At 48.6% G+C, this 72,089-nt stretch overlaps 1 pseudogene; it reads right to left on the bottom strand.

Moving 5' to 3' along the window:
* Positions 1–66,354: 66,354 nt before the first annotated feature.
* LOC143975963 (lysophospholipase D GDPD3 pseudogene) lies at positions 66,355–67,225 on the bottom strand (annotated as a pseudogene).
* Positions 67,226–72,089: the final 4,864 nt, after the last annotated feature.

Genomic DNA, 72,089 nt, shown 5'->3' with positions numbered 1-72,089 from the left:
AGGATGATGGAAGAGATATCACAGAGCTGTACTGGGGGATAATAGAAGAGAGATCACAGAGCTGTACTGGAGGATGATGGAAGAGAGATCACAGAGCTGTACTGGAGGATGATGGAAGAGAGATCACAGAGCTGTACTGGAGGATGATAGAAGAGAGATCACAGAGCTGTACTGGAGGGTGATAGAAGAGAGATCACAGAGCTGCTCTGGAGGATGATGGAAGAGAGATCACAGAGTTGTAATGGAGGTTGATGGAAGAGAGATCACAGAGCTGTACTGGAGGATGATAGAAGAGAGATCACAGAGCTTTACTGGAGGGTGATGGAAGAGAGATCACAGAGCTGTACTGGAGGATGATGGAGAAGAGATAACAGAGCTGTACTGGAGGATGATAGAAGAGAGATCACAGAGCTGTACTGGAAGATGATAGAAGAGAGATCACAGAGCTGTACTGAAGGATGATTGAAGAGAGATCCTGGAGCTGTACTGGAGAATGATGGAGAAGAGATCATAGAGCTATACTGGAGGGTGATGGAGGAGAGATCACAGAGCTGCACTGGAGGATGATGGAAGAGAGATCACAGAGCTGTACTGGAGGATGATGGAAGAGATCACAGAGCTGTACTGGAGGATGATAGAAGAGATATCACAGAGCTGTACTGGAGGATGATGGAAGAGAGATCACAGAGCTGTACTGGAGGATGATGGAAGAGATCACAGAGCTGTACTGGAGGATGATGGAAGAGAGATCACAGAACTGTACTGGAGGGTGATAGAAGAGAGATCACAGAGCTGTACTGGAGGATGATGGAAGAGATATCACAGAGCTGTACTGGAGGATGATAGAAGAGATCACAGAGCTGTACTGGAGGATGATAGAAGAGAGATCACAGAGCTACTCTGGAGGATGATGGAAGAGAGATCACAGAGCTGTACTGGAGGATGATAGAAGAGAGATCACAGAGCTGTACTGGAGGATGATAGAAGAGAGATCACAGAGCTGTACTGGAGGATGATGGAAGAGAGATCACAGAGCTGTACTGGAGGATGATGGAAGAGAGATCACAGAGCTGTACTGGAGGATGATGGAAGAGATCACAGAGCTGTACTGGAGGATGATGGAAGAGAGATCACAGAGCTGCTCTGGAGGATGATGGAAGAGAGATCACAGAGCTGTACTGGAGGATGATAGAAGAGACATCACAGAGTTGTAATGGAGGTTGATGGAAGAGAGATCACAGAGCTGTACTGGAGGATGATAGAAGAGAGATCACAGAGCTTTACTGGAGGGTGATGGAAGAGAGATCACAGAGCTGTACTGGAGGATGATAGAAGAGACATCACAGAGTTGTAATGGAGGTTGATAGAAGAGAGATCACAGAGCTGTACTGGAGGATGATGGAAGAGATCACAGAGCTGTACTGGAGGATGATGGAAGAGAGATCACAGAGCTGCTCTGGAGGATGATGGAAGAGAGATCACAGAGCTGTACTGGAGGATGATAGAAGAGACATCACAGAGTTGTAATGGAGGATGATGGAAGAGAGATCACAGAACTGTACTGGAGGGTGATAGAAGAGAGATCACAGAGCTGTACTGGAGGATGATGGAAGAGAGATCACAGAGCTGTACTGGAGGATGATAGAAGAGAGATCACAGAGCTGTACTGGAGGGTGATAGAAGAGAGATCACAGAGCTGCTCTGGAGGATGATGGAAGAGAGATCACAGAGTTGTAATGGAGGTTGATGGAAGAGAGATCACAGAGCTGTACTGGAGGATGATAGAAGAGAGATCACAGAGCTTTACTGGAGGGTGATGGAAGAGAGATCACAGAGCTGTACTGGAGGATGATGGAGAAGAGATAACAGAGCTGTACTGGAGGATGATAGAAGAGAGATCACAGAGCTGTACTGGAAGATGATAGAAGAGAGATCACAGAGCTGTACTGAAGGATGATTGAAGAGAGATCCTGGAGCTGTACTGGAGAATGATGGAGAAGAGATCATAGAGCTATACTGGAGGGTGATGGAGGAGAGATCACAGAGCTGCACTGGAGGATGATGGAAGAGAGATCACAGAGCTGTACTGGAGGATGATGGAAGAGATCACAGAGCTGTACTGGAGGATGATAGAAGAGATATCACAGAGCTGTACTGGAGGATGATGGAAGAGAGATCACAGAGCTGTACTGGAGGATGATGGAAGAGATCACAGAGCTGTACTGGAGGATGATGGAAGAGAGATCACAGAACTGTACTGGAGGGTGATAGAAGAGAGATCACAGAGCTGTACTGGAGGATGATGGAAGAGATATCACAGAGCTGTACTGGAGGATGATAGAAGAGATCACAGAGCTGTACTGGAGGATGATAGAAGAGAGATCACAGAGCTGCTCTGGAGGATGATGGAAGAGAGATCACAGAGCTGTACTGGAGGATGATAGAAGAGAGATCACAGAGCTGTACTGGAGGATGATAGAAGAGAGATCACAGAGCTGTACTGGAGGATGATGGAAGAGAGATCACAGAGCTGTACTGGAGGATGATGGAAGAGAGATCACAGAGCTGTACTGGAGGATGATGGAAGAGATCACAGAGCTGTACTGGAGGATGATGGAAGAGAGATCACAGAACTGTACTGGAGGGTGATAGAAGAGAGATCACAGAGCTGTACTGGAGGATGATGGAAGAGATATCACAGAGCTGTACTGGAGGATGATAGAAGAGATCACAGAGCTGTACTGGAGGATGATAGAAGAGAGATCACAGAGCTGTACTGGAGGATGATGGAAGAGAGATCACAGAGCTGTACTGGAGGATGATGGAAGAGATATCACAGAGCTGTACTGGGGGATAATAGAAGAGAGATCACAGAGCTGTACTGGAGGATGATGGAAGAGAGATCACAGAGCTGTACTGGAGGATGATGGAAGAGAGATCACAGAGCTGTACTGGAGGATGATAGAAGAGAGATCACAGAGCTGTACTGGAGGGTGATAGAAGAGAGATCACAGAGCTGCTCTGGAGGATGATGGAAGAGAGATCACAGAGTTGTAATGGAGGTTGATGGAAGAGAGATCACAGAGCTGTACTGGAGGATGATAGAAGAGAGATCACAGAGCTTTACTGGAGGGTGATGGAAGAGAGATCACAGAGCTGTACTGGAGGATGATGGAGAAGAGATAACAGAGCTGTACTGGAGGATGATAGAAGAGAGATCACAGAGCTGTACTGGAAGATGATAGAAGAGAGATCACAGAGCTGTACTGAAGGATGATTGAAGAGAGATCCTGGAGCTGTACTGGAGAATGATGGAGAAGAGATCATAGAGCTATACTGGAGGGTGATGGAGGAGAGATCACAGAGCTGCACTGGAGGATGATGGAAGAGAGATCACAGAGCTGTACTGGAGGATGATGGAAGAGATCACAGAGCTGTACTGGAGGATGATAGAAGAGATATCACAGAGCTGTACTGGAGGATGATGGAAGAGAGATCACAGAGCTGTACTGGAGGATGATGGAAGAGATCACAGAGCTGTACTGGAGGATGATGGAAGAGAGATCACAGAACTGTACTGGAGGGTGATAGAAGAGAGATCACAGAGCTGTACTGGAGGATGATGGAAGAGATATCACAGAGCTGTACTGGAGGATGATAGAAGAGATCACAGAGCTGTACTGGAGGATGATAGAAGAGAGATCACAGAGCTGCTCTGGAGGATGATGGAAGAGAGATCACAGAGCTGTACTGGAGGATGATAGAAGAGAGATCACAGAGCTGTACTGGAGGATGATAGAAGAGAGATCACAGAGCTGTACTGGAGGATGATGGAAGAGAGATCACAGAGCTGTACTGGAGGATGATGGAAGAGAGATCACAGAGCTGTACTGGAGGATGATGGAAGAGATCACAGAGCTGTACTGGAGGATGATGGAAGAGAGATCACAGAACTGTACTGGAGGGTGATAGAAGAGAGATCACAGAGCTGTACTGGAGGATGATGGAAGAGATATCACAGAGCTGTACTGGAGGATGATAGAAGAGATCACAGAGCTGTACTGGAGGATGATAGAAGAGAGATCACAGAGCTGCTCTGGAGGATGATGGAAGAGAGATCACAGAGCTGTACTGGAGGATGATAGAAGAGACATCACAGAGTTGTAATGGAGGTTGATGGAAGAGAGATCACAGAGCTGTACTGGAGGATGATAGAAGAGAGATCACAGAGCTTTACTGGAGGGTGATGGAAGAGAGATCACAGAGCTGTACTGGAGGATGATGGAAGAGAGATCACAGAGCTGTACTGGAGGATGATGGAAGAGAGATCACAGAGCTGTTCTGGAGGATGAAGGAAGAGAGATCACAGAGCTTTACTGGAGAATGATAGAAGAGAGATCACAGAGCTGTAGTGAAGGATGATGGAGAAGAGATAACAGAGCTGTACTGGAGGATGATAGAAGAGAGATCACAGAGCTGTACTGGAAGATGATAGAAGAGAGATCACAGAGCTGTACTGAAGGATGATTGAAGAGAGATCCTGGAGCTGTACTGGAGGATGATGGAGAAGAGATCACAGATCTGTACTGGAGGATGATTGAAGAGAGATCACAGAGCTGTACTGGAGAATGATGGAGAAGAGATCATAGAGCTATACTGGAGGGTGATGGAGGAGAGATCACAGAGCTGCACTGGAGGATGATGGAAGAGAGATCACAGAGCTGTACTGGAGGATGATAGAAGAGATCACAGAGCTGTACTGGGGGATGATGGAAGAGAGATCACAGAGCTGTACTGGAGGACGATGGAAGAGATCACAGAGTTGTACTGGAGGTTGATGGAAGAAAGATCACAGAGCTGTATAGGAAGTTGATGGGAGAGAGATCACAGAGCTGTACTGGAGGATGATGGAAGAGATCACAGAGCTGTACTGGAGGATGATGGAAGAGAGATCACAGAGCTGTACTGGAGGGTGATAGAAGAGAGATCACAGAGCTGTACCGGAGGATGATGGGAGAGAGATCACAGAGCTGTACTGGAGGGTGATAGAAGAGAGATCACAGAGCTGTACCGGAGGATGATGGGAGAGAGATCACAGAGCTGTACTGGAGGGTGATAGAAGAGAGATCACAGAGCTGTACTGGGGGATAATGGAAGAGAGATCACAGAGCTGTACTGGAGGATGATGGAAGAGATATCACAGAGCTGTACTGGGGGATAATAGAAGAGAGATCACAGAGCTGTACTGGAGGATGATGGAAGAGAGATCACAGAGCTGTACTGGAGGATGATGGAAGAGATATCACAGAGCTGTACTGGGGGATAATAGAAGAGAGATCACAGAGCTGTACTGGAGGATGATGGAAGAGAGATCACAGAGCTGTACTGGAGGATGATGGAGAGAGATCACAGTGCTGTACTGGAGGATGATGGAAGAGAGATCACAGAGTTGTACTGGAGGGTGAAGGAAGAGATCACAGAGCTGTACTGGAGGATGATGGAAGAGAGATCACAGAGCTGTACTGGAGGATGATGGAGAAGAGAGATCACAGAGCTGTACTGGAGGATGATGGAGGAGAGATCACAGAGTTGTACTGGAGGGTGAAGGAAGAGATCAAAGAGCTGTACTGGAGGATGATGGAAGAGATCACGGAGCTGTACTGGAGGATGATGGAGAAGAGATCACGGAGCTGTACTGGAGGATGATGGAGAAGAGATCACAGAGCTGTGTTGTGTATCAGGTGAGGGGCATGCACTTCTCTTCTATCTCTGTCATGGCTGCCCCTCTACACAATGTTTATACCAACTCTTATTAAACTATATGTTCACTTTGTAAAAACAAAATAAAAAATGTTTTTCACTAGGAGCCTCGGAGAACACAGACACTTACCTTTCCCCACTCCTTCCAATAAACAAGAAAGCCTTGGCTGGAGTTATACTCTAAGTTACAATTTTGGTGACAGAATGATGGAAACATAAAAAGACATTCAATACTGAAGCTCCTTACCTGGGGGGGGCATGGTCACTGAAAATAAGAGAAGAGAAGACACAGAGTTAGATTTGATCTTCCATTGATTTAAAAGTTACTTTATACAGAGTAATGAGGATGTACCATGTGACCTGAGCACCAGCAACCAATCAGATCCCAGGTCACTATGATCACATGATAGAAGATATGATTTTTGTAGATGGGCCCTTTTGATGTTCATACCTCTGATTTGTTTGTAGCACCCTGATGTTTAGGCAGGGTTGCTATCAATTTTATTTGCCAGGCGATAGTTGCCCTGGCCAATTGTTAGGAGATCAATTGATTTCCCCTGATTCTGGAATTGCTGCGCTTTTCTCTTCTGTCACTGGGTGGCGTTGCAGCTGGTGGCATTAAATAAGAAACGGGCATAGCGAGGACAGATTAGGAATAGATGGGGTGTCTCAGCCAATGGGCAGGGATTTTCTTGGGTCCCTTGGCCTGCTGGGAGAACCTACATTTGGGTGGAGTCAGGTGATCGGGGCTCTGTGCCACCTGTACGGCTGTCTGGGTGGACGTGTGTTGTATTGCCCCGGGCTGCTAGGCCAGAAACCAAAGGTCTATCCCAGGGACATGTGGCTGCTAGGCCTATCCAGAAGCAGGAAAAGCAGCATTGGGTTGGGACTGTTGGCTTATAGACCAACCAGAAGTAAGGGTTCTGCCGGCTGGGTAACCAGTTGTGGTTGGAGGTAGAGGGGAAACTGTCTCCACGAAGGGACCATCCACCTTTCTACCAGAGACCACTGTGAGTAAGCTGAGGCCAGTGCCAGAGCAGACTTCTCACCAGCTGGGGGCAGTGAAGAAATGGAAAAACTTCAGCAAGTGCCAAGTCAGGGACCCAGCAGAGGTGGTACTTGTGGAACATCAGTGAGTGTGAAGCCAGAAACCTAATGTGTCAGCAGGGATGAAGCTTGAGGAGTATTTGTGAGTGACAAGCCAGGGACCCAGCAGGGAAGCGGGGGTGATGTTTGAGGAAAGTACTGATTGCTAACAGTGAAAGAGCTCAGGGGATCCAGTGGCCAGTGCATCTGAAGTCTAGTGAGAAAGACTGGGAGCTCGTTGAGTGAAGACCCACAGTGAGTGAGTGCGGGGTAAAGAGAACTCTTGGGTTGCAAATAGTTGAACACAATTGTCGTTAGTAACAGCTACAAGATTGTTGCCATAGAAGACAGCGGTGTCAGGGCCCTTCCTTCTCTGAGCTGGCCGCTCAGCTGTCGGCTAATTGCCAGCTCCTATCTCTCTCCACAGTTACTCAGCTGTTGATGATATCCTGCTCATCAGTCCTGCCTACTTAAGCCGTCCAGTCCAGAGGAGCTCTGCCTTCTCCTTGTTCAACGTCACATAAACTAACTCCTGTGATCCTGTTCAAAGACTTGCTTTGCTGACATCCCTTCTGGCTCCAGATCCTGCTTGCTGTTCAGCTACATTGATCCCAGACTTCTGGCTTGGCTGACTATCTTCCCACCTACATGGGAGGAACGGCGTGCTGACGTCACCGCGTTCTACGCCAGTCCCGGAGCTACGGGCGGTAGTCGAGAGCCGGCTAGCTCGTACATTTTTATGCGTTGTTTGCAGTTGGAATATGTGAGTTCATATATATTATTTTTTATGGAATAAATTTAAGGGTTTTTTTTACGCTATGTGAGTATCTCTTTGTCTTTTATTCGGATTGATCCATTGCGGCTTAATTTCCTACACTATTTGGAGAGAGAGGTTTCCTGCCTAAAGGGTTCATCCCGACATTATATCCATGCGTTTTCTAGTCCCATTGAACAGGGACCATATGTTCTGGTAAGCGGCCATTGGTGGTGGCAATTGCTTGGTCTTCATAGCACTTTTTTCCCCATTGGTGTTCATTTCTGCTCTGCACCGGATTTCTTATTAATTTTCTCACATTTGGAATTCGTTGGGACTTTTTTTTATGGACTTATATCTATAATTATTCCGTATTATTAATTATTATTGATTATTGTATTTTCTGCACTAATTAATTAATTTATTCATTAGATATTTATTCGCTTGATTTTTTCATTAATTTTAATCATTGGTAATCATATTTATCACGTTTAATGAATTCATTTTCTATTTATTTTTTATTTTTATTTTTGGTGTAGTGCACTAGTATATTTGTATTTATTTACATTTTATTTTCATTTTTATTAATGAAGTATCTTTTCACGTTTTTTTTTAGCGCAGCTCCTTGTGGTATAGAGTTGGCTGACTATCCGTTTCGGTTACTCAACTTTGGCTTTGTATTGCCTATGTTTGTTCTTTTTATTTTTACTATTAAACAACCATGATTTCATGGTTTCTGACAAGCGATCCTGCCTGTACAGAAGTGGTATCCGGCTGGAGGCCTTCACCTGTATAGCTGTCTACCTATAGAAGTCTGCTAATTATCTTTGCATCTACCTTAGGCCGCGTACACACGCGGGGACTGTTCGCTCAACTTTGTCCGTCAAACAGTTTCAGCGGACAGTCCGCTCAAAATTAGCATGGACGGACATGGCCACACACGACGAACGAACAGTTTGCTGAAACCGTGCGCGATGACGTGAACGGCACGTACGACGGGACTAGAAAACGACGTCCTATACACTGCAATGCAACCTTCGGCGTATAAATTCTTTCTGAGCATGCGCGGAACTTTGTTTGACGAACAAGCCTACACACGAGGGGACTGTTCGCTGAAACAAGGTTTCAGCGGACAGTTTTTCGGAAATTCCGAAAAACCTTGTTCAGCAGACTGTTCGCTGAAACTGTCCGCTGAAAGCCCACACACGAGCGGACTGTCCGCTGAAACACTGTTCAGCGGACAAAGTTGAGCGAACAGTCCCCGCGTGTGTACGCGGCCTAAGGGTGTCCTGGCCATAACCCTCTCTCCCGCAGTTTTGTTTAAGAGACAGTAAATCTCTTTACATTCAAAAAGTGTCTGGCGCCCACCTTTTCATCATGCATTACACCCACCTTGCCTTGTAACCCACTCTACACTGAAGGATGTCGGCTCTCCCTAGCTCTGAAGGTCGCCATTAGGCCTCAAGAGGCCCTTTGCTACATGTTGTGTAATCTGAGTTTTAATGACTTGTCTGTTTAACGACTGCTCTGACTTTCGACCAGCTCTCCCGACCCGCGACCCGTGCACAGGACGTCATGTCATCACTTTGCATCAGCCTCATTCTCACTCCCGGCCTGCTGTTTTACATGTATGTACTGTACTCTGTTCTCCTAAATGCCCCTTCCAGCGTTCTGTATACTGTATTGTTTTATGTCTATATGTAATGTAATGTGTACAGGTATCGCCCACACCATGTCAGCAAAAAGAAAAAGCGTGCTTGCACCTACAGAAAGTGCTCAGAAAAAAATAAAATCTATTGATCTTGATATGAAATATAAGATCATTAAGGACTGTGAGGCCGACGAGATAGTGAAAGAAATAGCAAGTGAATTGGAACTCGCACATTCTACCATTTCAACAATCCTAAAGGATAAGGATGGAATGAAAGAGGCAGTAAAGGCATTGACAACATATAAAGCCATAATAACTAGGCAGCGGAAAGGCCTCATTCATGAAATGGAGAAATTGCTGGCGGTATGGATTGACCACCAAATAGAAAAAAAGAATGCCAATTAGTCTTTTATTGGTTCAAACCAAAGAATTGACTGAAACATGTACAGCCAGCCATGGATGGTTTCAAAGGTTTCGTGGGAGATTCAACCTCCATGAACGGAGTATCAGTGGGCAGGCTGCAAGTGCAGATGTGAAAGCAGCTGAAAAATGTGTGGTTGATTGTGATAAAATCATTGAAAAAGGTGGCTACTGTCCAGAGCAGATATTTAACGTGGATGAAACTGGACTTTTTGGGCCATTTCCCAACAATTCTGGTAGCCTAGTCTACATGCTGATGTAACCGCCCTCGTAGCTGCCTGTCCCGTGTGTGCTCAGAGTAAGACTCCACGACACCTTCCAGTGGGCCTCCTACAACCCATACCCAATGGAGAGAGGCCCTGTCTATGGATTTCATTGTGGAGTTATCCAACTCCCAGGGCAACACAGTTATCCTTATGGTGGTTGACCGTTTCTCGAACATGTCCCATTGTATTTTACTTAAGTTGTTGTCCACTTCTAAGGAACTGGCTTCCATTTTTGCTCAGGAAATCTTTCGCTTACTTGGGCTACCCAAGGTGATTGTCTCAGACAGAGGTAGTCAGTTTGTGTCCCGGTTCTGGTGAGCCTTTTGTGCACAGTTGGGAATTCAGCTTGCTTTCTCCTCTGCATATCAGCCGCAGTCTAATGGGGCCGCAGAACAAGCCAATCAGTCCTTGGAGTAAATCCAAGTTGCTATATTTCTGACCATCAAAACAACTGGTCAGACCTCTTACTGTGGGCAGAGTTTGCTCACAATAGTGCCTTGAATTCTGCTTCCCGATTGTTCCCGTTTATGGCGAACTATGGTTTCCAGCTTTCCATGTTGCCTGACTCATTTGTTCCGCAGAGTATTCCTACATTAGAGGAGCATCTCCGTGGTCTTCGTTCTACTCGGGCACAAGTTCAGGAGGCTCTTCAACATGCCAATGATAAGTACAGACTCCATGCTGACCGTAGACACCTGCCTGCGCCTTCCTACCAGGTTGGGGAAGGGGCCTAGCTGTCATCTTGCAACCTTCACCTTCATGTTCTATGAAGTTCACACCTCGGTTTATTGGGCCTTTCCGTATTCTTTGCAGGATTAACCCAGTGGCTTACAGATTAGACCTTCCTTCTAATATGCGTATCTCTAATGTATTTCATGTCTCCTTATTAAAACCTTTGGCCTGCAACCGCTTTACCACCTCTTTGTCTCATCCTCACCCTGTACAGGTTGAGAACCATGAGGAGTATGAAGTACAGTCCATTGTTGACTCCCGTATGTTCCGGGGGTGCATACAGTAACTGGTGCCTTAGAAAGGGTACAGTCCGGAGGAACACTCTTGGGTCTCATACTCAGATGTACATGCCCCTGTCCTCCTCCGCGATTTCCAAAGACGTTTTCCCCTCAAGCCTGGTGGTCCTCTGAGAAGGAGAGGTCGTTGAGGAGGGGGTACTGTCAGTGCTGGGCTCAGTTCTTCCTTCTCAAAGCTGGCCGCTCAGCTGTCCGCTAATTGTTAGCTCCTATCTCTCCACACTGTCTCACCTGTGGATGATATCCTGCTCGTCAGTCTTGCCTACTTAAGCCTTCCAGGTCAGATGATCTCTGCCTTTGCCTTGGTCACATCTCTAGAGACGCTCTCCTGTGTTCCTGTTAAAGACTTGCTTGGCTGACATTCCTTCTGGCTCCAGATCCTGCTTGCTGTTCTACTACACTCCTCTCTGGCTCCCTGACGTTTTGGCTTGTCTGACTATCTGTTCCAGTTCCTGAACTCTGGCTATGTCTTGACTACGTTTACTCTGTTTACCTTTTTTATTATTATTAAAAAAAAGTGTGATTTAACTGTACTTCGGTCTCAGTTTGATTCTTGGTTTCTCACAGTTTTTTTTTTTAAGTTTTCATTTTAACAAGTTATTTCTCACACACAGCATATGCATACTTCTAATTACACCCCAAAAAATATTCTGCTACTCCTCCTGAGTATGGCAATACCACATGTGTGAGACTTTTTCACAGCCTGGCCACATAGAGAGGCCCAACATGCAGGGAGCACCTTCAGGCATTCTAGGAGCATAAATTAGACAACTAATTTCCTGACCATCTCTTACAACTTTGAAGGCCCTGGAGCACCAGGACAATGGAGACCCCCACAAAATGACCCCATTTTAGAAAGAAAACACTCCAATGTATATTCTATGAGGCATAATGAGTTTTTTGAACATGTAATTTTATTTCCCCACAAGTTTTTGGAAAATGTGGAAAGAATATTGTGACAGACCTAACCGGGACATAGGCTTTTGGAAAGGATTGAATGCTGGCCTCTTGCGGACCGATTATGGGCCCTGGATTTTAAGGGAACAACACTCTTTGCAAGGTGAATGAAAAATCCAGTCTGATCTGTACTAATTGGACTCAATCTTGTATATATGTATATATTGTCTCATGCTGTTGTGTATTATTTGCTCTGATCGTTTGTGGTGGGGCTCTATTCCAATGTTCTATTGTGTCTGTCCTGGATATTACGGGATGTTTATCTCTATGGAGGGAGGGGGGGGGGGATTCCTCCAGCAGCCCCCCTGCTAAGACTGTTTACTGATAAGAAGTTAAACACACCTGACCTGTGTCCATTGTCATTGGACAGTTTAACCCGCCCTGTTTTCCAAGGGTGGGGGGAGTGTTTTGAAGTGGGATCTGTATAACATGTGCTTAAATAAAGATTCATTCCTGCTTGATCCTCAATACAGAGCCTCGTCTCATACTTGGGGGAGAATTATTCGTATGGGTTTCTTGTTTGACTGATTGGAGTGTTTGGTAGCTGCCTTGGTGTTCGGGAAGGGAATGTCCTAAACGGCTTTAACCCCTTTCATACTCGGTATGAAAAGGAAAATTGTCAATTTATAAGATATTTCTAATTTATACAGTACATGCCAAAAATTACACCCCAAAATACATTCTACTACTCCTCTTGAGTATGGCGATACCACATGTTACATGTTACATGATACATGTGTGAGACTTTTACACAGCCTGGCCACATACAGAGGCCCAACATTCAAGGAGCACCATCAGGCTTTCTAGGGGTCTAAATTACCCATCTAATTTCCTGACTAGGGACGAGCCCGATGTACGAACTGAACATAAGTTGGACTCAAACATCGGGTGTTCGCCGAACAGCAAACGTGCAGCGTTTGTGGCAAATTTGAAAGCCGCAGAACGCTGTTAAAGTCTATGGGAAACTAAAATGAAAAACCAAAAGTGTTCATTTTAACGGCATATATGCAAATTATTGTCATAAAAAGTGTTTGGGGACCTGGGTCAATGCAAAAAAAAGTTTTAAAAACGTTAATTTTTTCGGGAACAGTGATTTTAATAATGCTTAAAGTGAAACATAAAAATAAAATATTCCTTTAAATATTGCGCCTGGGCGTCCGGCCACTGGTTTTCCTACTTTCTTCTCTCTGCAGCAAGCAACTAAGTCTCAGAATCAGCAGGCAGCTGCCACTCCGTTTCCACATCGTGTCAGAGGCACAGCAGTGGTGGAGGACTGTGTCTGTGCCCTGACTCCCGCAGCAAGTAAACATTCATTGATGGGCACTGGCAGGCTGCATTAAAGGGTGCTGATAGCCTGCATTTGATGGGTGCTAGTGAGGCTGCATTTGATGGACGCTGGTGAGGCTGCATTTGATGGACGCTGGTGAGGCTGCATTTGATGGGTGCTTTATTTAAAAGGTGGGATTTATATAGGCAGGGAAAAGGGGGCGGAGTCAGCCAAGGAGGGGGCTGCAAAATTAGGTTTTGCCTAGGGTGTCAAAAATCCTAGCACCAGCCCTGCTATAGTATGCCTGTAAAGGGGCACAGTTTCCCTGTGTTTAGAACAATACCACAGCAAAATGACCTTTCTAAAGGGAAAATTGTCATTTAAAACTGATCGCGGTTATAATGAATTGTCGGGTTCCGGCAATATAGATAAAAATCAATGAAAAAAATGGCATGGGTTTCCCCCCCAAAATCCATACCAGGCCCTTCAGGTCTGGTATGAATATTAAGGGGAACCCTGTGACAAAATTGAAAAAAATGGCATGGGGTCCCCCAAAAATTCATACCAGACTTGAAGGGCCTGGTATGAATTTTAAGGGGAACCCAATGCTAAAATAAGCAAAAAATGGTGTGGGAGTCCCCCAAAATCCTTACCAAACCCTTATCCGAAGAACGTAACCTGGCAAAAAAAAATTCATTTAGGTGCGGGGTTCCCCTTAATATTCATACCAGACCCAAAGGGCCTGGTACTGGACTGGGGAAGAACCCATGCCTTTTTTTCAAAGATTTTTATCTATATTGCTGGGATCTGACAATTTATTACAGCTATGAGCAGTTTTAAATGAAATTTTTTCCTTTAGAAATGTCATTTTGCTGCGGTACTGTTCTAAACACGGGGAAGATCCGCTACTTTACAGGCATACAAAGCGGACCCCCCCAGGCATAATATTTAAAGGAATATTTCGTTTTTATTGTTTCACTTTAAGCATTTTGAAAAAGTCAATCAATCATGCTCCCGAAAAATTGCCAGTTTTTAAAACTTTTTTTGTATTGATACATGTACCGTGGGGCAGGACCCGGGTCCCCAAACAATTTTTATGGCAATAACGTGCATATAAGCCTTTACAATGAGCACTTTTGATCTTGATCCAATAGACTTTAACGGTGTTTGCACAGGTTTTTGCCTGTTCACATGTTCGCGTGTTCGGCCCATCCCTATTCCTGACTACCTATCACATTTGTGGAGGCCCTGGCGCACCAGGACAGTGGAAACACCCACAAAACACCCCAATATATCTTTTAAAGAGGTATGGTGAGTCTTTTGAAGACTTCATAAAAAAGTGTTACTGACCTTTGGCTTGTTCCTCATTTCTGCTTAATCTCAACCTGCAATGGTTTATTACCGACCTTTGGCTTGTTTACAGGCTACGCTTCTGCTTGATCCCTACATGCTATACCCGTTATTGGACCCTGTGTTTCTCACTTCCTGGTGGGGCAATCCTGAGGACTGCGACCTGGCACTAGAATGCAGTGAAATTAATCTCCACCATCAGAAGCTCTGGTAAAGTTAATGCTTAGACCCCGCCCGTCGGGTGAGCCCGCATCTCTCGTCCGAGAGAACCAGCTTGTGTGTTTATTCTGCATGTTTCTCTGTGCGCCTTTCCACTGCTATAACTACTGGCCTCTGAGCCTGATTCCTGACTGTGACATCTATTTAGATCTTTGAGGTGGTGTTCTTCTTTGGGTTCTGACAGCGCCACCTCTTGCTGATTGCATATGGATTAAACAGGACATTTGTACTTTAGTTGGTATTTTTGTAGATATTATTGGTAATAATTACTAATAGATCATTTTATATACTTTAGATTGTTTACCCACCATTAATGGCCAAAGAAGTTGGAAATCAACAAAATGCGTAGAGTTGATTGCTCATCATTTTGAGTTAATGTTGTGATTTTGCTATAAATGGACCTTTAGAAGATAGTCTTCTCATTATGTACAACAACAGGCAGGCACCATGAAGAACGAGAGCATGGTGGTGTGGTATTTTACTATGTGTGATTCTAGGAATGCCCGTAGTAAGAAGCAGGATAGGCGCAGGGCTATCATGACTGGGGCAGCAGGGAAAACCAGCAGTGAAAGGGGGTTAACAATGAGGGAGAGTGATGGCCATGGTAGGGGGTGGTACTAGGAGTTCTTTCCTGGGGGTAAGAGGAGCCAAGGTCCAGGGGTTCAGCCTCTGATCACTGGATGAAGAAGCAGCTGCACGTTCCTGTTCTCTCATCTCCCTCTACCTCCACGCTTTATGGCAGGTATGTAAGCTTTCTTAGAGCAGCTGAGGGAGGCTGCAGTGTCCCAGGGCTCACAATGGCTCCAGTGGCAGATCGCTGCTATAGAGGAGGAGGAAGCAGCAGGCACATCAAGGGGCCAGCGTGCTCGGAGGTCTCGGCCTCCGGAGCGCTATTCACCCCCTCATCTCCCCAAGCTCAGCACCACCAAGGGAGTCCCTCTTTGAGGAGCCCTCCAGGCACACAGGCTCCGCCGACCACACAGTCGACCGGTGCTTGCTCTGGGAGGAACATGGGGGGTCATTGTCCCCAACAACTTTGCCAAGTCGCATTGTAGTCGTTGTGGGTTTGATCAGGAAATCCATAAGCAAGGGTACTTGGTCAGCATATGCGAAGGTTTGGCAGGAGTGGTGTGACTTGCTGGGGTGGGTGATGGCAGAAGGGGTTGTCACAGTCTTGTTATACTTTATTGGTTTAAATTATGAACACGGGACATCAGTATCATTAATTGACCGGAAGATGGCGGAGTTGGCTTTTTGGTTCAAGTTGACAGGGAGTAGCAATGTTACAAAATAATTAATGGACAGGCAGGCCCTGAAGGGTTACAGGAGCGGTAATAAGACAGCAGGCGCCCAGTCACTTTTGCAATGTTGCGACAGTTGATGTTACAGGTGAGTACGATGTGTACTTCCAGTTATAAGGCCAGTTTATTGGCGTTTTATGGGGCCTTCAGGTTGGGGGAACTGGTCAGTCCATCTAGGGACGCTACGGGGGTATCCAGATGTCTGATGTGCATTGCAGCAGTTCTTCGGTGGCCATATTCCTCTGCCGGTCAAAAACTGACCAGTGGGGAAAAGGTAAGTACGTACATGTGTACGGAATCCCGAGGGAGGTGGTTTGTCCAGTGGCAGCTGTTTAGGACTTCTTGGTTGTCCATCCAGTAAATGGGTGTTCATTTTTGGTTCATCAGGATGTGATGTCATTGTCAGTATTTCAATTTCGTTCTGTTTTTCATAAGTGTTTCGTATCGGCGGGCTACGATCCCTCTGGTTACTCGTCTCATTCCTTCCGCACTGAGGCAGCCAAATGGGGATTGGACACATCGGTAATCAAATGCATAGGGTGGTGACAATCGGACAGGTTTAGGCACTACGTTCGCCCCCATTTGGTGTAGAAAATAAGTGTAATGTGTTGTGCCTTTCTGTTGGTTTATTGTTGTTATTAGTGCTATGTGCTGCATTTTTTCTTTCAGAAAATGTGGCTGGTCTTGTGTGGATCATGGGACACTCTTTTGTCTTTTGGGGGCCGAATGGCCGTCGGTTAGGGGTTCCCAGGGAGACAGCTATGGTCCGGTGGATTGGAGTGCCGGGCATGCTGTGGAGCAGGGTGTTGCCTGAAGTTCATAAGTATGCCCGATTGGATCGTACCCCCGATGTTCTGCTTTTACATGTGGGGGGTAATTACTTGGGGGTCAGGTCCATGAGGCACTTGATCAGGGACATCAAGTTTGAGTTTCTGAGAATTCGCACAGAATTTCCCGAAACCATGGTCATGTGGTCAGATATAGTTGGCGACACATCATAGTTTAATGGTACGTCACCGGGATTTGGAGTTGTAGAGTAGCCAGTATCTCAGAGGGGATGGTGTTCATCTTAATGCGGTGAGCATTGATTTTTGGTGCTTGGGACTGCAGGATGGCATTCAGAGAGCATTGCGTTGTTTGGGGCATCCTCAGGTGTAAGGTGTCACACCTGTGGTCTGTGGTGGCTGGGGATCTTTGGAGGCATTAAAAAGTATGTACAAGATGGCATATGTGGGGAACCATCATGGTATGGGATCCTCGGGTGATGCCAGTTAACCGAGGTTTAACTGGCATTGGGAGATGGGTGTCAGCGTTGTAAGGTGCAGAGTGGTTTTGTCCTCGAGTCGGCGAGCTGCGACTGGGGACCTTGTGTGGGCACGCTGACACTAAGAAAATTTGGTCCAGGCCTTCAATGATACTCAACATAGTTCATATATATAGGGGAGAGTATCGTTAAATAAAGGTTATGTTGTTATGTTAATAAAATGGTCGTTGAGGGCAATTTACTCCAAAATGGGTGTCGTCTGGTTATTTAAGAGGTATACAGGATGTATGGTATTTTAGGTAATATGCAGTATGCATCTGCTTTACCATAGTAATGTATAGGGATGAGGCAACCCCCCCCCCCCCCCCCTCCCGGTTTGGTTCGCACCAGAACCTGCGAACGGACTGAAAATTCGAGCGAACTTTAGAACCCCATTGAAGTCTATGGGACTCAAACGTTCAAAATCCAAAGTGCTAATTTTAAAGGCTAATATGCAAGTTATTGTCCTAAAAAGGGTTTGGCCCAGGGGATATGTATCAATGCAAAAACAGTTTTGAAAACTGCAGTTTTTTCGGGAGCACTGATTTAAATGACGCTGAAAGTGAAAAAAGTGAAATATTCCTTTAAATATGGTGCCTGGGGGGTGTCTATAGTATGCCTGTGAAGTGGCGCGTGTTTCCCGTGTTTAGAACAGTCCCTGCACAAAAGGACATTTCTAACGGAAAAAAAGTCATTTAAAACTGCTTGGTCCCAGCAATATGGATGAAAATCATTTAGAAAAATGGCATGGGTAGCCCCCCTGCCCATTACCAGCCCCTTTGGGTCTTGTACGGATATTAAGGGGAACCCGGTACCCAAATAAAAAAAAGGAAAGGCGTGGGGCCCCCAGGCCCTATATACTCAGAACAGCAGTATACAGGCGGTGCAAACAAGACAGGGACTGTGTAGGTTTGTCCTGTTAAGTAGAATCTTGAACTGGTACATTTTTAAAGTGTAGCTCCAGTCAAAAAATAATTTTTTAAGCTTTTTTGAAAACATAGGGTAGGGTTATCACCCCTGTATAATTTGCCTTTGGTGGTTGTGGTGGTGCTGGTGCTGGTGCCACAACACTGTAAGTCCTCACAGTTACCCTCGGTGGGCACAGGAACGGGCTCTGCTGTGAAATATTATATCAAGAATTGTAATTACATGCACCTGTTAAAAAGGGGCTGAAAAATTGGGCCTTAGGCACTGGTGCCACAACACTGCAACACCTCACAGAAACTCTAGATGGAGAGCAGGAATGAGCCCTGCTGCAAAGTACTGCATCAAAAATTGTAATTACACGCCCCTGTTAAACAGGGGCTGAAAAATTGGGCCTTAGGCACTGATGCTGGTGCCACGACACCGGAATCCCTCACAGATACTCTAGTTTAAGCTCAGGAATGAGCCCTGCTGCAAATATTGCATCAAAAATTGTAATTATATGCCGGGGCTGAAAAGTTGGGCCTTAGCCACTGGTGGCGGCACCCAGAACCAAAAATGTTCTTCCAAGCTATCAGCAGGATCATTGAGGAGGAAGAGGATAGTCAGTCAACATAACAGGATAGTCACTTAGCATCAGCATAGGCAGTCTTGAAGGGATGTGACATTTTAAAAATTATTCTGTTACATCAGCTTCAGGTGCTTGGTAGCTGGTGGTGATCCAAGACTGATTTATCTTTATGAAGGTCAGTTGATCAACTGATTCGGTGGACAGGCGCACCCTGTGATCGGTAACAAAGCCACCAGCAGCACTGAAGGTGCGTTCCAAAAGAACGCTGGATGCAGGACAGGCCAGTAGCTCAATTGCATACTGTGCAAGCTCTGGCCAGTGATCCATCCTCAAAGACCCAGTAAGCCAGAGGATTTTCGGTGGGAAAGGTGTCCAAGTCTGACCTTGCCCCTAGGTATTCCTGCACCATGTAAATCAGACGCTGGCGATGGTTGCTGGAACCGATCATACCTTGGGGCTGCGGACTAAAAAATTGTCTGAACGCATCGGTCAGACGGCCACCTTCTCCACCGCTCCTTCTGACCGATGCTTCAGCAACACGTTGTCCAGGACCAGGAGTTTGTAACCTCCCAGTCTCTGGGAACGCGTTGCACAGACCTTTCTGCAAGGCCTCCCGAAAATGTCCCATCCTCTGCGCCCTCTGCGATGACAAGATAAGGTCCACAACCTTAACCTTGTATCGTGGATCAAGGAGAGTTGCCAGCCAGTAATGGTCCCTCTCCTTGATCCTGAATATGAGGATCCTTCCACAGGCTTTGCAGGATCAAGAGGCCATGCAGAGTAGGTTAGCTGAGGCATTCCGGAGTCCTCTGGGTCACTAAGGACGACATGATCCGCAGCCACCTCCTCCCAGCCACGTACAAGTCCACTGGTTTCTTGGGACTGTAAATTATCCCTAAAAGACTGCTACTGATGCTGAGTTCCAGGCTCCACCTCCATGCTGACACAATCCTCCTCCTCCTCCTCTTCCTGTGTGATCGGCAGGCCAGCAGGAACACTGTCTGGATAAAGAGGACCTTGAGAGGCAAGGTAGTCCTCCTCTTCCTGCCTCTGTTCTGACTCAAGTGCCCTGTCCATTATTCCACGCAGCGTATGCTCCGAAGAGGTGGACAAGAGGTACAGTGTCACTGATGCATGCACTGTCACTGCTCACCATCCTCGTGGCCTCCTCAAATGGTGACAGGACAGTGCATGCATCCCTGATCATGGCCCAAGGGCATGGGGAAAAAAAAACAAGCTCCCCTGACCTTGTCCTGGTGCCTTAGTTGCACAGGTACTCATGGCCCTCTGCTGCGTATGCAGCCACTGCAGCATGGCCAACGTTGAGTTCCACCTGGTGGGCATGTCACCAATTAGGCGGTTCTTGGGCAGGTTTAATTCCTTTTGGAGCTCAGCCAGCCGAGCACTGGCATTATATGATTGGCGGAAATGTAGACTTTCCTGGCCTGTCTCAGGACATCATGAAAGCCCAGGTACCTGCCCAAGAACTGCTGCACCACCAGGTTAAGGACTTGAGCCACACAAGGCACATGGGTCAGTTGTCACTGTTGGAGGGCGGAGAGGAGGTTGGTGCCATTGTCGCAAACCACCAATCCTGGCTTAAGCTGGCATGGTGTCAACCACCTCTCGGCCTGCCCCTGCAGAGATGACAAAATATCTGCCCCAGTGTGGCTCCTGTCCCCCAAACAAACCAGCGCAAGCATGGCATGGCATCTTTTTGCCTGCGTACTTGCGTAGCCCCTTGAATGCCTACAGAGCACCGCTGGTTCCGAGGACAAAGCACTGGAAGAGGCCATGGAGGAAGAAGAAGTGGAGGGGGTGGAGGAGAGAGGTGTGTCACAACCAGTAGTAGCATTTTGGATGTGTGGTGGCGGAACAACCTCCAACACTACTGCACCTTGTCCCGCTGGACCATGACCGCCCTGTCCAGCAAGGCAAGGACATTGCCTTCTACATGCTGGTAGAGAGCCGGAATCGCCTTCCGTGAGAAAAAGTGGCGTTTGGGGACCTGCCACTGAGGAACCGCACATTGTACAAACTCATGGAAGGGGGCCGAGTCTACCAACTGAAAAGGCAGCAGTTGAAGTGCTAGCAATTTAGCCAAGCTAGCATTCAACCGCTGGACATGTGGATGGCTGGGAGTTAACTTCTTTTGGCGGTCCAGCAGCTGGGGCAGGGACATTTGCCTGCTACAATCGGACGTCAGTGTACTGATAGCAGATTGCCTGAAAGCACTTGGCTGTGACACACCTAATTCTACACCTTCATTCCTCTCAGAGCAGGTTTCAGAGAGGACTGAAGGTCTAGTGGGGTTGGAGATGCCAGCTGATGAGGAGCAAGGAGAGGTCCGCTTTGTTCTTTGGTGTGGGTCTTTGAGGTACGCTTGCTAACAAACTGCATGGCATGTCAAGATATGTCTGGCCAAGCATGTGGTGCCCAAGTGGCTGATGTTTTGGCCACGCGAGATACACTTGAGACATATGTTGCAAATAGCAGCGGTGCGATCTGATGCACTCGTTTCAAAAAAGCCCACACCAAAGAACTTTTGGAATAATGTGCAGAGGCAGCACCCAGCACAGGCGGAGCTCTGCGGTGTGATTCAGTTGGTGTGCTGCCCTTAAGCTGACCCCTGGAGGGCACCCTGCCTCGTTGGAGATGTGCCTCCTCCTCCTCCTCCTCCTCTCTCCTACCAGGCACCTATGTGGAGTCAGTGCCCTCATCATCCCCTCCCTCTTCATCCTGGCAGTATGCTGCAGCTAGTGGAACATGACTGCCAGATTGCTGTCCTTCTTGGGCATCCCCTCTCTCTGCGCTCACGTTACTGCCTTCCTCTAGCTTAGTATCATCATCAGAGCCTACAAAACACACTGGGCATCCTCCTGGAGCATGTGCGCAACACTGTGCTCAAACAGTTTGGGGGACCCCTCAGGAGGACGTGGTGGGTCTAGGGAAGGAGTGACTGATGATGACATTGAGATGAGGGAAGAGGATGCCTTGGCAGCTGCTTTGCCAGTACCCTGAGCCTGGGTGAGAGAGGATGAGGAGGATGAAAAGGGCTTGGTCATCCACTCTACCAAGTCTTCGGCATGTTGCGGCTCAACACGTCCAGCTGCCGAAAATAAGGACAAGCGTGTCCCATGGCCACGTGCTGATGACGATGAGCCGCATCCACGACCAGCACTGTTGCCACTAGACACAGAGCCTGCTTGCCCTCTTTTATCGGCTGGTGACTGTCTGCCTCTCCTTGTTGGCCTTCCAGACATACTAATGGCCTGCAGGGAGATGAGATCACCAGAAATTGGGGTAGCTTTAGGTGCACATTGTGCAGATGACACAGTACACCGACTGTAATTACTGCAGCTGCCTGTGTTATAGGACAAGAACAACATCAGAAATTGGGGTAGCTTCAGGTGTACACTGTGCAGGGGGTACAATACACTGACTGTAACTGGTACAGCTGCCTGTGGTATAGGACTAGAACAATACGAGTAATTGGGGTAGCTTCAGGTCTACACTGTGCAGGTGGCACAATACACCGACTGTAACTGCTACAGCTGCCTGTGGTATAGGACCAGAACAACACCAGCAATTGCGGTAGCTTCAGGTGTACACTGTGCAGGTGGCACAATACACCAACTGTAACTGCTACAGCTGCCTGTGGTATAGGACCAGAACAACACCAGCAATTGCGGTAGCTTCAGGTGTACACTGTGCAGGTGGCACAATACACCAACTGTAACTGTTGTGGCTGCTTGTGGTATAGGACTAGAACAACACAAGTAATTGGGTTGCTTCAGGTGTACACTGTGCAGGTGGCACAATACACCAACTGTAACTGTTGTGGCTGCTTGTGGTATAGGACTAGAACAACACAAGCAATTGGGGTAGCTTCAGGTGTACACTGTGCAGGTGGCACAATACACCGACTGTATTGCACTAGGTTCAAAGGAAATGAAGACACTGTCTCTGCGTCTGTCTCTATGAGCCGCCCGCAACACACTAGGCAAGGCCGCCGCACAGGCGGCCTTATATAGTGTGGGGCATGTACTAAACCCCCGAGCCATAATTGCCACTCGAATGTGGTGTGAACGGCCCATAAAGTTCTGGTTTCGTCGAACGGGCGAACAGCCGGTGTTCGACTCAAACACCCAGCTCCTCCCTAGTCATGTAGTATCGGGCGATTATCTACTATTTTATGACATTCTTTTAAAATAAAATCTACAACTTTTATTATGCTGTACACACTTTATGACTTCTTCTGGTACCTTAAAAGTCCTTTACTCTTTGTCTCCTATATACAATGAACAAAAAAGCCTTGACTGGAGTTCCCCTTTAAGTTACATTTTTCTTAGTCCATTATTAGAGAATAATGGAAACATAAAAAGACATTTAATAACGAAGCTCCTTACCAACATAGACCATGGTCACTGAAAATAAGAGAAGAGAAGAGAAGGCACAGATTTAGGTTTGATCTTCCATTGATATAAAGGTTACAGAATAACAAGGATGTACAATACAAAAAGCACTGAGCCACAGAAACTAGGGATGAGCTTCGAGTTCGAGTCAAACTCATGTTCGACTCGAACATTGCCTTGTTCGCCTGTTCACCCTGTACAAGTCTATGGGAGAAATCTAAAGTGCTAATTTTAAAGGCTAATATGCAAGTTACTGTCCTAAAAAGTGTTTGGGGGCCCCGGGTCCTGCCCCAGGGGACATGGATCAATGCAAAAAAAAGTTTTAAAAACGTACGTTTTATCGGGAGCAGTGATTTTAATAATGATTAAAGTGAAACAATAAAAGTGTAATATTCCTTTAAATGTCGTAGCTGGGGGGTGTCTATAGTATGCCTGTGAAGGGGCGCATGTTTCCCATGCTTAGAACTGTCCCTGAACAAAGTGTCATTTCTGCAGGAAAAAAAATCATTTAAAATCACTCGCGGCTATAATGAATTGTTGGGTTTCCGTAATACAGAGAACAGTCATTGAAAGTCATTGATAAAAAAAAATAAAGCGTGGGGGTTCCCCCAAATTCAATTCAGGTCTGGTATGGATATTAAAGGGAACCCCCGCGTCAAATAAAAAAAAATGGTGTGTAGTTCCCCCTAAAAATCCATACCAGACCCTTTATCCGAGCACGCAATCTGGCAGGCCGCAGGGAAAGAGGGGGGGACAAGAGAGCGCCCCCCCCTCCTGAACCATACCAGGACACATGCCCTCAACATTGGGAGGATGCTTTGGGGTCCCCCCCAAAGCACCATGTCCTGATGTTGATGGGGACAAGGGCCTCATCCCCACAACCCTGGCCGGTGGTTGTGGGGGTCTGCGGGCGGGGGGCTTATCAGAATCTGGAAGCCCCCTTTAACAAGGGGACCCCCAGATCCCGCCCCCCCCTGTTTGAAACTGTAAAGCCGCGTACACACGACCAGACTTATGTCCGACATACTTTCGAAGGAGTTCTGACGGAGTTCTGACAGAATTCTGACGGACTTTCCGAATGAGCGGACTTGGCCACACACAATCACACCAAACTCCGACGGATTCTAACGTGATGACGTACGACTGGACTCGAATAAGGAAGTTCAAAGCCAGTAGCCAATAGCTGCCCTAGCGTCGGTTTTAGTCTGTCGGAATAGCATACACACGAGCGAATTTCTCGGTAGGAACTGGGTCCGGCAGAGTTCTGGCGGAAAAATTTGAAGCATGTTCCATTTCTAAAGTCTGTCAGACTTTTGCGAATCAAAAGTCCGTTGCAGCCCACACACGATCGAATAGTCTGCCAGAATCATTCCGTCGGACTTTGGATGTTGAAAAGTCCGGTCGTGTGTACGGGGCATTAGGGGGTACAAAAGTACCCCTACCATTTCACAAAGAAAGTGTAAAAGAATGTAAAAAAAGACAAACACACCGTTGCAAAAGTCCTTTATTAAAAAAAATTAAATAAAGATTCCAGCGGTGGTAATCCACTCTTGCTATCCAGCGGACGGATGATCATCTCTCCGGGGACCAGCGATGGCTGATCTGATCCAGCGATGGCTAATCTCTTCCTCTGTCTCCACCGGAGACACTGCGGGGATCCCGGCAGCCTGACATTTCTTATGTGAGGAGGGCGGGGCCACCCGTCACCTGACCCAGCCCCCATCTGACGCAAGGTGAAAGCCCGGCTTCCCCAATGATGTGTGGGTGACCCCACCCCCTCTGATGTAACGCAGGTTTCCGTTACATCAGAGGGGGGCGGGGTCAACCACACGTCATTGGGTAAGCCTGGCTTCCCCACTTGCGTCAGCGGGGGGGGACAGGTGACGGGTGGCCCCGCCCTCCTCACATAAGAAATGTCAGGCCCCCGGGATCCCCGCAGTGTGTCCGGTGGAGACAGAGGATGGATGGATGGACTGCGCTGCGCAGGAGGGAGAGATCACCCGTCGCTGGATCAGATCAGCCATCGCTGGACCCCGGAGAGATGATTATCCGTCGCTGGATAGCAAGAGTGGATTACCACCGCTGGAATCTTTTTTACATTTTTTTTATTTTTAATAAAGGACTTTTGCAACGGTGTGTGTTTGTCTTTTTTAACTATTTTTTGCACTTTCTTTGTGAAATGGTAGGGGTAATTTTGTACCTCCTTACCATTTCAAACAGGGGGGGGTCGGGATCTGGAGGTCCCCTTGTTAAAGGGGGCTTCCAGATTCTGATAAGCCCCACGCCCACAGACCCTCACAGCCACCGGCCAGGGTTGTGGGGATGAGGCCCTTGTCCTCATCAACATGGGGACATGGTGCTTAGGGGGGGACCCCAAAGCATCCTCCTAATGTTGAGGGCATGTGGCCTGGTACAGTTCAGGAGGGGGGGCGCTCTCTTGTCCCCCCCCTTTTCCTGCGGCCTGCCAGGTTGCGTGCTCGGATAAAGGGTCTGGTATGGATTTTTTTTTTCCAATGTAAAGTGTAAACAATGTCCACGGCATGTGCAGCTTCACTCACAGCGAAAACCAAATGGCTTCTCTTCCCTCTAGAAAACACTCCTGGGAGCGAGATGACGTCAATTGGAGGCTCCGCCTGATGCTTTTATTCATCGAGAGATAATTAGAAGGTAAGTCCCCACATCTCCCCCACATAGAAGAGATGATGGGAAAAGGGGATTTTGAAGTGCCAAAAAAAGTGTAACACATAGATACATTTTATTAATACAAAAATATATTCATTTAACAAATATGTATCATTGAGCTACATATTATATCAACATTGTCAACATATAGTATGACCATTCTGTGCAATAAATGCGTGGCACTGGTGAATATACTGTAGATCTTTTGTGTATGGATCAACACTTTCGTCCCAAATGAAGAGCTTTTTTGGGATCCACATTTTAATATTGGTAAGTAAAAATAACTGAAATGTTGACCACAAGAATTTCACCAGTTCATCATTCCCAATATAGCCACAGTCAAACAAGAAGGTATATGTCCACAGGCATTAAAACCAAGGAAACGGCAATAGCTACTGTGAAGGGAGTCGCTTTGGCTGGGGGTGGCCCGTGGAACCCATAATCCTTTGGAGAGGCTGGGAAACCCTTGCTCGAGCTCCCCATGCACTTCCAATGTCTAAGTTACCCTGTGTCCATTCGAGACACATGGTGACCGAGAACCCCAGTCTGATCTGTACTAATCGGACTCTCTGTACAACCACACTGGAATGTTGTGTGTGTGTGTGTATATACAGTATCTCACAAAAGTGAGTGCACCCCTCACATTTGTGTAAATGTTTTCTTCTCTCTTTTCATGTGACAACACTGAAGAAATAACTCTTGTCTAAAATGTAAAGTAGTGAGTGTACAGCTTGTATAACAGTGTACATTTCCTGTCCCCTCAAAATAACTCAACACACAGCCATTAATGTCTAAACCGCTGGAAACAAAAGTCAGTACACCCCTAAGTGAAAATGTCCAAATTGGGCCCAAGTGTCAATATCACTGTGGCCACCATTATTTTCCAGCACTGCCTTAACCCTCTTGGGCATGGAGGTCACCAGAGCTTCACAGGTTGTCACTGGAGTCCTCTTCCCCTCCCCCATGATGACATCACAGAGCTGGTGGATGTTGGAGACCTTCCCCTCCTCCACCTTCCGTTTGAGGATGTCCCACAGATGATCAATAGGGTTTAGGTCTGGAGACATGCTTGGCCAGTCCTTCACCTGTACCCTCAGCTTCTTTATCAAGGCAGTGGTGGTCCCGTTTGGGGGTGTGGCGATATTCTCTTATTCTATTGTGTCTGTCTGCCTTGGGTATTATGGGATGTGTATGTAGATTAGCTGTGTGGGGGGGGGGGGGATTCCTCCAACAGCTCTCCCTGCTGATTGGACAGTCTACCCTGCCCTGAATGCAAAGAGGTGGGATTGTCTTGAATGTTACCTCTGTGTACCGGTTTTACATTAAACAGTTTCATATTTAGCAACCAAAACGAGTACTGCCTAGTTGTTGGTTGTCAGTGGTTGGAATATCTAATATCTATAGTCAGACTGGGAGGAAGCGGTATATGACAAAAGCAGTCAAGCAGAGTGTGGGATGTTTCGTTATGGATAGCCGCCATCAGTGAGTCTTATCTAAAGGTGATGAAATAAGGTGGAAAAGGTAAAAAGAAAAATGAGAAATGCCATCCATATTGAACCCAATATATGTGGTTTAATCATCAAATATCAAAAGATTTTACCACGCAGGAGCCATAAAGGAAAAAACACCCCATGTTTCAGTATGGCTGGAGAGAGAGAGAGCAATCCACCAGTGGCGTGATCACACCAATATGTGTCCTAAAATGGCAGCACTAATGGCGTGATCACGATGTTGGTGGATTGCTCTCTCTCCAGCCGTACTGAAACCTGGGGTGTTTTTTTTCCTTTATGGCTCCTGCTTGGTCCATCCTTTCGATCCTTGATGATTAAACCACATATATTGGGTTCAATAAGGATGGCATTCCTCATTTTTCTTTTTATCTTATCCACCTTGTTTCATCACCTTTAAATTAGACCCACTGATGGCGGGTATCTATTGGCGAGTTTTCCTTGGTTTTAATGAATATCGACATGCCTGTGGACATTTACCTTCCTGTTAGACTGCGGCTATATTAGACGTGATGAACTTGTGATATTCCTGTGGTCAACATTTCAGCTATTTTTACTTACCATTATTGAAACGTGGATCCTGAAGAAGCTCTTCCTGTGGGTGAAACGTGTTGATCCACACACACCAGATCTATATGCACCAAGACCACACATGGATTGCACGGAATGGTCATATACCATATGTTGACAATGTTGATATAATATGTCTCGATGATACATATTTTTTTTAAATGAATATATTTTTGTATTAATAAAACTTGTGGTTTTTAGACATATTGTATCCAAGTGTTACACTTTTTGTTACACTTTTTTTGACACTTCCAAATCCCCTTTTCCCATTATCTTTTTCTATCCGAGGCGATGTGGGGACTTACATTCTCATTACCTCTTGATGATGAAATGCATCGGGCGGAGCCTCATATTGACATCTCGCTCCCAGAAGTGTTTTTCTACAGGCACAGGCCCTTTTTTTTTTTGCTTTGGGTCAAGAGTCTCTATGCCACTTGGCCTTCTGGTCCTTGGAGTCTTAGTTCTGCGTCCCGTCGATCTCGGCGCATGCGCAATGGCACCTTCTTGTCCGCATTCGGCCGGTGACGTCAGACGTCGGCCGAATGGTGAGCCCTCTTAAGCCGGCCGCTCGGGCTTCACAACTGCTGGAGTTTGGGGGCGACCTGAGGCTGTTTTTTTGCTTCTCTTCAAGGTATGGATTCTAATCAACTTATTTGTCTTTCTGGGACAAAGTGCCCAGAAAGACAAATAAGTAGATTAGAATCCATACCTTGAAGAGAAGCAAAAAACAGCGTCAGGTCGCCCCCAAAATCGAACAGTTGTGAAGTCCGAGCGGCCGGCTTAAGAGGGCTCACCATTCGGCCGACGTCTGACGTCACCGGCTGAATGCGGACAAGAAGGTGCCATTGCGCATGCGCCGAGATCGACGGGACACAGAACTTCTTAGTATTTGGTGTGAGATGCTCTTCCATTTGAATTTTGATTTTAAGAAAGTATCGTGACTGAGACCTTAAAATGTTCTCATATATATACATATTACGGTTTTAGTGCAGCGTTTCCCTTTTTTTCTGTCGCTATTTACTTATATAATTCTTTTGGTATAGGTTATGGAATCTCTTTTATATTTGGTACATTTGACCATATGAATCCATTTCTGTTTCTGTTTTTTTTTTTTTTTTTTACATCCAGGTCTTTCGAGCTCTCACTATGTTCGCATAACTTTGATCTGTGGCATTTCCGTTGTGGCTGCTTCCTCCCCTGTTCCCCGGCCTCCCTATTGTTTACATCTAATTAGGGTCTGTAGGGTCCCAGGCGGTGAGTCCTCTTGCTCTTTGTTGGATTTATCAGCACTGAAATTCCTGCATTAACCATTTTTTTTTATTTTTTTGGAATTGTGTTTATTCATTTTTCTTATTTATGTCTATATAGTTTTTTTCCCCTTTGTTCTTGGTTGACGCATACACCCCCTGATGAAGCCTGGCAGGTGAAACATGATGAGATAACGTATGACACTCAACCTACAGTGAATCTTCTATGCAACCACCCACCTGGAATTTTTCAGAATGATTTTGAGTGTTTGATCACTCTTTTTTTTACTTTTATCAACTTTTGTATAATAATAAATAAATATTTTGTTATTTTTTTATTTATTGTGTTTGAGTCTTCCATTGTTATGATATCACTTCATCAAGCACCGATATAGTCCCTTTTTCTCTCCCCTTTCTTTAAATCATTAAATTTTTGGGATGAGGCACATCTAATTTGGTGTCTACACTCAAGTCAGACAAAAAAAAAAACATAAAGATTCTAATATGATGTTTATTTTTATTTTTACTTTTTGTTTCACAAATATAATTTTTTGTGATCACAACACACTATTACCTTGTCATTTCTATTGAAAGGGATATCTCCTTTTTGTGTTTTAAGCTTATTTTATCACCGTTATTGGCCAAATTTGCAAAGCTTTTTTTTTAAATAAAATTTGGAGTTATAATAAAATGAACAAATATGAGAGAAAAATGATGCCTTACGCAGGAAGGATGTTTCATTTCCCGACTCTAGATAGAAAAAAATAATAATTAGAACATTGTATGCATGGATCTTCAGATACAATACAACACGAGGACAGGAAATGATACTATGAAGTAAGTAGAATGTCCTCACTGGGATCATACGTAGCGTTGGCTCCTGACGGGCAGGCGCTGTGGTTTTTGAAAAAGTTAATTTGCCTGAAGCTACAGTTGGGCTTTGGGACTATTTCTCCAAATTTCTGGTTTCAGCACCAGTACAGCTGGGTTGCACTGGGTTCTCCTTGACCGCAGGTTTCGCTGTCCCTGCCCCATGGCCCTCCTGGCCTGGGGTGTGCGGAACCACCATGCATCCTGAGTCTCGGGGGCAAGCTGGCCCAAGGCAACGCAACTGCAGGGACAGGCCCGAGTGGATTTCGGGGCCTATTGCTCCAAGGGTGGTCCGGTGCCGTCTCATCTAAGGGAGAGGCCCAGCAACTGAAGAACAGCAGGGGAGGAATCTGCAGGAGAGGGCTGTGCTTCTCTGAATGAGCCTGGAGGCTTAGTTGAAGGACGAAGCCAGGATCAACACTCGGTATCAGCGGATCGGCTGAGAGAACCTGGTACCGTATGTTAGCTCTTTAAATATGTCCACATCCCTCAGTAACGCTCAAGTGTATCCCACAAGTCTGTGGCAGAGACTTTGTCGAGAATCCCACCGGTTGCAGGCCTAGTGAGAGAGGTCTATTCAGGGGTTATTAAATCCAGTTGTGAAACGGTTTCTATTCTCTGGATTTTCTCTAAAGACTTCCATTTTGCAAACTAAGTACCTGAACTCCCTCCGAACTATCTACCCTTCATTGAGAGACTCTGTTCTGTTCTAAATAAATAACCCAAAAGAAGATTCAGTGTCAGTTTCCACATTCTTTGGGCCATCCACCACGGGAACCCCAAGACGGAGAAGCAAGCAGGTGAGGTAACGGTAAGCCCAAATCAAACCAGCAGCTCCTTCGTGGGTCAGAGCTACACCTATATAATATAGAGTGTAATATCTGGATGTCCGTGTATGTCACAGAGTGTGGGAGAAGATCACAGAGCTGTACTGGAGGATGATAGAAGAGAGATCACAGAGCTGTACTGGAGGATGATAGAAGAGAGATCACAGAGCTGTACTGGAGGATGATGGAAGAGATCACAGAGCTGTACTGGAGGATGATGGAAGAGATCACAGAGCTGTACTGGAGGATGATGGAAGGGATCACAGAACTGTACTGGAGGATGACGGAAGAGAGATCACAGAGCTGTACTGGAGGATGTTAGAAGAGAGATCACAGAGCTGTACTGGAGGATGATAGAAGAGAGATCACAGAGCTGTACTGGAGGATGAGGGAAGAGAGATCACAGAGCTGTACTGGAGGATGATGGAAGAAAGATCACAGAGCTGTACTGGAGGGTGATGGAAGAGAGATCACAGAGTTGTACTGGAGGATGATAGAAGAGAGCTCACAGAGCTGTACTGGAGGAAAATGGAAGAGAGATCACAGAGCTGTACTGGAGGATGATGGAAGAAAGATCACAGAGCTGTACTGGAGGATGATGGAAGAGAGATCACAGAACTGTACTGGAGGATGACAGAAGAGAGATCACAGAGCTGTACTGGAGGATGATGGAGGAGAGATCACAGAGCTGTACTGGAGGATGACAGAAGAAAGATCACAGAGCTGTACTGGAGGATGATGGAAGAGAAATCACAGAGCTATACTGGAAGATGACGGAAGAGAGATCACAGAGCTGTACTGGAGGATGATGGAAGAGATCACAGAGCTGTACTGGAGGATGATGGAAGAGATCACAGAGCTGTACTGGAGGATGATGGAAGAGATATCACAGAGCTGTACTGGAGGATGATGGAAGGGATCACAGAACTGTACTGGAGGATGACGGAAGAGAGATCACAGAGCTGTACTGGAGGATGTTAGAAGAGAGATCACAGAGCTGTACTGGAGGATGATAGAAGAGAGATCACAGAGCTGTACTGGAGGATGAGGGAAGAGAGATCACAGAGCTGTACTGGAGGGTGATGGAAGAGAGATCACAGAGTTGTACTGGAGGATGATAGAAGAGAGCTCACAGAGCTGTACTGGAGGAAAATGGAAGAGAGATCACAGAGCTGTACTGGAGGATGATGGAAGAAAGATCACAGAGCTGTACTGGAGGATGATGGAAGAGAGATTACAGAGCTGTACTGGAGGATGATGGAAGAGAGATCACAGAACTGTACTGGAGGATGACAGAAGAGAGATCACAGAGCTGTACTGGAGGATGATGGAGGAGAGATCACAGAGCTGCACTGGAGGATGACAGAAGAAAGATCACAGAGCTGTACTGGAGGATGATGGAAGAGAAATCACAGAGCTATACTGGAAGATGACGGAAGAGAGATCACAGAGTTGTACTGGAGGATGATGGAAGAGAGATCACAGAGCTGTACTGGAGGATGATGGAGGAGAGATCACAGAGCTGTACTGGAGGATGATGGAAGAGTGATCACAGAACTGTACTGGAGGATGACAGAAGAGAGATCACAGAGCTGTACTGGAGGATGATGGAGGAGAGATCACAGAGCTGTACTGGAGGATGACAGAAGAAAGATCACAGAGCTGTACTGGAGGATGATGGAAGAGAAATCACAGAGCTATACTGGAAGATGACGGAAGAGAGATCACAGAGCTGTACTGGAGGATGATGGAAGAGAAATCACAGAGCTATACTGGAAGATGACGGAAGAGAGATCACAGAGCTGTACTGGAGGATGATGGAAGAGAGATCACAGAGCTGTACTGGAGGGTGATGGAAGAGATCACAGAGCTGTACTGGAGGATGATGGAGGAGAGATCACAGAGCTGTACTGGAGGATGATGGAAGAGAGATCACAGAGTTGTACTGGAGGATGACGGAAGAGAAATCACAGAGCTGTACTGGAGGGTGATGGAAGAGATCACAGAGCTGTACTGGAGGATGGTAGAAGAGAGATCACAGAGCTATACTGGAGGATGATGGAAGAGAAATCACAGAGTTGTACTGGAGGATGATAGAAGAGAGATCACAGAGCTGTAATGGAGGATGGTGGAAGAAAGATCACAGAGCTGTACTGGAGGATGATGGAAGAGATCACAGAGCTGTACTGGAGGATGATGGAAGAGAGATCACAGAACTGTACTGGAGGATGACGGAAGAGAGATCACAGAGCTGTACTGGAGGATGATGGAAGAGAGATCACAGAGCTGTACTGGAGGATGACAGAAGAAAGATCACAGAGCTGTACTGGAGGATGATGGAAGAGAAATCACAGAGCTATACTGGAAGATGACGGAAGAGAGATCACAGAGCTGTACTGGAGGATGATGGAAGAGAGATCACAGAGCTGTACTGGAGGGTGATGGAAGAGATCACAGAGCTGTACCGGAGGATGATGGAGGAGAGATCACAGAGCTGTACTGGAGGATGATGGAAGAGAGATCACAGAGTTGTACTGGAGGATGATAGAAGAGAGATCACAGAGCTGTACTGGAGGATGATGGAAGAGAAATCACAGAGCTGTACTGAAGGATGATGGAAGAGATCACAGAGCTGTACTGGAGGATGACAGAAGAGAGATCACAGAGCTGTACTGGAGGGTGATGGAAGAGATCACAGAGCTGTACTGGAGGATGATGGAGGAGAGATCACAGAGCTGTACTGGAGGATGATGGAAGAGAGATCACAGAGCTTTACTGAAGGATGATGGAAGAGATCACAGAGCTGTACTGGAGGATGGTAGAAGAGAGATCACAGAGCTGTACTGGAGGAAATTGGAAGAGAGATCACAGAGCTGTACTGGAGAATGATGGAAGAGATCACAGAGCTGTACTGGAGGATGATAGAAGAGAGATCACAGAACTGTACTGGAGGATGATGGAAGAGAGATCACAGAGCTGTACTGGAGGATGATGGAAGAGATCACAGAGCTGTATTGGAGGATGGTAGAAGAGAGATCACAGAGCTATACTGGAGGATGATGGAAGAGAGATCACAGAGCTATACTGGAGGATGATGGAAGAGAGATCACAGAACTGTACTGGAGGATGATGGAAGAGAGATCACAGAACTGTACTGGAGGATGATGGAAGAGAGATCACAGAGCTGTACTGGAGGATGGTAGAAGAGAGATCACAGAGCTATACTGGAGGATGATGGAAGAGAGATCACAGAGCTATACTGGAGGATGATGGAAGAGAGATCACAGAACTGTACTGGAGGATGATGGAAGAGAGATCACAGAGCTGTACTGGAGGATGACAGAAGAGAGATCACAGAGCTGTACTGGAGGATGATGGAAGAGATCACAGAGCTGTACTGGAGGATGATGGAGGAGAGATCACAGAGCTGTACTGGAGGATGATGGAAGAGAGATCACAGAGTTGTACTGGAGAATGACGGAAGAGAGATCACAGAGCTGTACTGGAGGATGATGGAAGAGAGATCACAGAGCTGTACTGGAGGATGATAGAAGAGAGATCACAGAGCTGTACTGGAGGATGATAGAAGAGAGATCACTGAGCTGTACTGGAGGATGACGGAAGAGAGATCACAGAGCTGTACTGGAGGATGACGGAAGAGAGATCACAGAGCTGTACTGGAGGGTGATGGAAGAGATCACAGAGCTCTACTGGAGGGTGATGGAAGAGAGATCACAGAGCTGTGTTGGGTATCAGGTGAGGGGCATGCACTTCTCTTCTATCTCTGTCATGGCTGCCTCTCTACACACTGTTAATACCAACTCAATTTATTAAAGGATATGTTCACTTTTTACAAACAAAATAAACATTCTTTTTACTTGGAATCATTGCACCCATGGTCAGCAGATTCCGGGTGCCACGCTGGACTCCTGCAGACTTGTCAGTGTATTTGTCAGTTTGTTCCTGACAAACAGATACACACTGACAGGGAGGGAGAATGAGCTACCAGAGAGATCACCAGTGACTTCCCATTCACAGAGCTCTATGAAGGATGTGGTCAGGCAGGCTGCATCATTCTCTGCATGCTGTCACTGGGTGCAGCGGCTGCAGGAATGGGAACCTATAAACAGGTGGAGTGTAACATGTTTCCAAAGGTGAACTTATCCTTTAACACCAATTTAAAGTGTAACTCCCGACATACTGTATGTGGGTGAAGTAGGAAAGGTTTTGTATTGCTGACTGTGTCCCTGCTGGGGGGTTTCTCCCTCACGTTCTCTCCAGGTGACACCAAATAGTTTTGTACAACACTACGACGAGCCGAGAAAATGAAGTTCAGTGCTTCCGAGCATGCGTAGGAATTTTGGGGCGTCGGAATTGCTACAGACGCACGCATTTTTGGTCAGGAACTTTTTCCCGACCGAAAAATAGAGAAACTGCTGTCAATCTTTTGCTGGCGGGAAAATGCCGCCAGCAAAAGTCCGATGGAGCGTACACACGGTCGCATTTTTCGAACCAAAGTTCTCATCGGTCTCTTGCTGGCGGCATTTCCGATCGTGTGTACGTGGCATTCGCTATAATTTTGTTACAGAATGATGGAAACATAAAAATACTTTTAATAACGAAGCTCCTTACTTGAGTCCTCCTTGAAGCTGGTCACTGAAAATAAGAGAAGAGAAGACACAGCGTTAGGTTTTATCTTCTTTTAATATCATCAAATATATTAATAGTAAAAAAGGACAAAAGCTTCTAGAACTGGTGCCCAAAGCTGAACCGCATATTCCAGATGAGGTCTTACTATTGATTTGTACAGACCAGACAGCAAGAGGCCATGGTGACAGTCTCCTTTAAATAAGGCTTCTTGGCGCCAAGTGTTGTCACACGGCGCGGCCACCCATGCCTGTGCACGTCCGGTCCACGCACGTGCGCCGGTTCGCGCTATTGCGCATTTGCGCTCGCCAGCTGCCTTTTTTGTTGGGGATCCTGCGCACGGGTCTTTTATTGACAACCAGAATTCCCATTGTTAATTGGGTCACCTATTGTTTCTGTCTGGTAGGATTGTGTTCACTTCACCCTGTACCCAAATTATTGTGGGATGTTAAATGTTTGTTAATTAGATTACTGGTTAATTAAGATCACAGTTTGTTGTTAGCTGTTAATTGGATTGGTGTTTGAAGTTTGCATTGTCATGCTAATATCCTCAAGAGGGGAATGTCCTCCTGTGGGGTATAAAGTATGTGTCTGAGTTTCAATAAACAGTCATTCCTTTGGTTCCTATGCCAATATCTTATCTGTGTACGATGCTTGGGGGAAACCGGCTGGTATCAGCTCTCGGTCTGCTGGGATAGTTCGGAGGGCAGGAGGCACTGTTTGGCAGAAGCACCTAAGCGGGGTGCCAGGTGGTTCCGTCATACTAAAATTTTATCACAGGTAGTTATGTAGTGCCAGCAATTTACACAGCACTTTACATACAGCATATATTTTGGATTTTATTAAAGATTAAATATAGTTCCTCTGCTCTGTTCTTCTCTACTCTTTTTGGAGTCACACAGTCCAACATGATTTAGCAGTCCCCTTATGGGAATCATTATATTTGTACATCGGTATTGGGTGGCAGATGTGTAGATGGAGGGGTGAGTGTGCAGTGTTTGGACTACATGCATACAGTATATCTTGAATTTAGTATATTTTTATCATGGGAAAACAATATGGTGGCCCACTCATGAAGGAATTGGAGCCCATGTATGAAAGGGTCTTGGTTCACTAATGAAGAATTTGGGGTCCACATATGAAAGGTTTTTGGTTAACTCATGAGTGATTTGGGGCCCACACATGAAAGGGTCTTGGTTTACTCATGGAATGTTGGGGTGCAATGTATGAAAGGTCATGGTTCAATCATGAAGGATTTGGGGCCCATATATGAAAGGGTCTAGGTTAACTCATGAAGGATTTGGGTCCCATATATGAAAGGGTCTTGGTTCACTCATGAAGGATTTGGGGCCCATATATGAAAGGACCTTGGTTCACTCATGAAAAGTATGGGGCCCACATGTGAAAGGGTCTTTGTTCACTCATGAAGAATTTGGGGCCCACATATAAAAGTCTTTTGGTTCACTCATGAAGGATTTTGGGCCCACATATAAAAGTCTATTGGTTCACTCATAAAGGATTTGGGGCCCACGTATGAAAGGTTTTTGAGTCACTCATGAAGGATTTGCGGCCCAGGTATGAAAGGGTCTTGGTTCACTAATGAAAGGCTTGGAGCCCATGTATGAAAGGGTGTTAGTTCATTCATGAAGTATTTGGGGCCCACATATGAATGGGTCTTGGTTTACTCATGGAATGTTGGGGTGCAATGTATGAAAGGTCATGGTTCAATCATGAAGGATTTGGGGCCCATATATGAAAGGGTCTAGGTTAACTCATGAAGGATTTGGGGTCCATATATGAAAGGGCCTTGGTTCACTCATGAAAAGTATGGGGCCCACATGTGAAAGGGTCTTTGTTGCACTCATGAAGAATTTGGGGCCCACATATAAAAGTCTTTTGGTTCACTCATGAAGGATTTGGGGCCCATGTATGAAAGGTTTTTGAGTCACTCATGAAGGATTTGGGGCCCATGTATGAAAGGTTTTTGAGTCACTCATGAAGGATTTGCGGCCTAGGTATGAAAGGGTCTTGGTTCACTAATGAAAGGCTTGGAGCCCATGTATGAAAGGGTGTTAGGCCGCGTACACACGCGCGGACTGTTTGCCCAACCTTGTTCGTCAAACAGTTTCGGCAAACAGTCCGCTCAAAATTTGCATGAGCGGACTTGCCCACACACGAGCGGACTGTTTGACGAACAAGGTTGGGCAAACAGTTCGCTCAACTTTTGAAATGAACGGACTCGCCCACGTAAGGAGGAGGCAAATCCGCCCATTTCGAGCGCGTGTACAGGTAGGCGGGGCCCGCGAAGGATACTTCGCGGGCTCCGCCGCCTGGAATGGGCTTAAAGGGGAACCCCAACGCCGAAAAAAATCGGCGTGGGGGTTCCCCCAAAGTCCACACCAGACCCTTGTCCGAGCACGCTACCCGGCCGGCCAGGAAAGGGGGGCGAGCGAGCGCGCCCCCCCTCCTGAGCCGTACCAGGCCGCGTGCCCTCAACATGGGGGGTGCCTTGGGGAAGGGGGGGCCGCGCGGCCCCCCCACCCCAAAGCACCTTGTCCCCATGTTGATGAGGACAAGGGCCTCTTCCCGACAACCCTGGCCGTTGGTTGTCGGGGTCTGCGGGCGGGGGGCTTATCGGAATCCGGGAGCCCCCTTTAAGAAGGGGGCCCCCGGATACCGGCCCCCCACCCTATGTGAATGAGTATGGGGTACAATGTACCCCTACCCATTCACCTGTGAAATAAAGTACAAAAAAAAACACAACACAGGGAAAAAATATTTTATTGCACAGCTCCGGGGGTCTTCCGTCTTCGGGGGTCTTCTCGCCGGACTCCTCCGCTATGTGTGTGTAGCTCTTTTACTAGCGGAGGAGTCCGGCTTTCTTCCTCCCCGCCGCCGGCCTCTTCTCCCGACTTCGGGGGTCTTGTCCCCCTCTTCGGTTCTTCTGCCGGGCCACCGCGCCTGGTCCGGTGGCCCGGTCTTCTGTCGCCGTCTTCCGTTCTTCTGTCGCCGCCTTCGGTTCTTCTGCCGGGCCACCGCGCCTTCTTGTAGCTCTTTTACAGGCGGTGGCCCGGTCTTCTGTCGCCGCTGTCGTCGTCGCCGCCGCCGCCGCCTTCCGTTCTTGTTCTTCTTCTTGTTCTTCTTCTTCTTCTCCTGGAGATGTTGACTCGACGAGCTCTCCGGCCGGAATGCCAGGGACACGCTCCGCTGCCACTTATATAGTGACAATGGGGCGGTGTCACATGGTATATGTCACATGGGTTGGTCACATGGGTTGATGTCACATGGGGACTATGACATCGTAAGGGGGCGGGGTCACCATGTGACCAACCCATGTGACATATACCATGTGACACCGCCCCATTGTCACTATATAAGTGACCGCACAGCGCGGCTCTGGCATTCCGGCCGGAGAGCTCGTCGAGTCAACATCTCCAGGAGAAGAAGAAGAAGAACAAGAAGAAGAACAAGAACGGAAGGCGGCGGCGGCGGCGGCGGCGGCGACGACGACAGCGGCGACAGAAGACCGGGCCACCGCCTGTAAAAGAGCTACAAGAAGGCGCGGTGGCCCGGCAGAAGAACCGAAGGCGGCGACAGAAGAACGGAAGACGGCGACAGAAGACCGGGCCACCGGACCAGGCGCGGTGGCCCGGCAGAAGAACCGAAGAGGGGGACAAGACCCCCGAAGTCGGGAGAAGAGGCCGGCGGCGGGGAGGAAGAAAGCCGGACTCCTCCGCTAGTAAAAGAGCTACACACACATAGCGGAGGAGTCCGGCGAGAAGACCCCCGAAGACGGAAGACCCCCGGAGCTGTGCAATAAAATATTTTTTCCCTGTGTTGTGTTTTTTTTTGTACTTTATTTCACAGGTGAATGGGTAGGGGTACATTGTACCCCATACTCATTCACATAGGGTGGGGGGGCCGGTATCCGGGGGCCCCCTTCTTAAAGGGGGCTCCCGGATTCCGATAAGCCCCCCGCCCGCAGACCCCGACAACCAACGGCCAGGGTTGTCGGGAAGAGGCCCTTGTCCTCATCAACATGGGGACAAGGTGCTTTGGGGTGGGGGGGCCGCGCGGCCCCCCCCTTCCCCAAGGCATCCCCCATGTTGAGGGCACGCGGCCTGGTACGGCTCAGGAGGGGGGGCGCGCTCGCTCGCCCCCCTTTCCTGGCCGGCCAGGTAGCGTGCTCGGACAAGGGTCTGGTGTGGACTTGGGGGGAACCCCCACGCCGATTTTTTTCGGCGTTGGGGTTCCCCTTTAAGCCCATTCCAGGCGGCGGAGCCCGCGACGTCTCCTTCGCGGGCCCCGCCTACCTGTACACGCGCTCGAAATGGGCGGACTTTCCGAGCGGGAACAGTCCGCTCATTTCGAAAGTACAGCGGACAGGCCCACACACGGGCGGACTGTTCGCTCAAACACAGTTTCAGCGGACAGTTTTTCGGAATTTCCGAAAGACTTTGTCCGTCCAACTGTCCGCTGAAACTGTCCGCTGAAAGCCCACACACGAGCGGACTGTCCGCCCAAACACTGTTCAGCGGACAAGGTTGGGCGAACAGTCCGCCCGTGTGTACGCGGCCTTAGTTCATTCATGAAGTATTTGGGGCCCACATATGAATGGGTCTTGGTTCACCAATGAAAGGATTGGGGTCCATGTATGAAAGGTTTTTGGGTCACTCATGAAAGATTTGCAGCCCACGTATGAAAGGGCCTTGGTTCACTAATGAAAGGCTTGGGATCCACGTATGAAAGGGCTTTTGTTCACTCATGAAGAATTTGGGGCCCGCATATAAAAGTGTCTTGGTTCACTCTTGAAGCATTTGTGGCCCAGGTATGAAAGAGTCTTGGTTCACTAATGAAAGGTTTGGGGTCCACGTATGAAAGGGCTTTTGTTCACTCATGAAGAATTTGGGGCCCACATATAAAAGTGTCTTGGTTCACTCATGAAGGATTTGGGGTCCACGTATGAAAGGGTCTTGGTTCACTAATGAAAGGCTTGGGGCCCACGTATGAAAGGGTCTTGGTTCACTAATGAAAGGCTTGGGGCCCACGTATGAAAGGGTCTTGGTTCAATAATGAAAGGCTTGGGGCCCACGTATGAAAGGGTCTTGATTCACCAATGAAACAAAAAGAAAACGGCCTTGTGCACTAAGCACAGCACATACCCCTTGGGATGTTTGAATGAGATGGACCAGTCCGTAGTTAAAATATATAGCTGTATGCCACTGGTAAGCCAAACATAAGCAAGACAGAGCACTGAGTGATAGTATCCGGGAACACTAAACACCGCAGGATCTCCACTGTCTGGTTAGGTGAATAACCAGTGCAGTATAACCACGGCAGATATCCAAAATAGAGTGTCTAATAGAAAGGATACAAGGAATAGGTAAGTGCCAATGTTAGAAAGTAGGTACATGAATGTATCAATACATGAGAGTCAAAGTAGCATCAGATATTGTCCTCACCTTAACTATGATGTGTCATTAACAACCCTCAGCGGCATCCAACCCACAGCGTACTACACACCATGGGTGCAGGCCTTAAATAACACAAAAGTGTTATTGGAATCAGCTGTGGACAGGCGCCATCGGCAGCCTCCACAGCTGAAGCCGATGAGACGGACTGGTGGGCCAATGGCTGCAGCCAGTCCATCTAGAGCAGGGGTCTCAAACTGATGGCCCTCCAGCTGTTGAAAAACTACAAGCCCCATGAGGCATTGCAAGGCTGACAGTTAAGAGCAAGACTCCCAAAGGCAATGGCATGATGGGACTTGTAGTTTCGCAACATCTGGAGGGCCACCAGTTTGAGACCCCTGATCTAGAGAGATCCCTGACGAAGTGGCACGGGGCCCCACCCACGAATGGGCGGGATTGTGTCCCGCGTCATGACGTCACCGACCAGGATGGAGCGCAAACAGGAAGAAGCGCAATATACCTAGTGTGCTTGAAGGGCACAATGACCACAGGCGCCCCAAAAGAAACTATGGGGGGCCTGTGAGTCTCCCGCGCGCCGGACAGTGGCAGTGCCCCGAACGTTGGTCAATAATGTAAAGAAACTGCAGCCACAACTATAGCAAATTTCTACAGCATAGGAACCCCCCTGGTGGTGAGAAAAGGGAAGTACAGGCTGGAGTAGAAGACAATACATCTCTGAAATGACAGACAAAGAATATAAGTTATTCATGGTGCTACATTACAACAAATCACAACAAACAGAAATCGCACATAATAGATACATACATGTGTGATATGACATGTTAGATATGTGGCAACATAGTTGAAGTAGATTCTACACTAAAATGGCAAAGTATCAGCATAACTATATGAGTGAGGAAATATTAAAGTTTGATACACTGTGAATAATGATATATAGAGTATAAAAAAATGTAAGGGTAATGCCGCGTACACACGATCAGATTGTCCGTCGCACTTAGTCCGCTGAAACGCATTTCAGCGGACAATTCGATCGTGTGTGGGCTTCAGCGGACTTTCTCAGCGTGAAGTCCGGCGGACTAAGAAAGTATTTTTGCAGTCCAATCTTCCCGCCGGACTTGGGTTTCAGCGGACAATACGTTCGTCAGTATGCTAGTCCGGCGGACTAAGAATGACGCATGCTCAGAAGCAAGTACGAAAAAGGAAGCTATTGGCTACTGGCTATTGAACTTCCTTTGTCTAGTCCCGTCGTACGTGCTGTACGTCATCGCGCTAGCAAACGCCGGACTTTCTGTGTGTCCGTGTGTGGCCAAGTCCGTTCGGTAGAAAGTCCGCCGGACTATCTGCCGGATTGTTTGCCGGACTAAGTACGCCGGACAATTCGCTCGTGTGTGCGCGGCATTATTTGAACAAAGGCATAAACAGGAAAGAGAAGGAATATAGATATCATAAGTGAAGTTCGCAAACCCCAGATTGGAAGCCGTGGAGAAAAGGCTTGAAATTGAAGGCCTCGTCAAGGCTGGGGGGGGAGGGGGGTGAGGTAGCATTGACATGGAATATCCACCTCAATTCACTTTGTAGTAGTCATCATAGTCACCACCTCTGGTACTGGGGGGAAATATGATCCAAAGCTAAGAACCGTATTTTTGGCGTGTGGTCGGGGTGAACTAGCCGGCAATGACGCCCAGTAGGAAAGTCCGGATATTTTGTGTTAATACTGATGGTATGGACGATAAATATGCTTCCAAAACGCTAACTTTGTTTTTCCCACATAAGAACAGCCACATTCACATTGCAGGAGATAAACCACCCCAATAGTACGACAATTGACATAGCGATGTGGACAAAAAGGTTGTCCATTGGGCGGAGTAACCCTTTTGGTAGTGTCCATATATTTACAGTATCCGGGAACTCCCGCACTGGTAGGTGCCCCGGAATTTAGTAGTATTGAGTGTACTAGTGGAGTATTCACTCTTAACCAATTTGTCGCGTAGGGATTGAGCTCTCCGGTATGTGAGAAGTGGCTGTCTGGGTACTAATGGTGCACGGCACTTATCTGTAGTGAGTATATACCAGTATCTGGACAATCGTATCTGGCCGTGGTAGCCTTACGGACAACCTTAGTAAGTATATCGATAAATTGTTGCAACCCCTGGTGGTGGTCTTAGCCATCTTATGTTCAAGACACTGCTCATTTATTACGGATTCTCGAGAGCCTCCATGTCGATGGCGACACCACTTTGGTCGTGGGGGCCCTATACAGCTCCATTCCTCACCAATTAGACCTCAAAACCATCCGCCACATCTTATCGACCTCACATTTATCTTCTGCACAACTGCCTGACTTTATTGTCCAAGCTTTGGAATTCATCCTTACACATACGTTTTTCTCATTCAGCTGTTCCCGCTACCTCGAGGTGCGGGGCGTTGCCATGGGCACATGTTGTGCCCCGGCATACGCCAAACTGTACCTGGGGGAGTGGGAACGCCTACTCTTTTTGGACCCGAAGGTGGCCTGTTTTTGCCGCTATGTTGCGACATGGTGTCGCTATATTGATGACGTATTGCTACTGTGGAACGGTCCTGCAGACTTATTACAACAGTTTCTCCATTATTTGAATTCCAAAGATGCATTAAACCTTAGATTTACTATGTCATACAGCTTCTCCGGTATATCATTTCTAGATCCAACCATCATTAAGGACAACAAGGGACATCTTCAAAGTAAATTATTTAGGAAACCGACTGCGGGCAATACTATTTTGTCAGCATCCTAAACCGTTACTTAACTCTATTCCGTTTGCCCAATATTTGAGGGCTCGACAGAATTGTTGTACTTGCTGTACTTCCCTTTTCTCACCACCAGGGGGGTTCCTATGCTGTAGAAATTTGCTATACTTGTGGCTGCAGTTTCTTTACATTATTGATCAACGTTCCGGGCACTACCACTGTCCGGCACGCGGGAGACTCACAGGCCCCCCCATAGTTTCTTTTGGGGCACCTGCGGTCATTGTGCCCTTCAAGCGCAGTGGGTATACTGCGCTTCTTCCTGTTTGCGCTCCATCCTGGAGCGCAGGCAGCCCGGGCTTCCCACGCGCCGTGTGACGTCACGACGCGGGACGCGTTTTGAGTTTACTTTGAAAATTAATAAAGTTCAAATTGCCACCAGTCAGCCATGACCTGTATAAGTATCCAGGTCTTGGTTGAAACAGTTTAACCACTTCAGCCCCCCGGACCAATTTGCAGCCAAAGGACCAGGCTCCTTTTTTGCGATTCGGTCACTGCGTCGTTTTAACCGACAATTGCGCGGTCGTGCGACGTGGCTCCCAAACACAATTGACGTCCTTTTTTTTCCCCACAAATAGAGCTTTCTTTTAGTGGTATTTGATCACCTCTGCGGTTTTTATTTTTTGCGCTATAAACAAAAATAGAGCGAAAATTTAGAAAAGAAATATCAATATTTTTTTACTTTTTGTTATAATAAATATCCCCGAAAAATATATAAAAAAAATTTTTTCCCCTCAGTTTAGGCCGATACGTATCCTTCTACATATTTTTGGTAAAAAAAAAAAACGCAATTAGCGATTATTGATTGGTTTGCGCAAAAGTGTTAGCGTTATAGCGTTTACAAAATAGGGGATACTTTTATAGCATTTTTATTAATATTTTTTTTTTTTACTAGTAATGGCGGCAATCAGCCATTTTTATTGTGACTGCGACATTGTTGCGGACACATCGGACATTTTTGATACATTATTGGGACCATTGTCATTTATACAGCAATCAGTGCTATTTAAATGCAGTGATTCCTGTGTAAATGACACTGGCAGTGAAGGAGTTAACCACTAGGGGGCAGTGTAGGGGTTATGTATGACGTTATGTGTTTTTTTTTTATTGTAGGGGGGCGTGGCCTGGCATGGGATGTCACTGATCGTCTTTCCCTATAAAAGGGAACAGACGATCGGTGACAGCCACACAGGGAAGCACGGGGGAGAGGTTTGTTTACACAGACCCCGCCTCGTTCTTCAGCTCTGTGACCCAATTGCAGGACACCAGCGGCGATCGGGGTCTGCTGGTCCCACGGCCACGGAGCACAGGACCGAGTCGGGAGCACGCGCCCGACCCACGGCTGGGCACTTAAAGAATCACGTACCGTATGTGCGATGAGCAAAGCTTTGCGTTTATTATCTTCCCCGGCAATGTAGGAGCTCTGCGCGGTCCAGCTAACAGGCGCCGGTGCGCGTTATTTAGATGTGGTGTCTTAGGAAGAGCAATAAAGGTTCCTGGGCACAGCCCTCTCACCAGACCCTGTATACAGTCAGCGGTCCTCAGACATGCAATCGATCTTCTCTCCTGGGATGCAGGTGTGTCGCAATGGCGTTCAGTCTCTGAGCTGCTGCAGTGGCCTCTCCTATGCCGTACCGCACGGCTGCAGGGCGTCTTTCTCCAGCTTGGACAATCTGTTCCTCTGGGCTGGAGTTGTAGGTGGTGTGCCCCTTGTTTAGGCCGCGATCCTCCTCCCCGGAAGCTGAGACGATGCTCCCCTCATGGAGTTCAGGAACCGAGAGAACTTCCAGGTCAAGTTCCTGTGACCTTATCCCCTGTCTCCAACTCCCCCCACATTACTCCCTGGACAATGATCTCCTCTCCAGGGACGTGGCATGCAGGACTTCTGCAAGGATTTTTGACACCCTAGGCGAAACCTCATTTTGCCACCCCCCTTGACTCCACCCCTTCACCCTGCCCATGTAGACCCCACCTTTTTAATGAAGCGCCCATCAAACACAGCCCACCAGCGCCCATCAAAAGCAGCCTCACCAGCGCCCATGAAAGGCAGCCTCACCAGTGCCCATGAAAGGCAGCCTCACCAGCGCCCATGAAAGGCAGCCTCACCAGTGCCCATCAAAGGCAGCCTCACCAGTGCCCATCAAACTCAGCCCACCAGCACCCATCAAACTCAGCCCACCAGTACCCATCAAATGCAGCCTCACCAGCACCCATAAAATGCAACCTCACCAGTGCCCATCAAAAGCAGCCTCACCAGTGCCCATCAAACTCAGCCCACCAGCACCCATCAAACTCAGCCCACCAGTAGCCATCACATGCAGCCTCACCAGTGCCCATCAAACTCAGCTCACCAGTACCCATCAAATGCAGCCTCACCAGCACCCATAAAATGCAACCTCACCAGCGCCCATCAAAGGCAGCCTCACCAGCGCCCAAAAAATGCAACCTCACCAGTGACTATCAAAGGCAGCCTCACCAGGGCCCATCAAATGCAGCCTCACCAGTGCCCATCAAATGCAGCCTACCAGGGATGATCAATGAATGTTTGCTTGCTTCCATTCACTTGGGAGTCTACGTGCGAAAAGAGCAGTGGCTGCCTGATGATGCTGAGACTTAGTTGCTTGCTGCAGAGAAAAGGGAGTAGGAATACCAGTGGCCGGGCGCCCTAGGTAGCAGTGCACCCTAGGCGGCTGCCTAGTTTGCCTAGTGGTAGCACCGGCCCTGATGACATGGACACAATGAGAAGGTATTGGGGATCTGAGAATCCCATTGGATGGAATGATGAGGAACACCAATAGAATTACAGAGGCCATGACAGTTATGGAGGGAGCCCCACCTAATTTACATGGAGATATTTCCACCTAAACCTGGAATGTGTAGCAATAGAACAGGAGAGTCTACAATACGATACTCACCACTAACACCATTTATTGATCCTTCATCTCCAGGCGGGTCAGATACGGGACGACCTGCAAAGAGAAAATCATTTAGAATTCAGTTGATTCTCAGGATTCATCTTTACACACAAACACAACATTCCTCCGTCACATCATTAGTAATGATGAATAAAGACCCCGATCCATCCAGTGCAGCCAGAGTTTGTGTGATACCAACACTACCGTATATCTGTATATCGCTTTATTTATCTACACTCCCCACTGACACCACCAACTGTGGAAGGAAGTCCCACACCTGCTGTAACAGTAAAGAACCCCTCACACAGTTTAAGTTCGAACCACTTCTCATCCAACTTCACTGTGTGGTCACATGTCTTCTTTCCAGACTTTAGACTAAATCGTCTCTTAAATGCCAGAGTCACCATTTAAGGATTTGTATATTGCGATCAAATCCCCTCTTACGTGTCTCTACTCCAAGGAGAGTAAATGAAATGTTTATAATTGTTCCTCATAACTGAGCTCCTCCATCCCCCATAACTGAGCTCCTCCATCCCCCATAACTGAGCTCCTCCACCCCCATAACTGAGCTCCTCCATCCCCCATAACTGATCTCCTCCATCCCCCATAACTGAGCTCCTCCATCCTCATAACTGAGCTCCTCCATCCCCCATAACTGAGCTCCTCCATTCCCCATAACTGATCTCCTCCATCCCCCATAACTGAGCTCCTCCATCCCCCATAACTGATCTCCTCCATCCCCCATAACTGATCTCCTCCATCCCCCATAACTGAGCTCCTCCATCCCCATAACTGATCTCCTCCATCCCCCATAACTGAGCTCCTCCATTCCCCATAACTGATCTCCTCCATCCCCCATAACTGAGCTCCTCCACCCCCCATAACTGAGCTCCTCCACCCCCATAACTGAGCTCCTCCATCCCCCATAACTGAGCTCCTCCATTCCCCATAACTGATCTCCTCCATCCCCCATAACTGAGCTCCTCCATCCCCCATAACTGAGCTCCTCCATCCCCCATAACTGATCTCCTCCATCCCCCATAACTGAGCTCCTCCATCCCCCATAACTGATCTCCTCCATCCCCCATAACTGAGCTCCTCCATCCCCCATAACTGAGCTCCTCCATCCCCCATAACTGATCTCCTCCATCCCCCATAACTGAGCTCCTCCATCCCCCATAACTGAGCTCCTCCATCTCCCATAACTGAGCTCCTCCGTCCCCCATAACTGAGCTCCTCCTTCCTCCATAACTGAGCTCCTCCATTCCCCATAACTGAGCTCCTCCATCCCCATAACTGAGCTCCTCCACCCCCCATAACTGAGCTCCTCCTTCCTCCATAACTGAGCTCCACCGTCCCCCATAACTGAGCTCCTCCATCCTCATAACTGAGCTCCTCCATCCCCCATAACTGAGCTCCTCCATCCCCCATAACTGAGCTCCTCCATCCTCATAACTGAGCTCCTCCATCCCCCATAACTGAGCTCCTCCATCCCCCATAACTGATCTCCTCCATCCCCCATAACTGATCTCCTCCTTCCTCCATAACTGAGCTCCTCCATCCCCATAACTGAGCTCCTCCATCCCCCATAACTGAGCTCCTCCATCCCCCATAACTGAACTCCTCCGTCCCCTATAACTGAGCTCCTCCATCCCCTATAACTGAGCTCCCCCATCCCCCATAACTGAGCTCCTCCATCCCCCATAACTGAGCTCCTACATCTCCCATAACTGAGCTCCTCCATCTCCTTGAACTGAGCTCCTCCATCCCCCATAACTGAGCTCCTCCATCTCCTTGAACTGAGCTCCTCCATCCCCCATAACTGAGCTCCTCCATCTCCTTGAACTGAGCTGTTCCGTCCCCATAACTGAGCTCCTTGATCCCTCATAATTGAGGTCCTCCATCCCCCATAGCTAAGCTCATCCATCCCCATCACTGAGCTCCTCCATCCCCCATAACTGCGCTCCTTCTTCTCTCATAACTAAACCCCATACAGGCCCTCCAGTTCCCTTATTAGCTTTGCTTCACGTTCTTAGGACTGTTTCCTATTCCAGAACATCCCTCCTGAGGATTGGTGACCAGAACTGGATGGCATACTCAAGATGTGGCCCAACCAGAGTCTATGTAAAAATATAATTTTTCTTTCTTGTGTAACTAAACTTCTTAATACATGCTAATATTCTGCTGGCCTTGCTTGCTGCAGCTTGGCATTGCTTGCTATTTCTGAGCCTGTCATCTCCTAGGACCCCCAGATCTTTCTCCATCCTCGATTTCCCCAGAGGTCCTCCCCCCTAACTTTCATTTATATTTTTGGCTCTCAAGTGCATTATTTTACATTTATCTACATTGAAATTCATCTGCCACGTAGATGCCCACCTCTCTAGATGCCCACCTCTCTAGGTGCCTACCTCTCTAGATGCCCACCTATCTAGGTTCCCACCTCTCTAGATTCCCACCTCTCTAGATGCCCACCTCTCTAGGTGCCCACCTCTCTAGATGCCCACCTCTCTAGGTGCCCACCTCTCTAGGTGCCCACCTCTCTTTAAAGGCCACCTCTCTAGGTGCCCACCTCTCTAGGTGCCCACCCCTCTAGATGTTCACCTCTCTAGGTGCCCACCTCTCTAGGTGCCCACCTCTCTAGATGCCCACCTCTCTAGGCTCCCGCCTTTCTAGGCTCCCGCCTCTCTAGGTGCCCACCTCTCTAGGTGCCCACCTCTCTAGATGCCCACCTCTCTAGGCTCCCACCTCTCTAGATGCCCACCTCTCTAGGCTCCCGCCTCTCTAGGCTCCCGCCTCTCTAGATGCCCACCTCTCTAGGTGCCCACCTCTCTAGATGCCCACCTCTCTAGGTGCCCATCTCTCTAGATGCCCACCTCTCTAGGCTCCCGCCTCTCTAGGCTCCCGCCTCTCTAGATGCCCACCTCTCTAGGTGCCCACCTCTCTAGATGCCCACCTCTCTAGGTTTTCTTGTATCCTGCTGTGAAGTTATTGTCCTCCTTAATTTTGTATGGTCAGAAATAACACTGAGATTAAAAAATCTATTCCAACCTCTATATCATTTATGAACAGATTATACAGAATTGGTCCCAGGGCAGATCCCTGCACACACACATCACAACTCTAGACCATTCAGAAAATATTCGATTAATCACCAACCGCTGGACATGCCCCTGTAACCAAATACATACCGTGTCCTCAAAGCCAAAACATCTCAAATGAGAACTATAGGACATTTTTTTTATATTATGGATAGAGTAAGGGAGGGTTTATTTTTACCATCTGTGTCCCATTGCGGAGATTTCCTTTCACTTCCTGTCTCATAGCCAAACAGGAAGTGATTGGAAATCCCTGCAAAATTAAGGGATTTCCTTGGGGATCCCCAGGTCACCAGAACTAGTGTCCCCATGGAAACATGTCCCCTCTATTACATTTCTGGGGACAACCCAACATTACTTTGAACTTCCCGCCATGCACGCGCTCCTGCCGCGAGCTCCACGACCATGCCTGTGGGACCCGTGGACTCGATTGCCGCTGTTATACCCGCAATCGTATCACGGAGAGGAAGAACTGGGAGATGCCAATGTAAAAATCATCTCCCCATTCTGCCTTGTGACAAGACACCGATAATCTGCTCCCTGTCATCGGGAGCAGGGATCAGTGTCGTATCACACACAGTCCAACCCCACAGACAGTTAGAAACACTCCCCAGGACACACTTAACCCCTCCCCGCCCCCTAGTGGTTAACCCCTTCACTGTCGGGAACATTTTTACAGTAATCAATGCAGTTTTATAGCACTGATCGCTGTATTAATGACAATGGTCCCAAAAATATGTCAAAATTGTCCGATCTGTCTGCAATAATGTCGCAGTCACGATAAAAATCGTTGATCGCCGCCATTACTGGTAAAAAAATGTTTTTTTTTTATAAAAATGGCATAATAGCTATAGCTTTTGCGCAAACCAATCAATAAACGCTTATTGCAATTTTTTTTTTGCTAAAAATATGTAGAAGAATACGTATCGGCCTAAACTGAGGAAAAACATTTTTTTTTTATAGATTTTTTGGGGGATATTTATTATAGCAAAAAGTAAAAAAAATAAAGCGTTTTATTTTGTTTATAGCGCAAAAAATAAAAAACGCAGGTGATCAAATACCACCAAAAGAAATCTCTATTTGTGGGGGGAAAAAAAGACGTAAATTTTGTTTGGGAGTCACGTCGTACGACCGCGCAATTGTCAGATAAAGTGACGCAGTGCCGAATCCCACAAAGTGCTCTGGTCAGGAAGGGGGTAAAATTGGTTAATATGCAATTTTACATTAGTAATATGTCTTTTACATTTGCGCAATATAATTTATGTAATAGTATGTAGTATGAAAACATATTTCTGTCTTCTTATGATTTGGCCAGAACCCTTCCAGGAGCAGATCACTCCTCTACAATCTCCATGATGGAAGGTCACCCCTTCCTCCTGACACCACTCCACTCAGGGTGACCCAGAACCCTTCCAGGGGCAGATCATTCCTCTACAATCTCTGTGATGGAAGGTCACCTCTTCCTCCTGACACCGCTCCATTCAGGATGACCCAGAAAACTTCCAGGGGCAGATCATTCCTCTACAATCTCTGTGATGGAAGGTCACCTCTTCCTCCTGACACCGCTCCATTCAGGATGACCCAGAAAACTTCCAGGGGCAGATCATTCCTCTACAATCTCTGTGATGAAAGGTCACTCCTTCCTCCTTTCCTCCTGACACCACTACACTCAGGGTGACCCAGAACCCTTCCAGGGGCAAATCATTCCTCTACAATCTCTGTGATGAAAGGTCACTCCTTCCTCCTTTCCTCCTGACACCACTACACTCAGGGTGACCCAGAACCCTTCCAGGGGCAGATCATTCCTCTACAATCTCTATGATGGAAGGTCACCTCTTCCTCCTGACACCACTCTACTCAGGATGACCCAGAACCCTTCCAGGTGCAGATCATTCCTCTACAATCTCTGTGACGGAAGGTCACCCCTTCCTCCTGACACCACTCTATTCATGGTGACCCAGAACCCTTCCAGGGGCAGATCATTCCTCTACAATCTCCATGATGGAAGGTCACCCCTTCCTCCTGACACCACTCCATTCAGGGTGACCCAGAACCCTTCCAGGGGCAGATCATTCCTCTACAATCTCTGTGATGGAAGATCACCCCTTCCTCCTGACACCACTCCACTCAGGGTGACCCAGAACCCTTCCAGGGGCAGATCGTTCCTCTACAATCTCTGTGATGGAAGGTCACCCCTTCCTCCTGACACCACTCCACTCAGGGTGACCCAGAACCCTTCCAGGGGCAGATCCTTCCTCTACAATCTCTGTGATGGAAGGCCACCTCTTCCTCCTGACACCGCTCCATTCAGGATGACCCAGAAAACTTCCAGGGGCAGATCCTTCCTCTACAATCTCTATAATGGAAGGTCACCCCTTCCTCCTGACACCACTCCATTCATAGTGACCCAGAACCCTTCCAGGGGCAGATCATTCCTCTACAATCTCTGTGATGGAAGGTCACCCCTTCCTCCTGACACCACTCCATTCATGGTGACCCAGAACCCTTCCAGGGGCAGATCATTTCTCTACAATCTCTGTGATGGAAGATCACCCCTTCCCCCTGACACCACTCCATTCATGGTGACCCAGAACCCTTCCAGGGGCAGATCATTTCTCTACAATCTCTGTGATGGAAGATCACCCCTTCCCCCTGACACTGCTTCAATTAGGGTGACCCAGAACCCTTCCAGGGGCAGATCATTCCTCTACAATCTCTGTGATGGAAGATCACCCCTTCCTTCCAACACTGCTTCAATTAGGGTGACCCAGAACCCTTCCAGGGGCAGATCATTCCTCTACAATCTCTGTAATGAAAGGTCAACCCTTCCTCCTGACACCACTCCATTCATGGTGACCCAGAACCCTTCCAGGGGCAGATAGTTCCTCTACAATCTATGTGATGGAAGGTCACCCCTTCCTCCTGACACTGCTTCAATTAGGGTGACCCAGAACCCTTCCAGGGGCAGATCATTCCTCTACAATCTCTGTGATGGAAGGTCACCCCTTCCTCCTGACACCACTCTGCTCAGGATGACCCAGAACCCTTCCAGGGGCAGATCATGCCTCTACAATTTCTGTAATGGAAGGTCACCCCTTCCTCCTGACACCACTCCATTCAGGGTGACCCAGAACCCTTCCAGGGGCAGATCATTCCTCTACAATCTCTGTGATGGAAGGTCACCCCTTCCTCCTGACACCTCCTGGGTCTTGATCATATATATAGTGCCCACATGTGTGATCCATGTTAATGAGGCTGTATATGTGAGTATTCTTGTTGGCGTTGGGCTAACATTGCAACCTCCTTCCCCCTGCTCTAGTATTATAGATTGCGTGTGTCAAATAGGGATGGGCCCAACACCCACCGGTTGGCACCAGATCATGCGAACAGACAAAAATTTTGTGCGACCCCTTTTAAAGTCTATGGGAGACGGACATGAAAAATCAAAAGTGAGAATTTTAAAGGCTTATATGCATGGTATTGTCATAAAAAGTGTTTGGGGACCCGGGTCCTGCCCCAGGGGACATGGATCAATGCAAAGAAAAGTTTTTAAAAGCACCAATTTTTCGGCAGCAGTGATTTTAATAATGATTAACGTGAAACAATAATAATGAAATATTCCTTTAAATATTGTGCCTGGGGGGGTCCCCTTCGTCTGCCTGTAATGTGGTGCATCTTTGTGATGTGTTTTACTGTGCTACAGCACAACTTCTAAAGGAAAAAATTGAATTTAAACTTGCTTGCGGCAAAAATCCATACCAGATCCTTATCCAAGCAAGCAGCTTGGCAGGCCAGAATTGGGAGGGGGGACAAAAGAGCGCTCCCCCCCTGAACCATACCTGGCCGCTTACCCTCAACATGGAGAGGGTGCTTTGGGGTCCCCACAAGGGCCTCATCCTCACAACCCTGGGCCGGTAGTTGTGGTGGTCTGTGGGCCAGGGTCTTATCGGAATCTGTAAGTCCCCTTTAACAAGGGGGCCCCCAGATCCCGTCCCCCCCTTATGTTAATGGAATTTGCCGCAAACACCCCATAATGTTCTGGATTTGGTGAACGGGCGAACATCGGGCCCATCCCTAGTGTCAAACACAAGGCCTGTGGGCCAAATCTCTCCTGCCAGGCCAATTCATGTGGCCCTTGCACATCTCCCGCAGCTGCGGAATCCCCCTCATCTATGCCCCCCTCTCCTGTCTCAGCAGTTGGTAGCAGAGAGGACAACAGAACTCTTCCACCAGATCCTGCAGTTTTCCATGCAGCCATGAAATGGCTCATCTCTGTTCCTGCCTCAGCAGTTGGCGACAGAGAGGAGGACAGAACTCTTCCTACAGATCTGGCACCTCTCTGTGCAACTTCAGCACTCCCTCGTCTGCCTCCCCTGGTCTCAGCATTCAGCAGACTCAGAGTCCATTCACACCGGGGCAACGCGACTTCCAGCGAGACTTTGGGAGGCAACTGGACACGACTTGAGTGTGAATCACAGAGCGACTTGAGGCAACTTACAAGGCAACTTACAAGGCAACTTGAAGTTGCCTCCAGGACAGGGGACTTTACCAGTGGCCAATCACTTAATAATCAGCTCTGTGGGAGAGATTTCCCTTGAAAACTATTTTTACTTCCTGGAAAGTTGCTTCAGTTAAGACATGGGATCAGACTTGGAGGCGACTTCCATTGAAATCAGTGGGTACAAGTCGCCTAGAAGTCGGATTGAAGTCATACAGGTAACAGGAACCTTTTCTGAAGTCGGAGCGACTTCAGTAGTGTGCATTAAGACGGCTCCATTCACTTCCATTGATTTTATCATGTTGCACAACTTGTCCTTCAAGTCGGATTCAAAGTTGCCCCTGTGTGAATGGACTCTCAGGCAGCTGACTCCGGTCCTCCTCTGGTCCTCCTCCAGACCCTGCACTGTCTGCTTCCCAGCTTTGCCCCCAGCTTCCTCCCGGCAGCAGTCCAATTGTAAGGTGGGTGCACTGATCTAAGAGAGGGTGGGGGGACTCTTGAATTCTGATGTTGGAGAGGCTCTTGAGATGTGATTTAAGGTGGGTTTGGTTCTGTCTGGACATCTAATCTTACAGGTACAGTCGGCCCTTTGAGGGCAACCATAATGCTGAAATTGAATTTGAAAACTCCTGTTATAGAGGGTTTACCACCTTATTATTACATGGATGCAAACACAGAACATTGTACAATACATTACTAACCATCAAAATAAAGTGTGCTTCCATAATCTTCAGAGAGGACAGGTATGGGATGACCTGAAAAGAGAAAATCATTTACAATTTAGTCTATTCTCAAGACTTATATTTGTCGCCCTCTAGTGCTAGAAGTGTAAACATGTTTTTTTTCTAGTACAGGTAAATTTATGCATGTGTTTTTGTCCTGGGTTGGGGAGAAATCCAGGGAGAGCTGGATGACTCATATGCGGCATCACTGAGACCTCCCCCTACTTTTCGAATGTTCTGGTACCTTTTATAATAACGGGAGGGGAGAAGAGGTGGAGTTGCCTGGAGTATTCTGAGGGCCCTGACCAATCCCCAACTTGGGTTGGCAGGGGGCAGGCCCCCTCAAATATTCAGGGTCAACCCAGCTGGGGAGGAGTTGTTCGGGGTGGAAGCTGGAGATGGAATGTTAGGCTGTCGTGGCCTTTGAAGGGGGTCACCAGTCTGGGGGGTGACCTTGGGCCTGGGCTTGGGTGTGGACAAGACCCTCTCAAGACACACGGAGGTGTCCTGGACAGGAGGCACAGGAGAGGACAGCGGGAGAACACTCCAGGAGTCTCCAGGAGCAACAGGAACAGCCAAGAGGGCTGGTGAGTGACACACAGTCAGGAGGAGTGGGAGGCATGCCTGAGAGGACTGGGATGGAGCAGTCTGGGATGAGTGCAGAGCCAGTCAGGATGACTATGTTGGCTTACGGGGGTAGAGCTACATTTGGGGTCTCGTTTCGGGATGTCTGCCCACAGGTAACCTGCCAGCCCTAGCAACCAGGTGGGTGATCGAGCCAGGGAACTGTTCTTTGTTCCAGACACCATAGAGGGGTGGAACCAGGAAAGGACTTATGTGCTCTGTCTGCTTGTAATTGCAATACCCAAGTGCCGTTGTCCATAGCAACCAGTGGGAGCTGCCTTCAAGTTCAAGTTATTTCTGCCCTGCTTACCCAGTTGCCCCAACTGTGGCTGGGACAGACACTTGTGCTAAACCTGCAGTTCAGAGAACATTACCATGTGCTGTCACCCATGACAACCACGGCGGTTGCCGCGCCCATGGATTACAAATATGTCCAGCGATCTGCTAATGCTGGACATTGTGACTTTATGCTTCAAATTCCTGCTTTATAAAGTGTGCCTGGAAATGTCTACTGTTGCCCAGGGATGATTGGGGTAATTCAAAGGATACCTGCGGGCTGGACTGTTCTAAGTGTGTTCCTTTCAGTGAGGCATGGGCTAACAACTGTTTAGTTGTTATTGGCAACCACCATGAAAGTCAGCGGCCACCTGCTCCTAGTTGCACTGGCACAGGCAAGTTCTGCAAGCATCAGAGGGCCTGTAAACTTCAGTACAGCTAACAAGGCATTACAGCCACAGGCATGGGAGGAGGCCTGCATATCAGTCTTGCAGGCGCCTGCACGTCTGGAAGCTGGGAGGTGGAGCTACGCCCCAGAGAAAATCCAGTGTACCCTGCTAGCTGAGAGGAGCAAGATGGCGGAGTGTGCTTGTGTGTTTCCAGAACTGACCTGGTTGCCTGATCTGCAGGAGCGGACACTGGTGGACATCGGTGTCTGCTTGGAGCATCACAGGGGATATGCCCTCAGGATGATCGAGGGGATGGAGTGACTGTGTCTGCTATGTCTAGAATGCCTGATACCAACCGTGGTGGTCAGTGCCTGGGTCCGGTGCGGGCATTGTGATGAGTTGCTCAGAGTTGCTCTGGAGTGGGGTCTGGACTATAAGGGTACTGCTACATATTTTCACACAAGAGGAAAATTTTTGATCTTCATTAGCTAAATTGTTTTCTTTAAAACTTTCACAGCCACAGATAAATGGCATGTATGTAAACCAACTGTTAGATGGAAGCAGTTGGGTGGCTCTTCAGCTGCTCGATTCTTTTCACACACCCCGGTAACAGACGATTCCCCACCATGTTTCCAGGGCTCTGCGCTCCCATCAGCTGATCCCTGGGACCACACCATGCCTAGGTTTGCCCTAATGCTTTGGGTTTTAGCAGGTTTTGGGTAGATTCATATTGGGCACTTATATAGTTTTAACGATAAACTGGCCATTTGTGATTTAAGGGAACATGACCATGGTAGAGGTGATCTTTATGGAAGATGTCAATGCCACCAAGATACACACAGCCAAAGTCATGAAACTGCTGATCAGCAGTTTGCTGGAAGGGGGTGGGGCATTCTTCATTCCAAAAGGCATGCTGAGGAACTTCTATTATTTGAAGTGAGTGACAAATGCAGAATGTCCCCTGAACTCTGCTGTTAAAGACATCTGACAATGGTTCCGGCTCAGGTCCAAAATGGTGACATAGCGAGCCCCAGCAAGACAGCCCAGCAACTTGTGGATACAGGTTATGGGATAGACAACACTGACAGTGTAATCAATGAGGTGGTCAAAGTCTAAAATTCTAAAAATCGAATTCTGACAACCTTTTTGGAAACCAGTGCAACAGGGGAGGCCTATGGGCTCATAGAGGGATGAATGATCCCCAATTTCAGCATTTCCTCAAGCTCTTCTCTCATAGTATTCCAAACATACTCGGTAACTTGCTGGGATGCCTGGTGAATAGGTCGGGTCTCCAAAGTCTCCATGTGGTGGGTGGTCAATGTAATTCTTCCCAGAATAGAGAAAATAGGGTGTAACATGGGGGACCATTAGCTCCAGCGGTAGATTCGTTTTCAAGTGATTCACGGTAGTCAGGAACTATATTTTAAGGGCCTGGTAGGCCATTTATATTAAAAGGCAAAAAAAAAAGTCTGTAACTTATAGGTTTCCCACACAGAGGTTCTTCTCCAGTAAATGCACAAATGGAAAATGCTAGACCACCTGGCTCTTAAAGTGGTTGTAAACCCTTACAAACCACTTTGACCTACAGGTAAGCCTAGATTAAGGCTTACCTGTAGGTCCAAGAAATATCTCCTACACGGTTTAGGAGATATTTGCCAAAATACAGGCGTTGTACGCGTGCTGCTGTCAACGGCAATATGCCACGAGTGGAGGCTCCCGTGCGCATGCGCGGGAGTGACGTCATTGCGGCTTCGTCGAATGACAGCGGCGGAGCAGCGAGAGCCGCCGAGAAGATGGATGCACCGGACAACAGTGGACAGCGGTGACTTCGCTGGCTCCTGTGTCAGGTAAGTGACACATAATGGACTACTATGCGATGCGATGCGATGCGATGCATAGTAGTCCATTATGATTTACCTTTGCAGGGAATCAAAGAGGAAGTAAACTCATCAGGGTTTACTTCCTCTTTAAGCTCTCACTCAGCTTTAGTTGCAGTACCTCTGCTCTTTATGCTGGTCACCCCCACCATAGGTGCTACTTTGCAGATCGCTTTACTCTAGCGCCCACAGCTCCACTCTGGCCTTAGTCCTCAGGCCGTTTACTCCCTCTTGCAGACACACACATGCACTGGCTCCCATCTACAGCCTCTCAGTCCTCCAGGGAGCCCCGGAATGAGACGAACTGAAGGGGAGGGGTAATGGAGGGGCGGGCATGACCGGGTGCCTAGAGACACCTAAACACAGGATAGGTGGAGGAGGAGAACTGTGCAAGGGGGAGGAGCCATATTTAAAGGGGGCGGAGCCGGAACAGGACCAGTCTCGAGGGGAAGACATCAGAGGAGGCAGCTTTTCTGCGCTGCTCCTCTCAGGCAAGATGGCGGCGATCGAGCACGTGTTGGAGTGGCTGCGGGCTCAGGCGGAGGTGCGGGGTTCGGCGTGGCTAACCGAGCAGGTGGAGCGCTGGATGGGAGAGTCGGATGCAGGCACGAGTAGCGGGGAGCCGGTGCTGCGGGCCCGGAGGTCTCGGCCTCCGGCACGCTTCTCGCCGGGCCCCGCCCCTCGGCCACCTCGTGATCGGCGGAGCCCGGGGACGGACAGGTCGGTCCCCCCCGCAAAACGGAGACAGCAGGACAATCGGGGCCTGGGGCGGTCGGCACGCCGCCGGCCTACCCCGGGGGGCGGGGCCACGGGCCGCGATGGCGCCGGCTACCCGCCGTCCAGCCCAGCAACCGTTCGCGTGGGGGACCCCTGCGGGGGGCCCAGCACGAGCAGGGGGACAGCCAGCGGTGCGGAGGGGACTACAAAACGACCGGATTCGGCCTACAGGGGGGCACAGGCGGTGGGTGGGGGGCGCCGGGCAGATGCAGGCTTGCTTGATGGACAAAATGGAGGACTGACGCCCAGGGGTGGTGCGGGGGGGCGCCCCAGGTCTGGTTCGCTACGCCAGTCTGGGAGCAAGGCCCCTGTGGTGCCGGATCTTCCCAGCCACCTGTTTGCTGCGGCCTCTGGGAGCGGGTCGCCCAGGGGGCTTCTGGCTCCTGCGGAGAGGGAAGAGGAGGACCGGTCGGAGGGAGAACTGTCCGCTGAAAACGAAGTGGTGCCCCCGGCGGTGGAGAGCGGCAACGCGGCTGTGGGACGTGTTCCTGGTCGGCCCGGTAAGTCAGTACCTACTGTTTTTTCTGATGTTTTGCAGGGGTTGCTGGGGGTGGTGCAGGGGGCGGCTGGTTCAGCGGCGCCGGAGGCGCTGCTGGGTGGGGTGAAGGTGGCGGGGTCGGGTCGGGTGGACCCGGGGCCCGCGCCGCCCATGCAGGGTTTGTTGGAGGGGTTGCGGGCTTTGGTGGACAGGTTTGGGGGGGATGGGGGATCTCCTGCCCTGACGGCGCCTTGGGGGGCTGGTACGGTAGCTGGGGCGGCGGGGGTCCCGCTGGCTGCGGGTGGGGAACCCGCGGCGTCCGCAACGGCGGTTCCGGTGGTGAGCGGGGGGCCCGGTGGGGAGGAGGCGGCCGCGACGCCCAGCCGGACTGATGTGGTTCGGATTGGGGATGCGGCGCGTTGTGAGGTGTACGTCTGCTTCGAGGGACCGCTCGGGGCGCACCTGAAGCCGGAGGTACGGGAAACAATTGCTAAAGGTGAGTATGTGGAGATATTCTCGCTGCTCCCGCTGGAAAAATTCAATTTGGATCGGGTCAAGCCCAATGACACAAAAAAAGACGGTGAGGAGAAGAGGCGTTATAGGCTGATACCGCGGACGTTTGCGAATTGGTTGCAGGCGTTCGCGATTTTGGCAAGCGTCATCGGCGAAAAGAACCCCGAACACTGCTCGGCGTTGTTTTGCTATATGGACGCCATTGGGGAGGCGCACCGGGTGTACGGGGGGGTGGCGTGGCTCCGGTACGACGAACAGTTCCGGCAGCGGAAGGCGGTGCGTCAGGAGTTGCGGTGGGATCACAAGGACATCAGCCTCTGGATGAGGCTGATGTCCTCCGCCCGGGCCCCGCCTCCGTTTTTTCAGGGGGGGGCTGGGGGTACACCCTCCTCAGGACTGTCGGCCGGAAAGAAGTGGGGGGTGTGCTGGTCTTTTAACGAGGGCGCCTGCAAGTTTGGAAGTGCGTGCCGGTTCAAGCACGAGTGTTCCGGCTGCGGGGGGGGCTCACGCCCTGTCTTGCTGCTTTAAAAGGGGAAAGCGTCCCGGCGACACTACTAACAAGAGGGAGGACGCCAGTGAGGGTGGAAAGGATGCTTCCTTTCCTAAATAGGTATCCGGTCAGGTTGGCCGCACGACTGCTGGCCGAGGGGTTCCGGGATGGTTTCCGGATTCCCTGTGACTTGAAGGTGGTGCCGCCGGTGGCGCGAAACCTCAGGTCGGCCTTGCAGCACCCTACGGTAGTGGACGAAAAGTTGGGGAAGGAAGTGGCCATGGGTCGGATGGGGGGGCCGTTTGCGGGTAAGCCGTGGGACACGCTGGTGGTGTCTCCTTTGGGGGTTGTCCCCAAGAAGGAGCCGCGCAAATTTCGGCTTATACACCACTTGTCGTTTCCGAAGGGGGGTTCGGTCAATGACTTCATAGACCCGGATGTCTGTGCGGTGTCATATATGTAATTCGACGCGGCTGTCCGGTGGGTGCGGCGTTACGGCCGGGGAGCGCTCATGGCCAAGGCGGACATTGAGTCGGCTTTCCGGTTGCTGCCGGTGCACCCGAACAGTTTTCGATTGTTGGGTTGTCACTGGCGGGAGCAGTTCTACGTGGACAAGTGTTTGCCTATGGGCTGCTCCGTTTCTTGCTCCGTTTTCGAGCAGTTTAGCTCGTTCCTGGAGTGGGTGGTGCGGGATGTTTCTGACATTGAGTCAATCATTCACTACTTGGACGATTTTCTCTGCATCGGCCCCCAGGCCTCCGCTGTGTGTGCGATTCTCTTGTCCACGTTGCAGCACATCGCAGGCGTTTTTGGGGTGCCATTGGCAGCCGAAAAGACGGAGGGCCCAGTGGGGGTGTTGAGTTTCTTGGGTATAGTGATAGATTCGGCGGCTATGGAGTGCAGGTTGCCGGATGACAAGTTGGCGGATCTGCAGCGGGCGATTCGGGAGATTCAGGGCCGTCGGAAGGTTCAGCTGGTGACCTTGCAGTTCTTGCTGGGAAAACTGAACTTTGCGTGCCGCATCATTCCGATGGGCCGGGTGTTCTGCCGGCGGCTGTCGGCGGCGACGGCGGGGGTGCGGGCGCCTACGCACTTCATTCGGTTGACGGAGGAACACCGGGACAACTTGGGGGTGTGGCATGACTTCTTGTCCTCCTATAACGGCAGGGCGGTTTGGATGTCGGGGCCGGTGAGCAACTTCGATGTCGAATTGGTCACCGACGCAGCCGGGTCTACGGGCTATGGTGCATTTTTTCAGGGCAGGTGGAGTGCGGAACCTTGGCCGCGCTCGTGGAAGGAAGCGGGTTTCCTGGGCAACCTGGTGTTGCTGGAACTCTTTCCGATTGTGTTGGCTTTGGAGCTGTGGGGGGAGAGTTGCAGGAATTTGAAGCTGCGCATCAACTGTGACAACATGGGTGTGGTGCAGGTGTTGAATCGCATGTCTGCATCATCCCCTCCTGTTATCAGACTGTTGCGCCAATTGGTCCTTAGGTGCCTGCGTTTGAATGTGTTTCTGTATGCTGTTCACATACCTGGGGTGGAGAATTCCTTGGCTGACTCCCTGTCTCGTTTCCAGTGGGACAAGTTCCGGGAACTGGCACCTGGCGCGGCTGCAGTCGGGATTCTGTGCCCGGGGTGGATTTGGGCGCTGCCCTTGGAGTCGCAGGTCTGTAAGTGGGGCTACCTGGACGGCATACGTGAAGGTATGGCGGGAATGGCAGGAGTTGGTGCGAGAGGTGGACGGAGCTGGGGGAGCCGGGGACTGGCGCCTGCTGGCACTTTATTTCGTGGTCCGGAACGTGGAGAGCGGGCGCTCGGCGGCAGCGATCGATCGGAAAATGGCGGGCTTGTCATTCCTTTTTAAGTTGTTGGGGTCGAAGGGTTTTTGGATACGTCAGATGCTGAAGGGTTTTCGGAAGCAGTCGAAGAGGGGGGACACGAGACGTCCGGTGACGTTTGGGGTCTTGGTGGCCATTTGTGGTACATTGGGCTCGGTTTGCACGTCTCCGTTCGAGGTTGGGTTGTTCACGGCGGCCTTTTAGTTGGCTTTTTACGGGGCTTTTCGGATTGGGGAGTTGGTCAGCCCGTCCCGGAAAGTTCCGGGGGGGCTGTGGGATCAGGATGTGCGGGTGGCAGGATCAGAGGTGGTTATAACTCTTCGGCGTTCGAAGACGGACCAACAGGGTAGGGGTGTAAAAATTAGCTTGTTCAGTTTGGCAGGGTCGCAGGTTTGCCCGGTTGAATCGGTTCGGAGTTACCGGGAGGTTAGGCCAGGGAGTCCGGGTCCATTCCTTGTCCACGCGGACGGGGCTTTCCTATCCAGATTCCAGTTCGTGGCGGTTTTCCGGCGATGCATGACGCTTAGTGGTTTGGTGGGGTCGGAATATGCTTCACACTCCTTCCGCATCGGGGCGGCCACGGATTCGGCCCGGTGCGGGTTGGATGAGGCGGCGGTGCACAGGATCGGTCGTTGGGAGTCGCGTAGGTTTCGGTCGTACGTTCGACCTCAGTTGGCGGTTGGGCGGTCCCAGGAGTGGGATTGCCCTTAGTTGTATTCCTGGTTGGATGGTAAAACAGACTGCAATACGGGAACAGTTACTGGACTAATGGAGTTTTTTCCACGGGGGTAGGGTTGGGATCTCCGTGGGGTGGTAAGGGCAGTGGTTGGTGTTTTTCTTTGGGGTTATTGTTTTTCGGGGATCAGCAGGTTTTGGTTTCTCGTTTCAGATGGAGGTTCACCGCGCCTCGTTTGGATCGTGGGCCACTCCTACGTTTGTTGGGGGGCCAGGAGAGGAGACATGAGACCTGCGGGGAGGCAACTGGGGATTTCCAGGGCCGAAGCGGAATTGCGCTGGTTGGGGATACCAGGAATGCAGTGGGAGAGGGTGGTGAGTGTGGTGAAAAGGTTCGTTTGGCTGCATGGGCCCTCGGATGTGTTGGTTCTGCATGCTGGGGGGAATGACCTGGGAGCCCGAAAAGTCAGGGATTTACTGAATGACATTAAGGCGGATTTTCTTAAGCTGCGTGCTAGGTTTCCCAGTACGATCCTGCTGTGGTCGGATATTGTCGCCCGGACGCAGTGGAGATGGGCGAGGTCAGTGGCCAGCATTCAGAAGACGAGGATCCGGGTGAATAAGGTGGTGGGGAGATTCGTGATTCAGAATGGAGGGCTGGTGATCAGGCACAGGGAGCTGGAGTCCAATGTGGGTCTGTACCTGAGGAGGGATGGGGTGCATCTCACAGATGTCGGGATTGACCTGTGGTCTTTGGGTTTGCAGGGGGGGATCCAGCAAGCTTTAAGGGTGTGGGGTTGCCCTCAAGGGTAAGGTGGTCACCCTTTTCAGGCTGTGGCGTGAGATTTCTGGTGGTCTTTGACGGTGGCGGTAAACAGAGGTGATATAAAAGGGTGGGGGGCTCATTGGTATTATGGGCCTCTCAGGTGTATTCCCGAACGGTGGACGGAATACTGGGAGGTTTTTCACTGCAGGAATTGGTTGTCTCTGAGTGGTCACAGCGTGAGGCCTGGGATGGTAAAGCAGTGAGGTTGGTGTTTTGGAATTAAAGTGGGTCACCGTCAGAGATCACCAGACTGGAGTTGATAAAGTTGTTCAAAATGTTTTGTTTACAGTTGTAGATATATATTTATTTATATACATATTTTGGAGGGAGTAAAAAATATTTTGGTTATGTTTAATAAAAGGCTGTTGTGGCCATTTTACTCCAAAGAAAAGGTGTGGTCTCATTATTATAGATATAAAAGGGCTGGTATGGGACATTATTGAGAGGGGGACTGTTGGGCTACGCAGGTCATGACACCCCATGCACAGACCTCCTGTCTGTTGGGTGGAGCAGTCTCCAACTGGGAGCCCTGAGGTATTCCTATACCTCCATTATACGGCCTATGTGCACCTGAGCACACAACCATCTGGTCATCCACAAAACCTGGACACATGGTTGGAAATTCTGTCCCACCCAAGAAACTATGGAATCTCCAAATTACAGAGCCCCATCCAGGAATACAAAAAACTAGAGAAAGCTACAAAATCAATTTTCTCCACTCCACAGATATACTCTGTAGTCCTGCATGGAGCCAATGTGCACACCATGTTTCCTTTAAAGCAGTGGTTCTCAACCTCAGCTCTCATGTACCCCCAATACGCCATGTTTTGCGAATTTCTGGAATAGCTGGTCAAAATACCAAAGCCATTGACTCTGATTTAAAGCAGTTGTGCAAGACAAAGGAAAACCTGCAAACATGGCCTGTTGTGGGTACTTGAGGACTGAGGTTGGGAACCACTCATCGTACTGTCACAAGGGCCACACTGCTATAGGATATACCTAATGGCCTCCTGTTGTCCCAGTTTATTATTGGCCCCAGTGGGACTTGGATCACACTGGTTTGGCTGCAGGCAGCTTCCAGAAGGTCCAATATGGCACCCCCTTCTTCTTTGGGGGGTAAGGGACAGATGGCAATAAGGATAGGCAGTCTTCTGTTGTAGTATTCCTTAATTATTTTGATAATATTGATTGATCATGCACACTTTTTCATCGCCTCCCTCGTCCATCCAGAATGAGAATTTTGTTGGTGTCAATCAGTTTCTTACCGCTAAACTCTGAAAAACATAAAGATTCTCCCTTGCGGCGGGTCTGCTCCTGCACTGCATGGGTTAATTGCTCATTTAGGTCTAGGGGCAAAGAAAAGAAGATTTACTTACCCAATCCTTCAAGTTGCTAGACCAGTCCCCACAGCATTTTGTCCTCCATGCTCCAGTGGTCTAAGTTCCTGACATCAGTAAAACCAATGAAGCTTCCCTAGCCCTGCATTGGAAGTGATGATGCCAAGGAACTCTTGCCGGAGCACAGTCTGCTGGAGAAACAGAGGATTGGGCAAGTAAAATTGCTTGTACCTAGAATAGAAGAGCAGCTTTGGTGTAGCCTCATTTCAAGGGAAAATTTTCAAACTTCCCAGATCTGGGCTGTGAGGATTCTAATGGGCTCTTCCTAAGTGGATTCCAGCTTGTTCTGGGGGGTGGGAAAATAATAAGCACATTTGAGACCTCTGTGAACTCCAGGGTGCAAGCCTTTTGGTCATACCGATTATCTTGGTAAATTTTGGTGGCTTTGCGGTGGTCAGCAGATAAACCTGGCAGCTTTCTCATTCTTTTGCATAGTTGTAAGATGCAGGGCACCACGAGGATTCCTCTGTCCAGTAGCTGACCTTCTGTCACGTACCTGGGTGGTGAGCCTGACATACAGAGGAAGGCCTCTCGTACGGGGCCACTGTGTCAGTACTAGAATCCCTTTAGGACCCAGCACAACTCACCTGACACAGCCTGTGTCTGGGAAACAACAGTGATTGGCCTGCTCACGTTTAAATCACCTGTATCAGCATTCAGTCAGCGCTCGTGTTAGAGTTCACTCGTGTTTGATCCAGCTGATATTTGCTCTGTGACTTTCGTGTTTGACCCGGCTTGTTTGACCCTCCGTACTTGCTTCTGATTCTGTACCGTTTGGATTCTGATCTACCTGTGTATGACCCAGCTTGCCTAGACTACGCTTTGCCTGATTCTACTAGTACCCACATCTGCAGCAGTGAACCACAAGGTCCAGCAATCATCTATCCTCATCTACAACAGTGAACTACAAGGTCCAGCAATCATCTATCCTCATCTACAACAGTGAACTACAAGGTCCAGCAATCATCTATCCTCACCTACAGCAGTGAACTACAAGGTCCAGCAATCATCTACCTTCGTCTGCAGCGGTGTACTACTAGTCCCAGCTGACCTGCTCTGCTTAGACCAGCTCATGGTATGTGCTTTGAACTCTTTGTATAATCAGCACACCTGAACTGTTACTTGTTATCTGCACCTAGCCTGACATTTCTTCATGACTGGATCGCTGGTACTGGCCCAGATTGTCCTTTCTGTCCTCTGGTACTTCTTCACCAGGTCTGAGACCTTTTTAATCAGCTCATCGCAGTCTCGCTTTATCTCTATGTTGATGGGTTTCTCTGGGAATCTCTGGAAGACTTCCTCCAGCAGCGGCATTTGACAATCGTGTCCTAAAGACATGTGACCTGGGAAAAATGTCACCTCCAGAGTCTCCTTATACTGCGGAAGATCCTCGTATTTGACGTCACATATGTTGACATCGTGTCCACTCTGCCGCAGCAAATTGTCGTCATGTGACACCACAACCTGCCCGTCCTTGGTCAGGTGACAGTCCAGCTCCAAGAGGTCCGTGTGATTGGCTGTGGCATTGTCAAATGCTCCTATGGTGTTCTCGATCCTCTCTCCGGCTCCTCCTCGGTGCGATATGTGCCGGCAATAGAAGGGTAGCCTCTTCTTCCGGTGCAGAATGTGAGGATTCTTTAGGAGGTAATAGGAGGTGGCCGCGTAGCCCCCCAGAACTGGCACCAGGTAGTACAATGAGGGCAGCATGACGTCAGGTTTGGGTAGGGGTTGATGACGGGATGACAGGGGGAGATCTTCAGAGGTGGGGGTTGATGACGAGATGACAGGGGGAGATCTCCAGAGGTGGGGGTTGATGACGAGATGACAGGGGGAGATCTCCAGAGGTGGGGGTTGATGATAGGATGACAGGGGGAGATCTCCAGGCAAGCAGCGGGGAGGCTTCCGATTGGATCCTGGCAGGGAGACGGTCTCAGCAATGATGCAGAGGAAAATAATCATTAATTGGAGCTGCAGGGTGGATCTGTGGAGGAGACGCAGCGGCATGAGCTGGTCTAAGCAGAGCAGGTCAGCTGGGACTAGTAGTACACCGCTGCAGACGAAGGTAGATGATTGCTGGACCTTGTAGTTCACTGCTGTAGGTGAGGATAGATGATTGCTGGACCTTGTAGTTCACTGCTGTAGATGAGGATAGATGATTGCTGGACCTTGTGGTTCACTGCTGCAGATGAGGGTACTAGTAGAATCAGGCAAAGCGTAGTCTAGGCAAGCTGGGTCATACACAGGTAGATCAGAATCCAAACGGTACAGAATCAGAAGCAAGTACGGAGGGTCAAACAAGCCGGGTCAAACATGAAAGTCACAGAGCAAATATCAGCTGGATCAAACACGAGTGAACTCTAACACGAGCGCTGACTGAATGCTGATACAGGTGATTTAAACGTGAGCAGGCCAATCACTGTTGTTTCCCAGACACAGGCTGTGTCAGGTGAGTTGTGCTGGGTCCTAAAGGGATTCTAGTACTGACAGTATGACTTGGAACATACTGTGATGGCATGGAGTCGTATCTGTACCGGGTACTTCTGTCCTTGGATTCCCGCAGGCCACGTGAGCAAAGAGTAGACTTGGGAACTCTGGTCTTAGAAACACGAATGTAAGAATCCAGAGCAAACATGAAAGTCACAGAGCAAATATCAGCTGGATCAAACACGAGTGAACTCTAACACGAGCGCTGACTGAATGCTGATACAGGTGATTTAAACGTGAGCAGGCCAATCACTGTTGTTTCCCAGACACAGGCTGTGTCAGGTGAGTTGTGCTGGGTCCTAAAGGGATTCTAGTACTGACACACTGATGGTGAAACAGTAACCGCTACAGCACAGCGAGGTAAGAGCGCCTATTAACAGTCCAGTAGTCTGCACTGATAGTAGCCGATGATTCACAAATGGGAAGTCAGGAGCAGCTGGCAACAGGCAGATGAGGCAGCAGGACGGCTGGATGCTGACAGACTGGCTCGGGGGGTTGGCTGGTTACAGACTGTGGAGTCTGAAGATGATGAGCTGGACTGAAGGAGCTGTAGCAGGCTGGAAGAGCTGGATGATGGGTCAGACGAGCCGGGTTGGTAACAGGCGGGCAGATCAGGCATAGACACCAGGAGACAGGATAGTCAGGTCCCAAGCAAGGTCAGCAATGGATGAAGGATCACACAGGAGCAGCAGGCAGAGGCAGAATCCGGGGTCAAGTCAGGGGTCAGTGCAGGAAGCAGACAGGAATAGTCGGAAGCAAGCCGGGTCAAGTTCAGAGGTCAAACACAACCGGAAACCGGAAACACACACAGAATGCTGTAGACCAAACAGAAATTAGCCAGTACAGAAGCATCTGTCACCAGTATTGGTGACAGATGTGCACTCCTGAATGCACCCTCTCGAATGCGCATGCTCACGTTTGTGCGCATCTGCTTGGCCTGTTCTCAGCAGAAGCCTGTGCATACGTGTGCGCCATGAAACTGCATCTGACTATGGTGGAGCCTTTCCTGACACCCTTCCAGCACTCTTTCAGCAGAGTCAGGGGTCCTCAGACCTTCCTCTCGGACAGGTGTTCCAGGGAAACTGGTGGACTCTGGAGGTACTTCATGGCAAGTGGAGAGGAAATGAGGTATCTTTCCCAGTCCAGCCCCCAGTGTCAACAAAGGCACACAACATAGCCTTCAAAGTACCATTGAAGTGTTCACACAGTCCATGTGTCTGGGGGTGGTAAGAGTAATCTGAATGGTCCACACCTCGCAGGTACACCAAACAGACTGCAATAGATCCAATATAAATGAAAGGGGTTGTAAACCCTCGTGCATCCTATGCATTAAGGTGAAAAAACACCTGGCAGTAACCGGCCCCCCCAGCCCCCCTTGTACTTACCAGAGCCCCGTATTTCTGTTGGTGGATAAGCGCTGTCCCTCTCTCCAAGGAGTCCGGTTCTTGATTGGATAGATTGATAGCAGCACAACCATTGGCTTCCACTGCTGTCAATCAAATACAATGACGTGGGCGCAGGGGGGTGCAGGGGGGCTTGGCCAAGTCCAGCATTAGTTTTTATGGATGCAAATGCTGGACTCGGTAAATGTGCCCGCAAGGTAACCCCCCCCCTCAGGAGAGCACCTCTCCTGGGGGTTATCTGATGTGGGGAGGAGCCACGAGAGCGGCCCGGGGACACCAGAAGAGGAGGTTCAGGGCCACTCTGTGCAAAACAAGTTACAACCACTTTAAGTCCCTTGATCTGGCAATGTGTTGGCTGGGAAGCCCTCTCTCATAAAGACAGTAACCATGGCGTTACTTTGGGCTCTGCCATATTTAACAGGGCCACAGCATAGTCAACAATGGTCAAAATGTAACGCTTCACAATTTTTTTGGGGGTATAAAGGGGCCCAAGGATGCCAATAACTACCAGTTAGAATGGCTCTTTGATAACTGATAAGGTCTTTAGTGAAGCTCTATTCTAGTTTCTTATCTGTCCGTCTCTTCCTTGGATGTACTGCCATATGGGACTGGATGGGGAACTTTCAGCTGCTTATTAAAGCGGAGTTCCGGTGAATAAAAATATATATTTTTTGGATCCTAGTATTATTGCTACTGTACTTAAAACAATAATATACAATGATCTAGATATATTTTTCAAATATATAAATTCCTTACTGTAAAATATCATTCTTCCGTTTGTGGCCGTCTCCATCATTAATGCGGGCATGTGAAGCCCAATCGAGATCGCTTCCTGGAATATGCATGGGGAGGGGCAGTACCGCCCACAGACTGATGTGTCATTATTACCCGGGAGCATAGGTGAGGGAGGAAGTCTCGAGGAGCTCTGCAGATCAGGAAGTGGCAGATTACGAGGACTACATAGCAACAGGGCGTTTAGGGTAAGTATAAAAAAAATGTTTTTCCTCCAAATGTTTCAAAAAAATCATATAGTATCACTTATTCCGGACAAACCGGATCACTAATGATGGAAAAACGTCTCGGTATCAGTGGCGAGTCCCGGGAAGACCAGCTCTCCTACTACGTTAGTAAACAGCTGTGCGGTCATGCCCATATACGCGTTTCGTCATCACGTCTTTGTCTGCCGCAAATTCACAATATATAGGGAGAAGTGCAGCCAACGGACCACTCCCCCGGCCGGCCTCCTCAACAATCACATCACGCAGACTGCAGAACCCATCATTCCATTGACCCTGCTTGTTCCAAAGCAAGCTACGGAAAACAGTATAAGTACCCATGTTCTCACGCAGTCTGCGCGCATGTTCCTTTTAATAACCATACACAAATAAATTATATGTGGATAGAGTATATACGCGTACCGAGCACTACCGAAAAGGTAGGTACACTCTACACTGAAAATATAGCGAGAAGGACGGTGGGCGGATCATTACCCCAGCCAGCTTCCTCACCAATCCAATTAAACACAGATTGTAGGGCATCTTATTTCAGAGACCCAGCCAATATCAAAGCAAAATGCGGACCAGCTCAAGTCCCGACTTCCCTCACAATCTGCGTACATGTTCGTTTTCATAACCTTCCACAGATGAAAGATACATATGAATAAAATATATATATATACGCGTGCCAGAAAAAAATGGAAGGATAAAAACAAAATATACAAAAAAAGTACATAAAAAACTGCATCAGTGAAGTCAGCATTGCACCAGAGGACCAGCATATAGTCTCTTATCCTAATGACGGCTTTATTCGTATTGTTAAAGACACCCATCCTATCAATATATAAAAAAAACAAATGTTTGTTCATAGATTTAAAGGAGTCATTTAACAGAAAAAAAATAATTACGGTGGAACTCCGCTTTAACTGTCTGGGGCAATAGCAAACCATTGTTCTGCATCTTTTCATTAGACTCTTGTCAGAGTGGGGTCAATAGCTAGCCCCTTCTTAAACCGGTCCAAATGCCAGGTTACCCCACTAATGATAGAAGCAGAGGAAGGTTTTCTCACTACTGGTTATAAGTTTTTGTCTGCTAACAGGGGTTCTACTTCTCTTCTAGAGGCTTCTTCTTGGTGTGATTGGCTCCCTGTGACTACACCAATAAAGTGACACCTGACGTTATCCACATCATTTCCGAGACGTGCATTGACCGCCTGTCCTCTGACAGTACAGCATTTAGGCCTCAGCACGTACACCAGGTCAATGATAGCCAGGGGGATGAAGCTCTTGGTGCCCCAAGGGAGCAGTATAAATATATCAAGACCAGGCTGAATTGCCCCCTGGTGTACAATTTGTGGGTACACAATATTGAGGAATGCCCCTGAGTCCCGGAATTACATGGCCCCTTGTTCATTCGTGGGGGCCAACACAGAGGTCATTATAGATTGTAGTCTGAAGACCCTGAGAAGTGCATTCACATCAGAGGTGGGGGTATGCTAGTTAGTAGAAGCCCTTGTACACACGGTCGGAGATTCCGACGGAATGTGTCCTATCGGACCGTTTTGTCGGATATTCCGACTGTGTGTGGTCTGCATCGGACTGTTTCCGTCGGAATATCCTTCGGACCAAATTTTCTAACTTGCTGGAAATATTTTCCGACAAACTGCTTCGATTGGACATACTCCGATCATGTGTAGAGAATTCCGATCGGACAAAGTGCCACGCATGCTCAGATCAAATTCCTACATCAAAGCTATTGGCTACTAGCCTGAACGTAGTCCCGTCATAACGAAATTACGTCATCACGTTCTGAAAGATCGGATTTTCCGACAACTTTGTCCGACCGTGTGTATGCAACAGTTTCAGACAAGATCCGTTGGACAAAATCCGCCGGAAAAAATCCGAAGGATTTGGTTGTCGGAATCTCCGACCGTGTGTACAAGGCCGAAGGGGTGTCAGATCCACTGGAGATTTGCTTC

Source organism: Lithobates pipiens, unplaced genomic scaffold (genome assembly GCF_037356315.1).
Source record: "Lithobates pipiens isolate NorthernLeopardFrog02 unplaced genomic scaffold, aLitPip1_a1.2 Scaffold_13, whole genome shotgun sequence".
Lineage (NCBI taxonomy): Eukaryota > Metazoa > Chordata > Amphibia > Anura > Ranidae > Lithobates > Lithobates pipiens.
Note: the sequence above shows the minus strand (reverse complement) of the source record. Positions and strands in the feature narration are given on the sequence as shown.